We start from the raw sequence: 71,652 nt of genomic DNA on the forward strand, positions 1-71,652 counted from the left end.
ACACTGTGGGAGATGAAGCCAAGGAAGCTCCAGAATAGCCACTGTTTGTAGGAGCAAAACTTGATAACACAGTGAAGTCTCTATCATTCTATTTTCTTTCCTGCTAATTAGAATTTTTGAAATCACAATGCTCTGCTGCTTTTCACTTTTAGTTCTCATGTGTTGTTTTTTTCTGCCTGTTTAACTTGTTATTTCAGTGGGGATCTAGCTCAAGCAAACCTGCAAAGCAACTGGAAATTGAAGATTGAATAGCACAGAGCTAGAAAAAAAATGCAACATCCAGGTTGGTGGATCTTCTGCTACAGAACAGGTAGGGGATCAGGTAAGGAAAGTCTTAACACAAAAAATACAATTCTTCCCATTAGCTGAATTTTTCTTACATTTGAAAATGCATTTTCTTTCTTCATTTTCCCTTCTTCAGAATCACACGAAAAGTGAAGAGCAAACATGGAACAGTTTACAGGTACACTACAAAGCTCTTGCTTACATATGCATCAGAAATAGAAGAAAGAAAATGAAAAGGAAAAATTAATTATCTGAAGATAATCTTTGTTCTAAGCACCATTATTAGGCATCACAAGCTTAAAGGACTGTGTTTATTTTTACATAGCACAGGGAAAGACATTTAAGGAGATTTAAAAAGATTAAGACCTCTGCCATAAATATCTGTGCCAAAATTTTACTATGAGACAGTAAACAATTTGTAGTCCTGTGACATTAAATGTAATAGGACACAAAGCAGTAACTGAATTCAAAAAAATTCTTGTTTCAAGGATATTTGCAACACCACAGAAAAGGAGATTTTAAACAAGTGGAATAGGAATAGTAAAGACTCTGCATACTACTAAAATCAACGCTGAAGTGGTGTGCAAATACTTTCTTGTCATCAGCTTAAATATGGACTCACTAGACAACCCAACAGAGAATTTGTATTGGGAAATTGGTCCCATAGCTGTTGCATCTACTGGGGCTTTTAGGTATTCAGTCAGCTCCAGAGGAATTCTGAGAGCTCTGTAATGAGATATATTTTGAAATCATCATATTTAGCCATAGATGAGAGCTTCACTCTACAGGAAGCCTGGTAACAGATTTAGCCCTTCTCCACTTAGAATAAATGGCTTTAGTTTCTATCAACTGCTGTACTGCTGTACCCTGTCTGTGCTCCAGTGTCTGGTGTCTTTTCACACAGCAAAGAGAAATAAATACAGAAATTGAGACAGGTTGAACCCACAAGTCATTCCTGAAAAGCCTTGGATGGACTCACATTTCTAATCCTGTAATTTTGCAGTTGATTTGTTTTAATAGAGCAGAGAATTTGCTTCCAAAATCCAAAGTTTGACCCTTAGTCCCCATGTGTCACACTCTTAATTGGAAAAAATCATGTACCTTTCTGCTAAAGAATACTGCTTGTAAGGGAGAAAAAGATTTATCAGTGCTCATCTAGAAGAGTTACTAAAATATCAGACAAGGGTTAAGAACAATTTGAAAGACTACTCAGTTACAGTTATTCAGTTTAACTTTCTCTCCGGTTCCTCTTTAGATTTTATTTCTTCTCTTTCTCCTTCCTCTCCTTCCTACACCCTCCCTCTCTTCCTGCTCAGAAAATCTGAAAATCTTTTCTCTGTTATCATGTCCTTTAAGCTTCACAAGGAGGACATGCTCACTCCTGGAATATAATGTATAGATTTCCTGCATGTGCTTAGCATACTCAAAATGGGGAAATGAGGTGGCAAAAGTAAAAAAGTAAGGAACCAGCTCCAGTGAGACAGAGTTATACACCAACATGAAGCTTCAGCTCTCTTGAAATTGCCAGAGATTTAATCCTTCTCATTCCCCTGAACCTTCAACTCACCCAACGGGGTCACTTTGCCCTGATTGTGGCAATCTGAGGTGGTCTCCCACAAAATAAGTTGAGCTGTTTCTCTAGCTCATGTGTATTTACCATTGCTCCCATGAGTCTCTTTTTTTTTTTTTTTTTTTTTTTTTACTGTTAATTTACTGTGCTTCATCAGTGTTTTTACAAAGAACAAAACAGAGAATACCATTTCTGGGGTCCTCTTTGCAGGATGCAGCAGTCACTTCCTGGGCACTGAAGAGTAATGCATTTGGAACTGTTTGCTATTCTCCAGAAGCATTAGCATGTCTTGCCATCTCACACTGACAATCCAGACCTTAAATATGCATGAGAAGACAACAGCACCTGCCCCTTAGTGCTGCCTTCTGGGGAATCCTTAAGAGCAGCAACACCAAAAGACTGTACCAGAGAATTCAGTTCTTAAGCAGACAGTTCCACCTTCTCCCACAGTCTGTGCCCTGCTCATTACAGCTGATACATTCCCATGGCACAGAGACCAGCACAGAGCTGCCAACATAGCCCAGCACAAGCTACAGCTGCATCTCCATCTATCCACTTACAGCACTCCTTCTGACAACCTTTCTATCAAGGGTAAAAAAATGGGTGGCATTCCGCCAGTCTGCCTGCCCCACTGCCTTACAAAATGGAAATGGAGGGCAGAACATCAGAGATGAGCTCGTGGCTGCATGGCTAGTCTCCTAGTTGTTTTCCTGTTGGTGGACAGATTGCAAAGAAATTATTATTTGTCACCACCAAGTTTCAGTCACTGGGGTACTAGCAGACTTCTCCCTTGATGCATTCATAATTCATATTTTTTAATATCTAATCATCTACACATGGAGAAATGCTGGAAGCCGTAAGAACATGACCTGGCAGAATTCAGTCTGGTCTAGACTGAACAAAGCTATAGCTACACAGGGCAATCTTGATCATCCATACTCTGCCCCTAAGCAGGGACTCTGTTGTACCTTAATTTGACAGCAAGAAAATAAAGAGTGGCTTAAAATGAAAGCTGTTAGTCAAGGATTTTGTCATAACAGACAGATTTGGAAAGAACAAAGTTCTCATTATACTGACTGTTGAGATTCTTCTTTGTGAAACTGTGATAAATCTAATAGTGCATGGAGGATATTTTTTAATAGACTCAACAGGCAGATGGATGAGATTTTAGACAGACAGAGACAGAAGTGTATAAACTTCAGCCAAACACAAAGAAAGAGAAACTGCTTGGGAAAACGTAACTGAGAGTAACTCAGCATGGCTTGGTATTGGGAGCTGAACTTGCAGCTTTGACAAGGCTGACTTTAAGGCGACCTTCAGTGAAGCTCTTTAACAGTGTATGCTGGGCAATCGCTGGTAAATCTTTATTAATTTTAATTGGCGGCACCCATTTATAAGAACCATTAAAAAGGATAAATTGAGCCCATCCGGCGTAATGTCTTTTGTTAATTAGTTTGTCAGCACTGTTTTAATATCCCCTAATGACTTCATATTTCAGGCCTGACATTAAAGGAGACGCTGTGAGAAAGGAAATGGTCTTATCACCGTGTACATTTTTTTCTTTTTTTGAACAAAAAGTGTCCTTCCAGGCCTGACCAAGGTTAGGTGTCATTTAACTCAGACAGACAGGTACCACAAGACTTGGAAGAGCCCTATCACCCTATCCAAACCTCACCTTGCTACTGAACAACATGCTCTGCTAAGATACTCTCTTTTTACAGACCCACACAACAGCAAAAGGAATTAAAAGTCATTAGTCACCAAATTCCCATCCTCCACAGCTCATCATGGACCTGTCTTTAGTCTCAAAACATAATCATATGGGAAAAATACAGGAAAAACCTGGTACAAAATTGCAGCCATGCCTCCCTTAAGTAAAACAGGTTAAACCCCAGAGAACTGAAGGTCTTTTGATTCACAAGGACATGCACAACACCAATATTCTGATCTGTCTTGGGGACCACAAATTTACAAATGAAAAGTTGATATAATAAGAACATCAACAAAGAATGCTTTGTGTATGGATTTAATTTGTAAAAGAAGATGATGGAGAAATTATATCTCTGGGGATAATGCTTGGTCTGGAACAAGGGTGAGTGAGCAAATCTGTGATTTTGGCATGAACAGTTCTCTTCTTCTTTTCCTCATCCTGCATTTCTTATAATAGCACACTCAAATCTTTATCCTGGAAGATGAAGAACTTGAATTCAGTTACAAATGTTGGAAAAGCAATTCTAATGAGTACAATATTTTAGACCTTTACATCTCTAATAGGTTATAAAGATATAAAATTAGCTAGTAAAAGCAACTTAGAACATTTTACCCTTTTTCTCTAATATGTATGCACTTGATAATTTTTATTCAAAGAAGAAGCGTATTCAAGGAAGGGCCAGGAGAAGGATCAGCTGTAACCATCACAGAAGATAGTAAAACCCATTATTGTCTGAAAAGTCCCTCTATGAGCAAACCTTGTGTACTAGGACCCCTTGTTTCTCTTCTCACACATCTGCCACACACATCTTTGAGCTGATGAACACTGGAATTATTCATCTTGGGAAGCATTTCCTCACTATGAGGCGTGCAGCAAATTTTGTTCCTACTCAGCTTCCTACTGTGACTTGTTCAATCAAGGGGAAGATCCTGAATTAACATTGACTTTTTTCAGTCAGTGAAGGGTTGTCTCATGAGCTGGATTCTATTTGGTTTCTTCATTTAAGATTACAATAGGTGAGCAATATGAGGCAAATAACATCCCCCAGTAGTTAATATTACATTTGATGCTTTGGTGCCTAGTGTTGGATTAATTCACATAACAGTGAATAAGAGAGACACAACTAATAGAAAAATCAGCTTTTCCTCTGTCTTACACAGCTTTGCAAATCATGAGTATTTTCCTTAATTGTAAGGTGCTTACATTTATCCTGTAATAGTAAAAAGAAAATTAAATCTTTAGCTAATAAAATAGCTTATTTTTTCCTTTAAATTTTAAATTTACCCATAGATGACTCTTTATAGGCATCATACTGAGACTTGTAGAAAGACATGTTCCACTTTGCTATATCACCTTTCAGCAAAACACAAACAAGTAATTACTGTAGTGACTGAATCAGTTAATACTTTTATTACTGAGCAAAATCCTTGCCTCAAAGTCAATTGAAATCTCACTGTAAGGGTCTGGAGAACTAACAGGCTTTGCTTTTTCCATTAAAATTTAAGGTTAATGATTTTACCAGATTTTTTTATGGATACACAGCCACAGCATTTGAATATTAAAAGCTGCTCTTTGATCTCCTGAAAGCCATCCTACTGTCACTGAAAGCTTGTGCCATGTTTCATACAGATTTAAAATTTTCAGGGGACTGCTAAAACTATGCCCTGTGTGAAGCACTCAGTAAAAGCATGCCTAGGGTGAAATAGATATTCCCAGTAGTCTAAACACCTCTTTGAATGAACTGCCTTTGCAGGGAATAAAAGTCTTGAGTTTTTTTCTCCAACCAGCCTGTCTCTTGTGCACTGGTGTGTTCTACAGAGCTCAGCCTTTCATAATTAAAGGTCTGTATAACACTGGCAGCATCACTGGTACTTAGTCTCCATTTTGCAGTTCTGACAAATAAAAATTTACATAATAGTCTTTCATTTCCATAAAACATAGTTATTCAGGACAAACATGTTTCCAGTCTTCACCACAGATCAAAACCTTGTTTTCATTTGTTCCAGTGCTTCCCGCTCTCGTCGTACAAAAAATTATGCCTTAATTAGTTTTGCTATTGTTAGCTAGAAAGTGAAAAGACACAGTTTTCATCAGATGCATTAACTCAATGACAGCTGAAATTCACCTGGGAATTGAGAAAGAAGGAAACTAATGTTCCTGTTTCCAGTCACATCTAAAAGTCAGAGAGAAGAGGATGGCATCTACCACTTCCAAAATATGGCAAACTAAGGCCTAGCCCTTCCAGTCTATTCCTGCATATATTCCAACACTATTTTCACCTGTTGATGTCCTTCCTTCTTTCATATAAAATTTTCTGTCCTCCAGCATGTCGTGTTGCTTCTGCTCTTCAGGATTTAGATATCTAATAATGAAATGTCCAAATACTAATAAAATGCCTATATTTTAATAATTTTTTTAAGTTAGTGAATGTTCATAACATATTCCAGACACTTTAATAAAATTTTAATGATTTATTGCCAACTTTTAATAAATTATCGTGCTTATCCAAAACCCAAATTAAAAAGCTTGCCAAATTAAAAAACAGCAACAGAAAAAAAAAAAAGAAAAAAAAAAAGAGGAAGAATAAACTACCCACATCTTAGTATGTAAGAAATGTGGCATTCAGAAAAATAACCCGACCAGTCTAAATAAGTCTGTATAATTAATTTTACAATTGTATGTGAACAGAATTACAGGAAGGCCCTATCCATGACATACAGTCCCTGTATGCATCACTGAAGTACCCTGGCTGGTCCTCCAGGCTTGTTCTGATCCCATTACCTGCCAGAAATCATTGAGGAACTTAGACAGATTTCTCTGTGTGCCTGGATTACTCAGTGCATATGTTGAAAATATCAAATTGAAGCAAGACAAACATCAGAATCCATATTTACAAGACACTTTTTTATTTTTAATAAAGCTGCTGTTAATAAAATCAAGCTGTTAATTTCAACGACAGATAACTACACGCAATACATTCCCTTCACAAAGCTCACAACAACACATTAACTGGTAGTTCCCAGTCTGGAGCAACAGCTGGGAGGCCAACACTTGCAATTCCATCAGAAGCAGAAAATTGTACTGATACAACACAGGCTAGCAGGGGTTCAGAAAGTATTTCTAGTGGTCCCTTGTCTCAGCTGGTATTGAAGCAGCTGTAGATGCTTTCTGCAGAGAGCACTGCCTCAGGTGCCATGTGAGTTAGGCACCCCACTGTTGATCCTGATGGTTGCTGGAGGCCTAGCAGCCTTCAACAAATTTGGCTGCCTCACATGCTAATATATCCATGCTTGTGGATTCCACAGCACTACTGACTCTGGAGCTAATCGAGTTTGGAGACACTTTCAGCCATGAGCTTTCAGCATGCTCTTTTGCCCTGTTTGACTTGCTTTTTTCTGGTATCTGTCTCTACCCGCCATACATAAATGCCTATGGAATCCATTCACACCCACACAGAAGAGGCCTTTACAACACACAAACAGGAGATCTGACACTTCTGGGAAAAAGCAGAGCTGTTAGTGGTATCATGTGAACTTTACTCCTGTGTGCAGTGGCTCAAGAAGTAATGTCAACAGGCCTGTGAAAGTCAGAGTAAAAGCTACAAATTTATTTGTTTACAGTGAATATAATTTTTTTTAAAAAAAACAAAACACTAGGAACTATAAAGGTAAAACAAATGTGAAATTATTCAAGCACTTTTTTATTTAGCATATTGTTTAAATAATAGATTAAAACCAAGTTCAAAATCACCTGCTTTGATCAATCATCTAGAGACCACAGTCTATTTTTTTCATCAGAATCAGCTTTGTAGCTTATATCTCAGCACTGGAAAAAGCAATTGCCTGATTTTCTCCCATGGTGAAAAAAAAAAATATAAAAGGAAACAGAATAAATCACGTGAATTTATGCAAAACCAGAAATGTCAATGTTTGTGTCACATGCTCCTATGTCCTATGACCATTTAGGCAGAAACTTTTTAGTCCTGCATCATGGTGACCGTCCTGCATCATGGTGACCATCCAGCATCAAAGGAGAGTAGTGCTGTATTAGCCTGCACTTACTGGTACAGATTTCAAACCACCATACAAAAACTGCCCAACAGCCTTATCTTCATTTTGCAAAGGAGAAACTAATACACAAAGAAAAGTTGTTTGATATTGATGGCAGAATCAGGATATGTCTGCTAATGTTTTTTTCTGGAAAAATACTATTTTTTTTTCCTTTTTTCTTTAGTATGGAGGACTAGAAAGTTGAGCCTGCATATTTCTCAGCTCTTCTTTGACAAGAAACCTGTTAACCTTCCCAAATTTCCTTATTTTCTTCAGTGTTGCCTTCTCTGTAACTTCTCACAAACCAATTCCTGGTCACAAGTGGTCAGAAGTGATAGAAACCTTCAGCACCAGTCATTTCAATGAACAATTCTCTCTTTGGCTTCAGACCTGTCACTAATATCACCATTTTCTCTTAATCCACTGCTTCCCATAATGAAAACAGTCACAACTGTAATGAAAATTGTTTTGAAAACAAAGTGGGTTTATAATGTGATTCATAAAGGAATAAAAATCTGCAGAAGTCAATACCATGGCCCCTGTTCAAAGGAAATTTTCTTACAGAAAATAAGCAAAAATAACTCAAACATGAAGATAAATTACACTTTAGTGAACCGTCTCCAAATATTTGATAGCTCACCCCTGTCCTTTTTAACTCACTTTTATTCAACTAAAACAATCCACTGAATAATCCATGTGAATAGTCTTGATCTGGAACCTATCTACAATGACTTCCTTGCATGTGTTTTGTAACACATATAATCTTGCTTCCATTCTCCAGCCAAAAATAATGCAGTTTTGGAAGAAATTTCTTGCCAAGAAACTCCATATTTGCTTTGTGAGAACATTCCACATTAAACTCACTACTTCCAATGAGATCTTTCAATCTACTTGTTCACAACAACACAGTTTCATGGAATCATAGAATGGGTTGGGTTGGAAGAGACCTTAAAATCATCTAGTCCACCCTGCCTGCCATGGCAGGCAATCTTCCACTAGAAAGCGGATTCAAAACCAACAAAAGTACACTGAAAAGGTAAGTGCATTTCAGGTTTTATATTAGTAATCCAGAGCTACTCTTGGTATTTGCCTGCCTTTACGGAGGGGTGAGGCAATCACAAGAATAGATCAACATCCATATAGGAACTTACAATACCTTTTTCATTGTCTTCTCCATTAGTACTGAGCATGGTGTATATAGGCAGGCCCTACACACCTATAGAGAAAGCTCAGACGTAGCAGAAGGGAAGCTGGTTAGAGGTACTTTAAACCAGTGGGGACTACAGTGCTCAGTGCTTACTGAAGGGTTACCAAGCTGAGTTCTGCTTGGTGGGAAATGTGGGATTATCTCTGGGAACACTTGTACTGACTCACAAGACATGTGGAGCCTGGTCTAAGCCCAAGCCTAGCCTTGAGTACTGCAAGCACTAGTCTCTAATTGCTGGCTCCTCTACCCAGCCTGGGTGACAGGAAGAGAGCAAGAAAGCCTACCTGTAGAGCAGCACCTGGTGGCAGCTGGAACAGGATTTCTGGATTCCTCCTGCTCGAGCACTTCAGCCTGTTGGCAGAGCTCACAATACAGCTGCTAATTGCAGGCTTTCACAGATCAGGTCCATTATGTTCTCTCACTGTATCTGACAGGGACTAATGCCTGAAATCACACTGGTCTTAAAAGCAGAGACTGTCCAGAGTTGCAATATTCAAGCACATTCCTTTTCCAAAAACAGGATCTCTTAGCATGAGGCTTATCTAAGAGCCAACTGCATTGCATCAGCCTCCTGCAAGAAGTACTTTGAAAGGTTTTTGACCTTTCTTTTCCATTTGGGGACAAAAGTGTTTCAATCCTATCATCCAACACCTAAATAGGAACAGATTCTCACTCCCAAGTTTGAGAACCAGAAGTAACATCTCAAAATAGCAAGCAGTAATCTTTGTGACAGTGAAAAAATCACTTGGAAAGCATCAAAATGTGTGGAGACCTCATACAGTTTGGAGGAGCAGGTTGAAATCTAGCTGTGGCTCAGTTAGATGGGTCCTAGAAACAGCTCCTGACTCCCCCCACACAAGAGATTAGGATATCAAACAAGTGCTCTCAGAAAGGGCACTAATTCAGTTTCTGCTCTTATCCTGTGCATGTGAGAGGACTCTGCTTTAAAACTTTCAAAGTAACCAACCGTAGTTTGTGGAAGGAGACATTCCTGTGAGGCTGTATTATACTATCATTTTTAAGGCACTAATTTCAAAGGCAGGCATTGATAAATTTAAAACAAATCAAAAAACAGCACCAATATTCTCTCCCATTCCAGATCCCATTATGAGCATAAGCCAAGTAGAACATCATGATAAATATGCTGTGCTCTCACACCTGTGAGGAGTTCCCAGCCTGCAGTGGAAACTGGAAATCTGTCAACAAGAAGACAAGTGAGCCAGTGGCCTTCTGTGATGATGGGACTGTGGACAAGGGAAGAGTTTATGGTTGTTATCTGGACATTTTGTAAGGCCTTTAACACAGTCCCTCACAACACCCTTCTCTCCAAATTGGAGAGATATGGATTTGATGGATGGACTCTTTGCAGATGAGGAATTGGTTCAAGTGGACAAAGGCTGAACATCCAGATGGTGATGAGTGACAAGCAGTGTCCCTCAGATGACTGGGATGAGCCCAGTTTCGTATCTCCATCAATGACACAAACAATGGCATTGAGTGCACCTTCACCAAGTCTGAGCATGAGAACCAAGCTGAGTGGTGCAAGTGACACGCCAGGGAGAACAGAATGCCATCCAGAGGGACCTGGACAAACTCAAGAAGTAGTTTCAAAGGAGCCTCATGAAACCAAGTGCAAGGTGCTGCACCTGAGCTGAGGCAACCCCCAGTATCAATACAGACTGGGAGATGAAGGAATGGAGAGTAGCTGAGAAGGAAAAGGAATTGAGGGTGCTGGTGAATGAGAGGCTGCACATGAACTGACAGCATTCACTTGCAGTCCAGAAAGCCAAACATATCCCAGGCTGCATCAAAGGCAGTGTGGCCAGGAGGCTGAGGGGGTGATTTTGGCCCTCTGTTCTGCTCCATTGAGATCCCACCTGGAACACTGAATCCACTCAGGGGTCTGCAGCACAGGAAGGAACTTGACCTGTTGGAGTGGGTACAGGGAAGGGGCACAAAAATTATTGGAAGGATGAAATACCTGTCCTGTGAGAAAAGGCTGAGAGCTGGGGTTGTTCAGCCTGGAGGAGAGAATGCTCTGGGAAGACCTTATTGTGGTCTTCCAGTAGTTACAGGGGGCTTACGAGAAAGATGGGGATAGACTTTTTAGTAAGTCCTGTTGTAGGACAAGAGATAATGTTTTTAAACTAAAAGAGGATAGATTTAGTATAGATATAAGGAAGAAATTTTTTTATGATGAAGGTGGTGAAACATAAGCACAGGTTACCCACAGAGGTGGTAGATGCACTGTTCCTGGAAATGTTCAAGGTCAGGTTGTATGCAGCTCTGAGCACCTATTCTAGTTGATGTTCATGCTCATTGCAAGGGTGTGGACAACATGACCTTTTAAGGACCATTCCAACCCAAACTATTCTATGACTATGTTGCAAGTGTTGTTCATAGTTTGAGAGCCATCTAAGGGTACATGATTGCCCAGGACACACTGCTGGGCTTTGCAGCAGTGAGAACAAGTTTCTTCTTCAGACTTTTGTGGCTCTTTGTACCCTGGATGCATTTGGAACATACCTGGAACCCCAGGATTCTGAAGCTGCACTCCCCTGTCACAACGCCGCTCACAAGTACCAGGGTATGGAACTTGCAAGAGCTGAGAGTGGTCTTCCTTGGGCACCTGTCTGGAAAACAGTCTTCAAAAGATCAGGTAGCTGCATGACATTCCAGAAAATGTTGTTCCCCTTTTGAAATGCCTTGTCTACCACAAGAATCACATTAACAATATTGAGATGCATGTCTGTTCCTTAAAAACCAAGCTTTCCCAGAAGAAAGATAAGAAAATAAAAGTACTAAAAGCTAGAAATACCCAAAACCCACCACCACTTAGGAATTATTTGTCTATTATCTCTGTCTATGCTACATAGATAAAAATGAGGGATTTTATTGACACCATCTATGCTATATGGAAGGTTCTCAAGGAGCACTGTATTTTCTGTACATGAAAATCTGCTGAAAGTACAGGATTTTTCCATTTTCATGTAAATTGAACATTTCTTTGTGTTTCTTTGACTTCATATAACCAGAACCCTAGAAATGCTGTATTAAAAAAATTAATAAATGTGATACCTTGCATAACTCAAACTATTTTATAGTTATTTTTTTATTTTTTATTATGTCAATATTTATAAAAATAAAAATGCTATTATTTTTTAACTGTTGTAACAAAAAAATTAGTGTTATGGTATTGAAAGTCCAGGGACTGAGGGCTTCCCAAAATGCACACAGAACCAACACCCAGCAACATAACTGTGTCACAGGAAAAGCAAAGTTGAGTGACTACTGCAAGTGCAGAGCTTCTGGCAGGAGATTACACAGCAGAGGGAGCAATTGCCCTTCATCACAGAAGCAATTGAGTAACTTTTTTTCCTTACACCATTAGCATTGCTGTAGCTGCAAATTATTCTAAGATGGGTTTGTACACCAACATATCTCTTATTAGACGAAACACGAGAACTGAAGAAAAAAAACCCAAAAAATCCTCTTTGAGTACAGCTGAGTACAAGAACTCTGCATTGACTTCAACAGGCATTGAAGTATAGCATCCAATAGAAAAAGCAGCTGGTCTCTCTGTTCAGGAAAAGAGATAGATAATTGCTGGTGTGAAATAGTGAGAATTCGTGAGAAGGGAAATTATCATTCATTGTAATAACTATGCTGAGTCTACAGTTGATAGTGACAGTTTTATATCCTAAGATATAGAAGGTGTTTTGAGAACAAAAGATGTGAGATCAGGGCTAAAGCAATGGTGTTGTGTGTTTATTCTTCACTAGTTTTCTGAGGGAGTTTATTCTGGTATGTAGTCATTTCCTAGTTTGACCTACAAAGCTTCCAGGACACCATCTGGTGCAAAGGCTGAACAAGGTTACATTCTTGGCAGGGAGAATGTAGCAGCTAGAGACATGGGAAATTGACTCTGGGGTGTATTATTCATATTAAGAAACAGGAAGACACTCCAATTCAGAATGCATCTAGAAAAGGTGCTGGAGGTTTCACAGCACTGTGTTTACAGAACCTCACAGAGAAGATGTGCCCCGTGCCTTACACAGTCAGGGTCACTGCAACACAAGACATTGTAGCTCACGCTGTTTGCACATGAATAGGGCAAAGTCAACAATAAGATGAGAGCAGGTGGACACATTCAGTGATTTGTATTAATATCTAACAGCAAGACTTGCTCTCATTCCATTCTTTAAATCTTTACCTTTCTAAAATAGAAAAAATACAGCAAATTTCCATTTGCAGTCTTTTGCCTAACAGACTAGTCATACCTGTTTGATTAGACCAAGTGTCAATCTTAGCTATCTTTATCTTTAAGCTTAGCACCCTTTGATTCCTACTAATATAATACAATTTAGCATTTCAGCTTTCCCTTTGCTATTCAGTCAGATCAGTTACAGGATCTAAAAAAGACCTGAAAAACTGAGAAAAGGATCTTTGTTCAGCATGGGTTCCCAAGAGGAGCAACTCAGTCATCCACGAAAGAAAGAACTCATCAATTTACTACAATTGATAGATAAAAAAATATTTTGGCTATTTTCAATAAACTGAGACATCTTAATATACAATAAACTCCCAGAAGTCAAGAATGATAGGTTTTATTATAACCACACCACTGGAAGGTAACTTCCACCCTTTCCAGGGACCAGTGAACTGATAGATGCTGCCTGCAGCACTGACTTCTTCTAAAGATCCACTTCCCAGGACAGAGAGCATCAAGGTACTGGACAAAATCAGTGCAAGTGCCTCCAAGTTTGGCTGCTACCTCTATCTGCCCTGCAGCTGACCACATTCTTACCATGGGTATCCCCAAGGGTACAGCAAGGCTACTAACTACCTTCTACTAAAGTAGAAGTTACTTTATTTGTTCAGCACTGACACCAGCAGGAATCACACAAAAAGGACAAATGGGTGTCTGGCCAGCACTGTAACCCAAATGACCAGAAACTCTACAAGCAACCAGTGAGGATCTGGCCCTTTGTAACAGTTAGTTTCAGACCCAGAAAAAGCTGAACATCCGTAAGGATAGCTGTGAATTTGCCAGTCTCCACCTACAAACAGTGCAAGCTGCTGCCATTCATCATACAAGTGTTCTTGGAATTTGCTTGCTACAGCTTTAAAAAAGGTCAGATAGAAGGTGCTCAAAAAAGAATTATGCTGTGATCCCTGTGGCTGTTTTAATTGGGCAGCCAACTCTGCCTTGTGACAGACAGCTGGGAAATGTAGCTACCAAGAGACTGAATTGTATCCACATTTAAGCACTCGAGTTTCATGCGAGCATGTAAATTGTACAGCAGGAATTTAAGGGATGGAGCAGCTGCCTTATGAGGAGAGATTTCTCTCCTTAATTTGACGACATGTAGGCTGAAGTGGCTACAACTGAGAACTGCAAAATCATGAAGGTAGTTGAGAAAGTGAGAGCAGATTGTTAGTCACCAAACCTTGTAATACTACAAGTATGGGCACTCACTCAAATTGCATGCAAGACAGGTTTCAAACAAACAAAAGAAATAATTTTATTTTGCAAACACAGCTGTAGGGAAATTTTGGTGATGTGGGACTAGGAGACCATTAATATCAGCAGGCTAGACAAAAAAAGCAGGCAATAAAAAGAGAATTATTTTACTGACAGTCGTTCCAAAATGGATAAGGGAATGACCACAGGTGTACCTCCCAGAGATTTTACTGTTACTGTCCAGGGCAAAGATATCTGTCTAGGTGGGCCTTAGGTTTGACAAAATAAGGTATTTCTTACACTTTTAGGCATGAAGCCATGACTGGAGAAAGTCATTGCCACTGTAGGCCTAAAAGCCCAGACTCACTGCAGGAGAGGCAGCTGACATGGCATCCCCTGTAATCACTGTCAGACCACATGTACTTTAAAAACCTGTGCAAAAGTAATAATGCCATAGGCATACACATTGAATAATTGCTTCTGCCCTGCAGAGCATTGAACCTAAATTCAGAATTGTTTCTGTTATATCCTGGTATCTATAACTACTGAAGTTTTGCAAAAATTCCCTTATTGTTTTTCCTTACATGCAGCTCCTGTCCATAATACTCCCTGCTCCAGAGGAACTCAATGATGGCACCTTTGTCCCTATTGCAAAATGAATTTCTCCCCAAAACTTGCAACCAACCAAGTAAGCTCAATTTACAGCTTCATAAAGATGGTATCTAATAATGGCATGCCTGTCCCACTCTCACAATATGAGAACAGAGATTTTAAAGAAAAAAAATCTGTCATTTGCTAGCACTCAAACACATGCTGGTTTCCTCTGAGCACAACAGATTTCACCTGCTTCCTTCCTTTTCCTTTCAGATCCCGCAGCTGTGACAGATACTGTTACTAACACACACAGCACATGTGCCACATGTCCCTTTATCTTCCTCTCTCCATTTCTACACCCCTGAAATAGTGAGAGGAAACTGAGCTGGCCAGAGTTATCTGGATGTATGCAAGGCCCAATCAGAGTCATAAGACCAGATGGATTGACAATAGCTACTGCTCCTCCTACTTATTAAATGCCACCTCTTTTCCCAGAATTTTCTGTAACATATGTAGTGGTCACTAGTCTAAACTTGACCAAACAACTTATCCAGCTTCATACTATGGTGAATGGGCGGGCGGATTTCTGAATATGCTTGTGACTTCCCAGGAAGGCATAAGAGAGATGGATCTAATTTTAGCAAAGCCCACTCCTTTCTCAAGTCTGAGGAAAAATCTGTTTCCATTTTCTCTGAAGCCTGCAAGGAAAGTAGGAAGGCACAACATTTTCATCATTGAAATCCAATAAAAATATGACCATACACTAGCTCATTTCTCAGCATTCCAAATATAACCGGAAAGCATAGTGTTGTATAACACAAGAAGACAAGCACTGCCCTACAGTGATAGAGATTTTATCTATCTCCCATTTCAATGGACACTAGTCAGCTGGAATTCATTCATAAGTATTTATTTGATAGCAAGAGGATTTACACTGGTCCAGTTGCCTAGAAGAGAAATAATTGGAAATTACAAGAGGAAATAACCTATTAAAGCCATGCATTTCCTCCACCAGGCATCATACAGGTCTAGTCCACTCTGTACCCTTAGACAGAATTGATTTGATACAGTTGTCTGAGACAGCAGAGAACTGGACTAGAATCCTTCCCAGTGGAAGTGAACAGTGGAAAGAGACACCTCTTCTAACACTGGGAGTAACAAATAAGGCAGCTGGGCTCTCAGCAGTACAAAGCAGCAGATCAGTTTCTCACAACAGAGCTATTAATGCGATCACCTCTCACCAATAACCTAAAAAATTTTAATAATCAGAAAACTGCATGATACTAAAGTCATTCTGGTTGTGGCAAAGGGAGAGCCATGTAAAAATATTCCTAAAACCAAACAAGCAATGAAAGGGGAAAGAGACACGACAAGACACTAGAATGGGTTGAAAGTAACTGGGCCCTGGCACCAGACATCAAATTTATTCCTTGGCTTCAGATATCATTCAGGAAAGTTACAGAGGCTGACAGAAGAAGTTTCACTTATTGGAAATGTTCTCTAAATTTCAAGTTATCTAGATTCTAAGTTAATTCCAGTCCGTTTTTAGGAATTGCTTTACTTTTTATTGTTCTGGCAGGAAAAACTTGATCCTACATATTTTCATTCCTAACCACTAGATGTCACTCAATCCATTTCTGTCTCATGCCCACCACCACAGTAACTTACTCCCGAGGGGAAAAACAACCGGGAGAAAAAAAAAAAAAAAAAAAAAAAAAAAAAAAAAAAAAAAAGCTAACGAATCACTACGGAGAAATAGAGAACACGCAAAACAGGGCACAAAGTTTTCCCAAACACAGCCTCTTTGTAAGCCTGAAGTAGCTTTCAAATACATAGGTCAAGATGTTTTGAAGCCGAGACAGATTCAGCGCCACTTTCAGCTGGAGAGGGTAAAAATATCAACTCCGTAGTTACAGACACAGAATTATTAACTGTTCAATTAATTTCAAATTCAAACAGCAACAAAGTTAACAACTTGGGTGGAAAGAATCGCCTCTTAAGCCGCTGCAAAGTCCACTATATTCTCTAAGTCTGAGCCTTGATCCCTGCAGTATATTCCTTATCATAGAATCTTAAAATGTTTTGAGCTGGAAGGGACATTAGAGACCATCCAGTTCAAGCCTCCTGCCATGGGCAGGGACACCTTCTACTAGAACAGGCTGCTAACACAACCTGGCCTTCCTTGAACACTTCTGTGAATGGGGCAGACACAACTTCTCTCTGCTCCAGTTCCTCACTTCTCTCATAGTAAAGAATTTCTTCCTAGCATCTAAACCTACCTTCTTCTTCCAGTTTGAAGCCATTCCTCCTTGTCCATTAACTGCATGCCCATGTCAAGAGCCCCTCTTCAAGCTCTCTTATAGTCTTTCTTTAGGTACCAGAAGGATTCTAGGAGTTCTTCCCAGAGCCTTCCCTTTTCCAGGCTGAACAACCCCAGCTCTCTCTGCCTGCTTTCATAGGAGAGGAGTTACAGCCCTCTGATCTTCTGCATGGCCCTTCTTGTGTTGGAGCCCCAGAGCTGGATGCAGCACTCCGGGGGGGGCTTACCATCTCACCAGAGCAGACCAGAGGGACAAAGTCACTAGATATAGATGTATATACCACATCTCTGTGATGCCAATAAGATCATAGCCCTGCAGGCACCTACACATCTCTAATTCTTCATGGTTATTCCCCACACTGTGTGCAATTGCATAGACGCATTTAAATTGCACCTTAATCCCACCCCAACCCTATCCCAATGAAGCCGACTACCTGCCATCTCTCTCCACACATGTTATAAGATATTCCCTTGGAAAAGGTACCTTTTTAATTTACAGCCAGTTGAAAAAACTCATTCAGCTCTTTGTACTATACCTTAATTTTCATGAAACCCCAACCCTACCTGCAAAACCCGCAATGACAAATTATCTCCCCTGTATAAACAGACATCACTGTGTGGCATCAAGCACATTTCATACAATGCCTAAAAAAATGTAATGCAAAACTGAATGGGAAAGTATACTTACTAGATTATCAGGTTTTGGCAAACCAGGGAACATATGACAGGATTGTGAAACAGTAACAAGGAAAAGGAAGGAAGGGAAATCAAGAACCAGAAGATTAACACTGACAAAAACAATGCACCATTTGTTAATAGTGATAGACCCTTCTTTTTCATTAAACTTTTCATTCATACTCTTCTAATACATTCCTCAATGTATTAGAATATTAACAAATTCCTATATTCTTTTCAGTCTATGACATAACAGAGCAGATCACTATAGTCCTACTGATCTATGCATTTCTACTCTAACATCAATAAAGCATTTCCAATAGTGAAAATAAACTATATCTTTAGCACAGCTAATCCTTTTGTAATCAGTCTTCTCCAGCCCCCAAACATACCTTGCTATAGGAATTAACCTACTTTCAAAAAAATATTGGTCTTTCCATATGCACAGAATTTTCATTCAGAATTTATGCAGCCTAGAAACCAAAATAAAGAAGGTTGGCTTGCTGCTTAGGAGAAAACTCGCATTATAGCCCTGGTCTACCACTGTCTTCCTGCGGGATCCTGGACAAATCATTCAGGACATGTTTACAGTTCACAGCAGAGGACAATGCAGAGTGCTCTGAGCTGCAGATCCCCAAGCCAGGAAACACATGTGGCACAGCACTGCTGAACCTGTATGAGCCAGTCAGTACTGGTACATTAAGGTGTCATTGCATGGAGGTGGTTGCCTGGCTCATGAGGTCAGTGATCACACAGCCTGCTCAGGTGTCTTTTCACCAACTAAAAGCACTTGCTGGTTCTTCACCTCTTTTCTCCACTTGAAGAGTGAGAAGAGTAACCCTTTCATGTTTTGTGAAGATGCTCTAGGCATACAAGCAAGAAAACTAGGGAAGTGCAGACAGAACTGAGTACCAGAGAGAAGGGAATGCATGCAGAACTATAAAACCCATGCAGCACTTCAAAGTTGCTTTCCTGCAATAATTTTATCTTGGACATCAGGGAAAAAAAAAAAAATTAAAATCTTTTACTACTAAATGATAAAGTTAAAACTGGAGACATTAAGGACCAAGCTGTGAAGAGAAAACCGATCAGCATCAATTTGACTTGGAAAACTATAAAAAAATATCATAAGAAAATAACTTTGCTCTTGGAAAGTGCCACTTTATTGACATTTCTTGAAGAAAAATACACTTCTGCTGAGAAAGGTTACGCAGCTTCAAGAAGGATTTTCTGAGAAAAGGGAGAGGCACCAATTCCAAAATGTACTGCCAATCAGCAGAGTTAATGATAAGACAGAAGTTCAAACTGCATGCACGAGACTGGGCACGGGGAATTAAACCTAAGGCTCCACATAAGCTCCTGAGCTGGTGAGTACAGGAGTGGTGCCTTTTGCATGTACAACTGAATGCTCACTGTAACCCCCGTAAGACAGGCTCACATGTTAAACAAAACTCAGCACACTTGTTTGGGTGTGAGGAACATTACATTTAGATTTCTATTTCACACAAAGCATGGCTGGGATTTGAAAGCAGTTCTTTCAAATATTAAAAATAAATACCCTATCTGTTGGTGTATTCATTATTCTGTTTCCAGTTACATCTTTCAAAAGTGTCTGTTCTGTAGCAGTGTAGAAGAAGAAAAATATTTTATGGGATAGGAGCCGGTTTTCTCTCCATCTCTAGAAAATAATATCAGATAGACAGAAAGGAAATTAAGAATTTTATGATAAAATCTTACCTTTATCCAAAAGCTCACTGAGCAGTTAATAAACTTTAAAACAGGCACAATTTTTTACAATTTGGGTTCCACACACCCTTTGGAAAAAAAGCCCTCTTCCTTCCCTGCTAAGTACATTGTTTTCATATTTATATTTATATTCCTTTCAGTGAAGTTTGATGTGAAATCATATCAGACTGTGTTCCTTCCTGTAGATCCACTTTCAGTACTCAAAGCTGGGGTGGCTACAAGAGACCTGGAAAGGACTTCTTACAAGTGCATGTAGTGATGGGATAAGGGGAATGGTTTCAAACCATAGGTTTAGATCAACAATTAGGAAAAAATTCTTTACTGTGAGAGTGGTGAGGCACTGGAACAGGTTTCCCAGTGAGGTCGTGGATGCCCCATCCCTGGAAGTGTTCAAGACCAGGCTGGATGGATCTCTGAACCACCTGATCTAGTGGAAGGCATCCCTGTCCATGGCAGGGGAGTTGAAGCAAATGATCTTTAAGGTCCCTTCCAACAAAAACAATTCTGTGATCCTATGATAAATACAGAAGTCTCATAAATACTGGCTGATATTTTAAAGCTTGATTTGATCTAAGTCTCTTCTCCCTTAAGTGTGACCTAGGCATTAAAAGAAATCAGAATGACTGCAACTGAAGAGAAAAATGTATGGAGTCATTATATCAGTCTCTGTTGAATTCATTCTTAACTGCCAACTAACCAGGGCTATTCTGGCACTGCTGTGCCAATTGATCTCCCAGACACACTAAACATTACACGTGCTGTAATCAAGCAACAAAAGCTTTGCTGTTATCTGCATAGGTAGTCCTGATTAGAGCAAAGGCAAGAATAAATTTTGGGGCAAAGGTAGAATTCCTGCTCGGGGCAAAGATCTACTGCAACACATGCAAACAGCTCAGCAACACTGTGATCTCAGCAGCGTAAAGACATTTGTATGAATAGGCTAAAGGGAGTACTGTGAGCTGGAGAGAACTAAACACGGGGGGAAACACAAATAAACACCATGTAGACCATGAGGTTCACCCCTCTATCTTTAACTGAAAAGTTAAAAAAAGGGGAAGGGGAAGGGGAAACAACAAACACTTTTAAAACAAACACTTTTTTGTTTTTTAAAAAAAAAAAAACACTTTTAAAAGGCAGTTCACCTAATTTGTTGCAGGCTATCCAGTATGATACACAGGCACTGAATGACTCATGGGCAAAGTTCTGAAAAATCGATTTAGAAAAATTACAGGTGCCTTTGGAAGAAGCATTCCAAACACACAGAGAATTAAATAGAATTGACATGTTAAAAACACTTAAAGAAACCAAACAAGGTTAGGTAATTGCCTCAAAGCTAAGTAGTCTGGGAAATAAATTCAGAAATATGCTGATGTGTCACATAAGGCTTTTCACAGAGCTCTTTCAGGAATAAAAAAAAGGGAACCCAGCTCGAAACAGTTACAGAAAAAGGAAGTTAGTGACACAGAGAACCTTAGATCACAAAAAGGCCAAGTTGGATAAAGACAGCACAACCCCTACTCATGCTCTGAGCAACATTCAGTGTTACATATATTATGTACTTTGGAAAAAAAACCTTTAAGGTCATTGAGATGTTCCAGTTCACACTAAGAAACTGTAACTGAACAGTGGCCTAAAATTGCCATTAAGAAGAGGAAATCTCTGCTAAATGTTTTAATTGGTCCTACACAAGATCACAAAGACACTGTATTTGAAGATTAAAAAAGCAAAAACCCAAAACGACAGCAAAATGACTGTCAGAAGTAAAAAAAAAAAATCTTAATAAAAATTTAGAAGACATTATAAAACAAAGGGAACACTATCACTCACTATCCATGTATTCTATGTTTGCAGAAACTAATTTTGGATCCTCTCTAATAGAGACAAAACTCCCACTTCACACAGAAGAACAGATGAAAGAATTTATTTCTCAAGTGGTCTGTATATCACTTGCACATTTTTATCAAATATTTTATATCTTAAAAATAACTTATTTATTCCAGTAAGTTCTGCCTTGATTTCAATCCATTATCAATGTCATTTAATTTTTCACTAACAGCAAAACTTAACTCTGTCTTAACTAAGTTCCACCCATTTAAACCATTCTCGGGTGTGATATACACAGAGCATTTGCACAGTCTTCCTCTACAGAGCACAGGTAAATGAAAAATTTCTGTTGTTATTAAATAGAAATTGCATGCCCTCTGGTCCCTCACCATCTTAGCCACAACAGTGTGCTGCCAGAAATGAAAGGCAGTGTTTAATGCGCACAACACACCCTGCACTGCGAGCAACAGCAGCCATGGTGCAGAAGGGGAAGTGAAGCTCTGTCCTCTGCTGTCACCTCACATGCCACTCCAGTCGCCACTGCAGGGACTGGCACATTTGGCATGGCTATGCGCTATCCTTTTTCAGCTACATAAAGGTTAGTGCCATGCACTGCCTTAAAATACTGATCCCCTTCTATGGACCAATTATTTGAGCGATGGTCAGAAGGGAGGGATGGTGCCTAATAATTATCCAATACAAACTGAAACAAAAATCCATTGATAAGCTTATTTTGAGGTCTGCTGATACTTATCAGCTACATTTCCTCCAACTAAGACTTGAGAATATATTTTAAGACATGAAGCATACAAGAATTGTATTTCACTTCTACTACAACTATTTTTATTTTTAAGAAGGAATACTTGCTAATGGGCAAAAAATGTCAGCTAATCTTTACAAAATTTCTGGCTGCAAGTCAGGGTTATTAGCATTTCCCTATAACAGGTAGAAAAGCTGAGGTACAGAAGGCTATATGAACTACCAGCCCTTAATCAGTGCTGGAGCTCAGAATCAAAGCAAGCATCCTTGCCTTTATGGACAGCTGTGCCTGGTTTCAGCCAGGGAAGACAATACAGCTCTGAAAGAAGCATTTAAAGTCTTTGTACCCTGTCTTTTCCACAGTGCTGTTACTGGAAATGTACCTGCTCCCCAAGCAACATACAGATGACATCCCCCAATAGGCCTGTGCCATCACATGGCTGGCACCAGTCCTGTGTCTCTAGAGGGACTGAGGACCACTGGGGGAGAAGGGATTGAGAACATGGGAAGTTATGAACTGTTCTTGCAAAATGTGCCTATTCAGGGGCTGTAGAGTGATTCCCATCACAGGCTTTGCTGCCTCTTTAGATATAAGGAGTCAATGTCAACCAACAGTCAATTGCTCATAAGTAAAAGGCAAGGCAATAAAAACAATTAAAACCTTACAGAGGTGATAAATCTGCAGTGCTTAAGGTCCCTATTCAAAAGAAATACTTATTCAGTAACTTATATGTTTAAGTATACAGAAGTTAATGTAGGCTATGTGAAGTGATACTGGTGATTTGATTGGAAGGCAGAAGCTGGGATACACATTTAGCCTAATTTTCCTTAAAAAAAAAAAAAATACCAACCTTTCAGCGTTTTGGGCAATGTTATGTTCAACAGAAAATTGTATTCAAGTATTTTGGTTTCAGAAATGATCTCATGTGAGCAACAGCCTACAGAGCACTATAGAAGAAGTGGAATTTCTCTCTGAAATCCTCTACCCAGCTCTGTAAACGTTATACCCTATTCTCAGGGCACATCAAATTCCATGGCAACCACCATGTATTTTCCCTCATTTCCCCACACTGATGCTGAACCATAGCCTTTTGTTTGGAGTGCTAAATGAAACAGCTTTTTGAGATGCCCTTCAGACAGTTCCTCAACAGCTGACCCAGTAATTTGTCCACATCTCTTGTACTTGGTTAAATTACAGAATACTTTTATGTTGGAGCTTTCAACATGGATTAATACTACAGGGTGGTGAAAAAACACAGCCAGCAGTCCTGTCTACGGCAAGACACAGCCTAGCTCTAACAGGTGAGGACACAACCACTATAGCAGGTACACACTGGAGAACAGGGTTACAAGTCTCCTGCAGCATGTGGATAACCTCCCCTGAGAGTTCACACTTATCAGCACTATAGGAGAGCTGAAACAAAACCAGGCAATGAAGCAGAGGAAAACACTCTGTCTTTCACTTGTGGTGCATCTCCAGACCTTAGGTACGGTGTATTTTGCCTCTTCCTAGGCAGAAGAGCCCGGTGGGCCCCTCCCTTGAAGAGGACTGGCTATACGTAGCACACCCCTAGATTAGCGGCGCGGTTCCACAAGAGCCCATCCTTCACTGTTGCTTTGTGCTGCAGGAGCATCCGAATACGCTCTCCAGCCCCTACTGCTTCCTACCTGGAAAGCTCATCCCAGCTCTTCCGTTCCTCAGAGCTATGTCAACACGAACACCTGTCCCTGGCTCCAGCAGTGCTTTATCGCCTGTGGGCCACCCCCCGAGGCCGGCCAGCCGCCCACCCCGGCCCCGCCCGTCCCTGCAGCCCGAGCGCAGCCTCCGGCAGGCACCGCGCAGCCCCCAGCCCCTCACGGCGACCCTTCTGCCGTCGCTTCGTGGCCCCGCCCCAGCCCCCCGGGGCCCGCTCCCGCCCTCCCGCCCCGCCCCCTTATCGCCCGGCCACAGCCACCTCCGTTATCTCCCTTATCTGCCTTATCGCCCGCGGGCAGCAACACCGCCGCCCGCCCGGCAGCGCCCCGCCAGCGGCAGCGCGCCTCGGGCACGGCGGTGGGCGCACGCTGAGCCCCAGCCCAGGGCGGAGCAGGGCGGAGGGCAGCGACGCCCGGCCCCGCCCGGCCCGGCCCGGCCCCGCCCCGAGCGGGGCTTTGTTCCCCCGCATGCAGCTAGCCCCCGCCCGGGAGGCGGCTGTGCCCGCCCGGCCCGCGGAGCGCCCGGGAGGCGGCGCGGCGGGGGCGCCCCGGCGGCAGGCCCGCCCCGCGCGGTGCCCGCCGTCACTGCCGCGGGCGCTCGGGCCGCCGGCGCCTCCTCCGCCGCGGCGGCGGCCTGATGCGGCAGCCGGCACCGCCCCGCCCGGCTTTTTCTCCCCTTCTCGCGGCGAACCCTCCGCTCTGATATCTCCGGGGGCGAGGCGGGGGCGGTGACGCCCCGTGCCCGGAGCGCCGGCCATGCGGGGCGCGGCCCCCGGCGGCCCGGCGGCGGGCGGCAGGCGCTGAGTGCGGGCGCGGCGATGCCGATGCCGGGGGGCGACGGGGCCGCGGCGGCCAGGCAGCCCCCGTCCGGCGAGGCGGCGGCACCGCGGGACGAGGAGCAGCAGGAGGAGGAGGGCGAGGAGGACCTTCGCGACGGCGGCGTCCCCTTCTTCGTCAACCGCGGCGGGCTGCCCGTGGATGAGCCCACCTGGGAGCGGATGTGGCGGCATGTGGGCAGGATCCACCCCGAGGGGGACCGGGTGGCGCAGAGGATCCGGGGCGCTGCCGACCTGCCCAAGGTGAGACCCCCCCACTCTGGGGCTGGTGCGGCGCGGGGTCCCAGGGAAGCGCCCGGGGCTGACCTCCCCCACAGGGCGGACGAAGGGAAGGGAAAAGCGGCGGGCATCCCGCTGGGAGGAGGCGCCCGCCTGTCCCCTTAGGAGGCCGGTCTTCCCGGCTCGGGAGCGATCCCTCGGAAAAACGGGCCCCGGGACTGCTCTTGCCGGAAGCAAAGCCACGCTCCAAGTCGGAGTGCGAGAGAGTGTCTGCGGGGCTCTGCCCTGTCTGGTGCGCCAGCACTCTCTTCTTCTGCGGCCTTGCTGGAAAACGGACTTCAGGTAGTTAATGTGTGAGCAGCCTAGAGGGGGAGCGGGGGGAATGGGCAATACCTAAAGAGAAAGACTGGATAAATGATGAGAAGATGCGGAGAGTTAAATTTAGAAGAGCCCAAATACTTGCGGGGGATTGAGACAGGCGGAGGTGAACCTTTGAACCTGAAGAAATTCGATTTGGGTACAGTCTCCCACACCAAAAAGGCATTCTGGAACAGAACTGTGTGTGTCAAAAAAAGACTTTTGATGCCAAGCGTTTTAAGAGGAGTTAGCAAACGCTTGCAGAGCTTATTGCTGGTGTAGGGTCAGATGTGATTTCCAAGCATGTTCCTGGCCCTGCTGCAGAACTGTACGAAAAGAGGAACCACTGACCATTTCACTGAGCCTTGTACCATACTGAAATATTTGAATGTGAATTCTTGTGATTGTTGGTATCTGTATTGCATCTCAGCTGGAGAAAAATCTCTCCCTTTTAATGGCATACTGTGAACAAAAGACACTGCAAACATTTGTGTGTCACTCCACTGGAAGGATGGAATGAATACAGGAGTATTGCCATCACTCTAATAGGGGAAATTCCGATACAAAAAGATGAACCTTTATCATCTCAAGCATTTTTAGCAAGGACTTACCTCCTTGGGAAATTATTTTGAAGTATGGAAAAACATGCTATTGTACAGTGCACAGACAATCCATACTGCTTTCCATGAGGAATTCTGGAGAAGCATGTGATGCAACATCCTTTGTGCAGTAGAGTCATAGGCATCTGTGGCAGCAGCTGGAACAAATCCTGAGTCCTGATTACAGTCCCTATTCTAACTCCATTAGACTTTTCCTTCCTTTTCAGATTTCCTTCCTTTCCTCTAACTTTGTCTTGAGCCTAGGTGAAGGCTAAAAACGTGTTTCAGATCAGTCAAAACACATACTACCTAATTTCCTAACCATAAGGACTGATTTGGCCAAAAAAGTTGAGGGAAATGGAAGAAAGCAGCTGACAAACAAGACTCCAGTAAATGACAGGGAAATACAGTGTTCAGTCCCTTGTTTTGGTCTTATGTGAAGAACTTCTGCTCTTCTCACTTTATAGTCCTCATCCAAAAGGGTTACAGTTAGGGGACACAAGCTATCTGAGCTCTTGCAATAAGAGACAAAATTAGGTTGTTTTGTTTTGGAGGTTGTTGGATTTTGAGTTATTGAGGAGTTTTTTGCATCTGCTAGCACCCCTGGGAAACAGATCTATAAACTGTATTCAGCACTCTGCCATCTAAAACCCCATTCCCAAGCGTACTCAGCGTATAACTGGAAGGATAGTGGAATTCGGGAAACCACAAGGATGGATGAGCTCTGTTTTCTTAGCTCCTTCTCCCCTGTAGGGATGTATTTTTTTCTTTGAGGGCTGCTTATCACCACTTGTCTCTGTGCCATCAAGTTTCTTTGAAAGGCTGGTGCAACAGATGAGGATCAGGGCAGTAAGTGTACTCTACAGAACTAGCTCCTTTGAAAAGCCGGGTTCTCTCCATGTGCTGGAAGGTGAATAATCCTTCTTAGGTGTTGGGAATGGGACCGTTACTTGCCTACACCAAAATTTTGGCCATGGATCATAGCCAGAATTTGGTGTTGGGGGAAATAACTCTCAAAAAAGCTGTCAATAAAGTAAAATACTATAAAATGATGACTGGAGGAGGCTGTGATTATACACATGTTTAGACAGATCAGCTTCAGGAGCTATGTCTCTCACTGGCATCAGACAGCTCCTCTAGTCTCCCTTTACTTCCAGTAGACTTGGGGTGAGTGGGCATCAAGTGAGCAGGCTTGAGAGTGCCACTCTCCTGTAGGTTGTGTTCTTTCCAGCAACAGGGTGGGATATTGCCTTGCTTCAAGCTGCTGGAACCATCAAATGGGTCCATGCTGGAAACACAAAGTGATGTGTGCTTGGCTCATAAAGAAATTATGGATTTTAAATGAGATGGTTATGAGGGCAAAGACAGGAAGAATTTCATCTAATGGATTCAGACCGAGAGAGCCAGAAAAAAGAATCTGTTTTTTTTTTTCAGTCAGGCACTCAACCAAGGGTGATACTGCTCCTGTGTTATTTGCAGAAGGAAGAGTAGGGAGGTGCTTGGATACACATAAGTACCATAAAATAAACTGCTGCTAAACTAGGCTGATCAGAAGAGCACCTCTGTGATACGGATAAGGGTGGAGCTTTGCCTGTGCCTTGCTCCCATCTCCTTTTTCTCACATACAGCATGGCCCACTTAGTATATGAAAATCTTGATTGTTCTTGGGATCCCCTTTCTAAAAGCACAGTCACAACCCCATGTAGACAGACAGCCTGCCAGGGTGCATGAATCAAGGAGTGGGGTGGTGCAGCTACTCCACACAAGTGATGAGGGATCAGTGCTGTGTTCATTTGGTCTGCTAAGCCTGGCAGAGGTTAAATACTTTGGGAAATCTGGGCTCTCTTCTGTGCTCTCTCTCCAGCTTTCAGAATAGCTAAAGGGAAGTCAAAATAGATCTGATTTCCTATCTTTCCTGTTATAAATAAATTCCTCTCTGCTTTCTGAAGGACTGTGAAAACTACCTAATATTTATAGCTCTTTTGAGACGTGCAGTGGATGATGCTGGGGAAGAAGAAAGTGTAAGGATCTCTCATCCTGTCAGTGTGGAATTGAGGGATGGAGACCTTATTCCTCTCCTTCTGCTCGTATTTCCCTTTTAAAATGCTATAGACCTGATGCAAAAAGAAACTGTAGCCCAGTCTGGGCTGCAGGCCCAGATCTGAGCGAGAGCACAGTGTACTTTCATCAGTTTAATTGCTTGAGGTGCAGGAGGCTTTTCCACATTAACTAGTCCCCTGCTGAACTGATTGCCATTGTGCTGTCTCAGTGTTTTGAGGAAAAGGAGATCTGGGGGTCTGTACTAGTAAAGGGAGGAGGAACTACCCACAATCATTAGTCTGTGCTGTCAACATGCACTTAATCTGTCTGTCTCCACTCAAAAGCATGAAAGTCTCCATGCTGAAGAAATGAAACAAATAGTCAGTCTGCCCTGATTGTTACCCCTTTCGTTGTTTCTGTGTGGAAATTATTTCCTGTGACTCAGTGTGTCAGCTCACAGCATCCAAACTGACTCAGCTCGTGCACTTCCAGAGATGGCACCATTCCTGTGCCATTCTCTGGAGCCTTCCCTGCTCCTGCTGCAGCTGGACAAACCCAGTTTCACATCTGCTCCCACCATGGCTGTGCTGCCCCCTGTGAGTGAGGCAGTTGGTGCCTCTGCTTGATGCAAGGGGCAGCACCAGCCCATGTCAAGGATAATGAGTCTCTGGTCCTTGTATGGTGGGGGAGCACCACTCCACAAGCGGAGTGCAACCATGTGGCAGGCCAGGACAGGGAACAGATCTGGCTGAAAACTACCCATGCTTGCTGGCTCAGCTTTCAGCTGCTCCAGGTGCCTGACCTGGCTCACCAGTCACTTGTACCAACACAGGACAGAAGAAGGAGGTATATGGAAATGAGTGGCCACAGAAATACATGTGAAGGGTGCACTAAGCAGTACCACTGGCTATGAAACCATGTCCAGCAGAGGCAGCTGAGCAGAGCGGAAGAACTGGCTCTGAATCCCTTTTTCATAGCTGTGGATAGGCCAGTGCTGGGGGAAGTCTGAGGAGGAACTGTTAAAATGTTAAAAGCCAAACAACTGAGAAAAGATGCAGTCTGATGTTAGCAAGGTGCATGCAAGGCATGAGCTATCCTTCAGAAAGAAAATATTGGGCTGCTTCTCCAAGCCTGTCAGTTGTCCCAAACTTGTCCCAAACTTCTCCTTTTTATTTATCCTGTGGACAGGTCCCTTCATTTTACTTAGACACATTTTCTTAGCTGCTGACAAGACTAGAGTTATCCCCTGTGGAGCAAATAGTGAAAATGGTGAGGAAAATCTGACTGGACTCCTAAGGCTGAGGCCTCAGAATTGAACAGCAGTCTGAAAGGTGAACATCCAGAAGTCATTCTCTGACCATGTAATTCAGAACACCAGCCACTGCAGGGCAGGGAGTCATGTTGTCAAGCCTGTGTCCTAGTCAGTGCCAACTCATCTGAAATGCCAGGAAGCAATGAAGGACCTTTGCAAGACCATTCTACCCTCTGGTGATATTGGAAAACTCATTGTGCATTTTTGCCTCTTTCTTTTACTTTTGTTTCGTGCCTTTCAGTTCCAATACTCAAATGAGGCCATGCTCCCTCAGATGATAGCTTTCCTGTTTTGTGTCTTGCCTTGTGAGTTAATTCTATCTATTTCATCTAATGTAATGTTGCATAAATGCAGGACCTTTTCACGTAGTTTCTCTTGCAGCTCTGTGGTGATGCCTCATTCTGAATCCCTTCCCAATTTCCATTGTGGAAATAGAGGAATGTTTCTGGTGTGGTCACTTTGGGCAGCAAAAAGGGTCTGGTTTCAGAGGAACATGCTCCCTATAGTTATGTGCCACTGAGTTCAGCAAGAAGCTGGAGGGGTTTGGAAGTAGTGATTTATGTTCTGTTCCTCATTTCAGATTCCCATACCAAGTGTGCCTGTGTTCCAGCCATCCACCCCCATCCCTGAGCGCTTGGAAGCTGTACAGCGCTACATCAGGGAGCTTCAGTATCCTTTGCTGTTACCTTACTCACTGGTGTGATAACCCAGGAAGAAAGAGCAAAAGGACTTTCTTTCCCTCTGACAAACAGAAAAGTTCTGAAAAGAAATACAGCTGGAGGAGAACTGAAACTTTTTCCCTGAAAACAGAAAGCTGGACTTGGGATAATGTTTTGTTTTGCTGCTCTGTTGTTTTTGTTTTTTTCCCAAGTTACCTTCTGGTTCTGTTCACTGCATGTAACAAATGGGCATGTTGTCAAAGGCCTTTCCCCACTACCCACTCTTCTAGGTCAGTAGCTTTACCGTGGTATTACATTAAAAACGCACACATCTGAGATGCTGACAGCCAGGTGTCAGATGTACTACAGACTGCATCACCTCATTGTTAAGGCGTGGGTGAGTTGTAGTGATGGGCAAACCTTCTCAGGTCATCCTGCTCAATCACTCTTCTCTGTCTAAACAACACTCAGCCACCCTGCTTTTGTCCATCTGTGGTATGCTGCCCCTTTATATGCAGAGCTGCCTGTGTGGCTGTGTTCTGGGAATGAGATTTCTCCATTCCTGTTGTCCTGGAGTGCATGTATATGCCATGCAAACAGAGTCTAATCTCACTGAGGAGATACAGATCTAACTCTGGCTTCAGCCCTAATTCAAGGTAAGAAGGCCGACCTTTTGGCATCTTTCACCCATTCAGGGTGGTTGTGCTCTGGATTGGATCCCAGTCAATCAGAATAAGGTACCATGAATGTTTCATTGCTTCATGTATTATGTGCAGATTGGAGCAGGAAGAGATTTATCAAACTATTCTGCCCTGGTAACTGGAAAGCAGAGCAGAGCATGTGTTGTCAGCATGAACCTTTGGGAACTGGAGTGGAAACCCATGTGTGGGTATGAGGAAGAGAAGGATTGACAAGGAAATACAGTGGAAGTAAGGAGGAATTATAAATGGGAGAAATGCAGGAAATGGAGGTAGGGATTTCCTTGTGTTACTGCTACATTTGTGGGATCATGACTTTGCTGTGAGAATAGTAAATAACATGAAAGTCCTTCAGACAAGTTTTCTTCAAACTACTTTCCAAGCTGCCAAGCCCTTAACTTCTTGCTTCCAGGTACAATCACACTGGGACACAATTCTTTGAGATTAAGAAGAGCAGACCTCTGACTGGGTAAGTGCTGGCAGCCTCTACAGCATTTAATCCTCTGTTGTTGGAGCCCTGCTATACACAATGCTTTTTCTCCATCCCCTGCCCAAGGTCTAGTGGCACTCAGGGCTTTCAGTACTGCAGCTGCATCCTGCTTTGGGTAACTTTGTTGTCTGTTGCCTGGGGCATAGCTGGGCAGAGCTGTGTCTGGTCTTTCTCAAGAAAGAGAGTAGTGGGTTTTTTGTCATGAATCAGTAAATCCAGTAAACCAAAGATAATGTGTTGCAAAAATGTGCATATTCTGCCTGCTTCTAATTGGAATGTAACTATATGAACTTCTGAGGGATTCTGAAATTAGGTCCTGCTCTACAAAAGCTTTGTGAAAGCCAAGTATCTTTATGGGTCTAACTTCATAGCTCCTGAGAGTGTGCCTCTGCAGAATCTAGGCTCACTAAGCTTTTGATGACATACTTTGAACGAGAAAGGGTATTCTCTTCACTGCAGTTTTTGGTAGCTGCTGTGCCCCAGAAGTTCCTGGCAATAAGCACCTGATGTTCATTGACTCTCTTGAAGAGCATATGGAGAATCTCCCAAGACTGGCTTCTTACTATCGGTCTATCTAGTCCATAGATTTATGTGAGTCTAACTGCCTTGTTTTGTAATCAGTCCAATGTCTCCTCCATGGTACTCATTGAACAGAGACTAGGGTTAAGGCCAGGGAAGAAAGCTTTATTTTCCTTGTGTGGCAAACACTGCTGGCTCTTGGCCCTGTGAGGTTTTACATGTGGACACATTGGTGCTGTGGTCTCCCTGAGAACTCAGGTTGGCCAGTAAGCAGTTTGGCTGCCACCCACTGAAGTGAATTCCTTGGAAGCAACAACAGCATGTGGCAGAGACCTGGTTTGGATTTAATGTCTTCTCAAAGAAGATACTTGGTTCTGTTCCCTATCCTCTGTGGGCCACCCTCTCTCCTAGAAACCTACCTTACAAAATATAGTGGAAAAGGGCTGAACTGGCCACACTGATAACACAAGCCCTCTAACTGTCCTCATCTTTCCCTTGTCCCACTCTGCAGGCTGATGGACCTGGCCAAAGAAATGACCAAAGAGGCCCTGCCAATAAAATGCCTGGAAGCTGTGATCCTGGGAATGTATCCTTTCCTCTTGGAGTTGTGCATGTCTGCCTATCCTTGTGTTTTTGCCTTTGCTCTCTTGCTTGTGATGCTTTGAGGGTGGCGATAATATTGTCACCAAGTCCCACGTTGCTCTTTTTTTCCTCCCTAGTTCTCCCAAAAAACCCCACCAAAGAAATCCAAATCCAAGCAATTCTCTAAAGTATCAGAACTTTGGAGTTGCTCTTCTTTCACCAAGAAGGGTGGTGCTGCTCTGGTCAGCCATATAAGATAGTAAAAGATAAAAGAACATCTAAAGCAGAGCAAAAACACTAGCTAGAGTTAGGTCAGGAAATCCTTTGTGGATAGCATTGTTCCCTTACTGCCTGCATGTATTCTGATTAAAATAACTTACAGATCCTCCCCAACTTCTAATGATGGTGTATGTCACTTACTAGCTTGGGCAATACCTTTTTTAGTTCTAGATGTCTAGTGTTATCTTTAAGTACATGTCTTTCCTAGCCATCTTCCAGGTTTGGGCTATAGGTTCTTCATGCACCTGGAGGGGCAGAGATGGTGAGCAAATGGTTCAAAAGTGGAGGAGACTGGTGACTCTTTATCCTGAAGGTGTATGAAACAGTAGCTAGCAAAACAGACTTAAACTAAGGAATAATGTTGCAGAGTTAACAGTTTGGGAGCTGTGGAATACAGTACACTTAGGGTGCTAGCATTGCAACTTCTGTATCACAGAACTGCATCAAAATTAACTTCTCTTTGTTGACAAAAAGAGGCCAAGTCTGTGTTCCCCATAACCCAGATGAAAGTAGGGCAGCCTGCAATGAGCTGGGCTCTTGGCCTGGAGAACAAATCCTGTCTATGTGATGCCTGAATCAATGGGGAGTCTGCTAAGCAGGCTGGGAGGGTCTGGAGCAGGTAGGATGTGTCTTGTCAGGAAACTGCTATAGCCGGCTATTTCCTGAATAGTGGCTGCTGTCAGTTACCTCACCAACAACATGACCACACTGGACCGTTTCCCCATCAGCTTCAAAACCCATTTCTCAGGGAACTACTTCCGACACATCGTGCTGGGGGTGAACTTTGGCGGCCGCTATGGGGCACTGGGCATCAGCCGACGTGAGGAACTTATGTACAAAGCACCTGTCTTCCGCACACTGAGCGAACTCATCTTTGACTTCGAGGAGGCGTATCGCCGCTGCTGGCACACTCTGAAAAAGGTGAAGCTGGGACACTGTGTGTCCCATGACCCTCACAGTGTGGAGCAGATTGAATGGAAGCGCTCCATCCTGGATCTGGACAAGCTAACCCGGGAAGACTTTCGCAAAGAGCTTGAGAGACATGCCCGTGATATGAGGCTGAAGGTAAGCAGCAAGGATGGAGTAACTCACTGCCACATCCACTGTCTTGCTTGGCTGCTGGTGTACTGGGGGAATGAAGTGACAGGAAACTCTCCTAGATGTGTGGAGTAGAAAGTGAATTGGAGGCTGGGGCATCATTCTTACTGAATACCACTCACTGTATGCAGGCTGGTCCCTTAATGGATGCTCATGCAGTGCTGCAGTTGTGATTAGATTGGACTGTATACAGTCCTTGGAGCCATAGCTGTCACTGTAACTTGGGTTTTTTCCCAACTTTTGCATTTTGATGGACTTGTTTTGCCTTTTTTTTCCCATATAATAAATCATTGTTAATTTTTGTGGGTTTTGTTATTACTCATATTGATTTTCTGCTCATGTGTAGCTCTTAATTTTATTTTTGTGGCAGATTGGGAAAGGAACTGGACCACCATCTCCCACCAAGGACAGAAAGAAAGATGTCTCCTCCCCACAAAGAGGTCAGGCCAGCCCCCATCGGCGAAACAGCCGTGGCGACCGACGGTGAGTGGGACTGCTGGGCAGGAGACCTATCTAGAATATCTGTTTTACTCAGACTCCACCTTGCTGTTTGGTTTTGGATCCTTCTGATGGTGTACTGGGTTTCTTTAGAACAGTGGATATTTCTCTGACCTGCAGTAGCATCCTTCCCTAGTCAGTATCATTGTGAGTTTATAATTGCTTAGGGAGTTGAGGGGACAGATGGGTTTTTTTGCTTGTTTTGGCAGGGAGGAAGAAGGCAGCTCAGACAGTGATGTTGGTAGCTGACTTTTAACTTTATTCATGGGTCTGAGCTCTGGTGTCTCACAGACCTGTGTCTCAAAGAGATTCCAAAAATTATTCTGCTGTCAGCAAGATTGTTTTCCTGATAATAACCTGGGGTTCCAGAGTGGACCTCCTACTTCCTAACTTGCATTCTGTTCTGTTGAGATCATTGGGAGAATTACTGGAGGCTGCAGAATAGTCCTGTCCTCAGTAGTGAAAGATTGGTCTGAAGCTCTGTGTACCTTTTCCTGTGCTGCCATCTCTATGTGCAGCATCACCTGACTGAAAACAGTTTCTGAAGAGTTGTTACCTTCTCTGCTCACAGGCCATCTGGTGAGAAGAAGCCTGCCGATTCCAAAGCCATGCCAGACCTCAATGGGTACCAGATCCGGGTGTGAAGAGAGCTGTGCCTTGTGTGCCTGGCTCCACGGACTTCTTGCTGGCCACAGTTGGGACCTGGATCCACCTGCAGTGATTCTGATAAATGGGACAGGGGAGTGGGAGCAAAAGAGAGTGCTGATTTTCCCAGGTACTTATTAGTGGGCCAGTCCCAGAGCTGGATCCCATGGGTCCCAGAGGATTCGCCTGCCTGTTTCTGGGAGAGGTGACCATCTTAATTCACTTAAGTATTTTTAAAAAAAAAAAAAGAAAAAAAAAGAAAAAAAAGTCTGTACATTAGTGGGAGTTTGCTTCAGGAAGAATATGAAATGAGTGGGGTCAGTGGACTTACTATCTTTGCCTTGACAGCAAGTAGATGAAGCATCTTGTCAACAGTACTTCTTCCCTGTCTGCACAGAAGTCTTCAATCCCTGCAAGGCCTGCAGGGCTGTGGGAGAAGTGATGCTGGAATGGGATGGCCCCTGAATCTTGTACAAAAACTCCTGGTTTTGTCATTATGAACACTTTATTTATCATTGCTCTTGTGAGAGATAGGTCTGAATTTGCTCAGCCTGATTTATTGACCATACAAAGTCTTCTCATACAGAAAAACCACATCTTTTATGTTTAGTCCTGCCTATTTCAAAGCATTTCATTGTCTCTGAGGGGGTAGACAATGGAATGCTGGTGAACTTTCTGGTCCTTTGGTGGTTGAGTGGATCAGGATATAGCTATACCACTGCTACATGAAAACTGGCACAGAGACTTCAATTGTTCCAGCAATGGGGATGGGGTGGGTGGGGGCTGCAGGAAAACCTGAACTTCGCGTCATCTCTTCATCAGCTTTCTCTCTATTAATTTCTAGTGGCTGCTACTCAGAAAGCTTGTGGCAGGCACTTCAGTCACTGAGGTATGAGTTTTAAGAGTAAATAGTTAAAGAAGGATGTAATAATGTGAACAGGTTTTACAAGCATTTTTTTCCTTTCCACAAGGCTCTTGGTCCTTCCTCCCTGTAATGTTAGTGCCAGAGTTACATACACCTGTTTGTGAGAAGCTCTGCTTGAGGAAATTGCAGCTGCTTTCCTGAGAGCTCACCCTAGAGCCTCCTGAAAGCAGTTCCCACCCCAGTTCCAGAGCTCTGCTTGTGTTCTGGCTCTTTGGATAGCTGCAGTATCTAACAGCACTGCTTAGACTAACCTTCCCCAAAGGGCTGGGCTGTTCAGCCACTTGTGGCCTTGACTTCCTATGCTTCTTTTGGGGGAGTGCTGTACTACTGATTAAGCAGTGTAATGCTTGTCAGAAATCTGGAGTGTTGTCAGACCTCTTTGTTTGAGGCCTAGGGCATGAGAACAGTGGGATCTCCAGAAGTTGGAACAGCATAGTCTTAAAGTGATTTGGATGCATGGATCTAGGGAATGCAAAAACTGAGCTTGGGAGTAGGAGTATCCTGGAGATAAACAGTCTTGTTTTATCACAGTACTGACAAGGAGCTAAATTTTGTGAAATACTACATATATAATTTTGTTAGAACTGGACTTATCCTTTCTTTGTTAGAAACATGATGGAGTTTAGCTCTACTAGTTTTTTTGTCGCAGTATTCCTGTGCCACATCCTCATAATAAGTGGAGCTATTTTGGTGGCAGAGAATGGGTTCTTAACCCTAAACAAATCAGCTCTTCTGCCTAGTTAAAGCAGTTAATCCTCGAAGCACCACCCACAAGTGATTTAACTCAGGCCTTACAGGTTGCTAATTGTACATCCTTAACTGTGATGTAACTTGCAAGGCATATCTGTAGCACTGCAGTCCGTCCTTCCTGTCTCCCTTTGTAGTCTGTACTTTTCTGCTGTGCTGTACAACCAGAAGGAAAATCTGTAAGAAGGTGGCAGAACTTGCTGCTGAGCTAAGAGAAGGTTAATCCAGAAGAGAATGCCAGTTTCCACAGTGCAGTGCAACACCTGTCCACTCCCTTATATTCCAGGGATATTACATATAATATGTAATATTATGTTACATGCAACAATTGAAGTTGACAGCAGCAGTGAGCCAAGCACCCCTTTGAACATGTCCTCTGGTCATTTTTGTGTGGATGTAAATTAACATATTTAGTGTCTGGATGCTAATGATGATGTTAGCTGTAAAGGCACCAGTTACCTGTAAATAATATGGGCCACTTGGAAGCCACAAACTGCCTTTGCATAATGTTTGCTATGCAGCGGACTGAAAGTTCAGATGCCACTGTGAATCACATGATAAATACAGCAGCAGTCAGCAAGGGGAAACTGACTGTCAGGTTTTATTAAAGTGGATGAAATCTAGAGTTTAAAAAAAATTATAAAAGATACCTAGAATGCATCTTCACCATGACTTTGTTTAGTTGATTGGTTAGTTAATTCAAAGCAACTGAGAGCTCTAGAGAGTAATTATTAGTTTAATACAGAGAACATTGAATAACTGGGCAGACTTGAGCTTTTTTAGATGGAAAGGGGAAATGTGGGAGTGGGAGTAAGACTTTAAAACAGATAAGACAAGTGACAGGTCAGCTACAAGTTAATGATGCTTTCTTTAGAGCGGGGCAACAGGGGTGTTCAGCAGTGTTAGCTCACCAAGGCAGAGTGGCTTAAAACAAAATGCTTTGTTTGACTCTGTAATTAAGTGCTTTCCTGCAGGATGTAACTGAGACCAATAGCTTAGAAAACCAAAGGAAATGGCTGTTTAAGATATGAATGACAGGTAGAGTTCAAGGTCTCTTAATCCTCAGCTGCAGCTAGACAAGAACATCCTCTTTTAAGATTTAGTTGCACAATTATATATGTTAGGAAGTATTTAATTCTTTGCTTGTATCTAATGTTGATTAACTTCTCAAGATGGACTCAGGAACAAATAAGTGCCCTCTGCTAGGGTTAATATTTCAAGCCTTCTACTGGGTTTCTCTGTGTCATAGAATTCCTGCTCCTTACTATTTCTGTATCTCCAGTTTAGCAGATGGTACAAGAAACTGGAAAAGAACTATAGAGTTCTCCCCTTCTTGCTCTTACTCCCCCCATCTTTGTAAAAGGATGAATCACATCAATACAAAGCTTTGTTTCCTTCCTAACAAACAAGACCACATCCTTCCATGACAGAGAGGATTAATGAAATCTAGCTTTATGCTGTAAGAAACCTGAGGGCACAGTGCAAGACAAACTTTAGCACTTCATCCTCTTTCCTCCCCCATCTACTTGGTCTGGTTTCTGGTCTGTCTTCCTTTAGCCAACCATAAAGAAAAAAGGCTGCTGATGACAGTCTTTCACTTCTGCAGGCTTTAGAGCTATATTGAAGGAATGACAATGTAACTCATATTCCTTTAGTGCCTGCAGAACAAGGAAGATGGATCTCAAGGCGTCCTATTAATTTTTTAATGCTAAATATTAATAGGGTCACGCATGTAGCTCTGTGATGTAAATTTCACTGCTCAGTAGGTCTCACCTGATGTCTGTTCTGCAGTGCAAGTCCTGTGAACTCTGTGGAAGGGAACCGTGTTTGTATACTAGGAATGGATAGGCACTGCCTGCATTGCATTGTAAAGCTGAGGTGAGCTTTGAAAGACTTAACAAATGCTGACCTAATACTGGCAAAACTATTCTAAATGTAATGCAAACCTTGAAATAAGAACCCTTCTTTATACTTTTATGTAGACAAGTCCCTTGATACCTGGCCAAATGCAATTTTTTTAATGGGCAGATTCATTAGTGAGCAAAATTTTCTGCTACAGCATCACTCTGATACAAACTTTGTATATTAAAGAGCAAGGTTGGGTGTCCATCAGTCTGTGACACACTAGCCTATTTTTTTAAACTGGTAGAAACTAAAGGAGTCTTTAGGAACTTGAGGTGTGTTAGCAAGTGTTTTAGGTGGGACTGGAGTGCTTTTTTTCAGTTTCTATTTTACCTGTGGGCCAGGGTATGGGTCACTACATAGTACCATTGGATCTATCAGAATAAATGGCTCCAGAACTGTAGTTGAAACATACTTTCTGTTCACATAGTAGCTGTATTTTTGAAACATGTTTTCTATTCACATAGTAGCTGTATTGCTGTTTTCAAATCTGCATGACAGGATGAATTGTCTCAAGTATTTCAGGTGAAAGCCTTAATCGGGTCCCTGCCCCATAAGGCAGGTTCATGTGTGGTGTTGTATAGACTGGAACATGACTGTCCTTAAAATTTCAGAGTTTAAGAAACCATAATGAACAGAAGAAAGCTCTTGTTTGCCAAAGGGCAAGAGTCTGGATTAGATTGGCTTGACTTTGCTCCAGTGGCTCTGGCTAATCACTTTGGGTGGTTGCTTTAGCTACCTGCTTCTTCTGAGTGAAGTATTTCAAGTGGTCCTGATGATCAAACAGTAGGTATAGGCAGGGGGTGTCCCAGGTGTATTGTGTGTGCAAGTCTGGCTGAAATAACACCACACATTCCAGTGGCCTTGCACTGTTGTCCTGACAACATTTAGACCTGCATTATGGATTTATTTTACTTAAAGCAAGTGCTATTCTGGCTTGATGTTTGCTCTCGCAGAGCAAGGTGGAGATGGCCCCTCTACAGCCAAACTGAACTCCTTAGGGAATTTAATATTTTTGTGTGTCTTCTGAGTAGGTGTTTACTTGTACCACAACCACTCTCCTTCAGTGGTGCCCTGGCCCTTTCTGCTCAAGGGCAACTCAGTTTAGGCCCAGAAGGCTACTGAATCCCCCATAATCTCTGCAGAGCAGAGTTTCCCTCCGGGTCAGGGTTGAGATGGTGCTAGTGGGACCAGAGCGGTCCCCTTCCATGCGCATCAGTATTCTACTCCAGCACTGATAGGGTGCTCCTAAACCATTTACATTTTTATCACTGGGACAGCTCAGAACTAAGAAATGGAAAGCTCCTTTCTTTACAAACAGTATAATATGTGTCTTTTTGTAATTAATCAGTGTGGTTCTGTGTTCTTACGTAGCCAACACAGAATTTTTATTTAGATTTAGTTTTTACGGCACTTCCCATGCCCCTCATGTTGATACTTTTTCCTGCTTCCTTTGACACTTAGACAATAAAATTCCCTCTGTACTGCTCTCAGCTTGTGCAGAGAAAACAAGTTGTCTGTACTGTCCTTCTTTCTGCTTTAAACCTTTCCATTACATGTCAGCTGAGAAGTCAAAGGGACAGCCTTGAGTGATGGTATCAGGCAAATTATGGAAAGATGTCCTGTACTTGCTACACTAACGGACATGAAATAATCCTAATCTTCCTCTAATCATGTGAACAGGTGAGTATGTCTGTGCAGACAAAGGCAGATGTCAGAGTATGTATGTGGCTATTTATCAAAGGCCAGAATTCACATTTTCCTCTGGAACCTGCCATCAGTCAGGCTGTATGGGAAAAAAAAATCAGTACAGGCAACATCAAAAATTTCAGTCTTACAATACTGTAACAAGCAATACTGTAAGGGTTAATACAAACCTCTTCTTGCACTGCTCAACTCTTCAATGTACAATTCAGTCTCCCTTCCTGGCCTGAAAAGCAATTCTGCTCTAAGTCTGTGTTTAGTGACCTTCCAGACTAATGACCTCACCAGGACTTCTCAAGACAAATGCTGGGTTAATAAAGGACAGTCAGCTGCAAGATTCAGTGCAAGGATCCCCAGGAAGTGGATCCAAGTTTATTCAGGCTATCATCTTTCAGGCATAACATACCCATTCTCTCCAGGGAAATGAGTAATAGCTGGGACCAGGGCCAGGATGTAGGCAAGCCTACAGTGTGTATAGGAAAGGAAGAAACATTCTTTGACCTGTTACTCCAAAGAAAAAGGCACATGCAATAGTCCATCTTAGCCAAGTTAATTATACAAACAGCTTCTGCCCTGAGGGACAGTAATTGCACAGCTCTAAACATCTACTTCAGATGCTTGCTTGAAAACACCCTCTGCTCTATGTTTTCTAGATTTTGCTTTAAAACAGGTAACTCCTATATCCCCTATGGATGTATAGATCAGGTTGATTACTAGACAGTGGAGTGAGAACAGCAGAACAGTAATGCAGCCACAGACTTTCTGCTCCCTCTTACATCAAGCTTTTCCCCTGCTGCTGGTTGTTCCTGCAGTTTTAGGTTTTCAAGTCAGTTAAGAGATTATGCTCCTTGGACCTTAAGTGGAAAATTTTGATTATGGGAAGGCTAAACAACATGTTGAAGCAGAAAACAAAAAAATAAAAACCCACACCCTGTCAGTTTCTACACCGAGAGGCCCAAGACTTAAGGCTCTCACATGTCCAAAAGCACACAGAAATTCATTCATGAGAGAGTGAGACTGAGCCTTAAGAGCACCATTCATGCAGAGACTGCAGGATTATGGCAGGCAAAGGCATATGACATGCTATGGATAGCAGGCCATTACAGAAAAAAATAGCTCAGCCAGGTTTGCTTTTATGGATTATATTTTTATTATGGCAAAGAGTGAATGCCATCCTATCTCTAACGTCATTTTAAGGGATGAAAGGAGGAGAGGAATAACTACTGCATTCATCTACTTCCAGTTCAAGAGCAGCTCCAGACACTGGCCAATAATTGAATATATAGAATAAATAAGGCTTTGCATCCAGAAAGAAAAAGAAAAAAAAACCTGAATAAAATCACTAAGGGTTGAAGCCGAGTCTTTTTTTTCTTTTTTGGTGTGTATAAATTAAAGACTGGATGGCACAAATACATCTTTTGTTGTAGCACAAGCCAGTGTCTAGCCTAGTCCTTCTCCCATTTGCGAAACCTGGACCTTGAAAGCTGCTGTGTTTGTCTTATCAAAGTTACAAAAAATTTTCCAGCAATTATACAAGAACACAAGAATGTATAGTCTAAATCTGAAGGAAAATCAATACAATTTTAAATAAATAAAAAGAAAAGTAGCCTTAAGACTAGAATGACATTTTCAGTGGAAGCTGGAGGACAACTTGCCTTGACAGGAGAAGCCAAATGTTTACAGCTGACAAAAGGAGTTACAGGTATGCCAGTTGTTAAATCTGTCATCTTGGTTATCATTGTAATAGGTGAGTTCTCTTCAGAAACTCAGTATCATACTCAGAAACACAATGCAGTATATTCAATTCAGCTTGTGCATTTCAGCATGACAGCATTATGGGAAGCACTAGGGGCCAGGCAGCTACAGTCTGGCAAGAAGCAGGTAACAGCCAGCAATTCCATTAGTCTGCACAACAGGAAGCCTGAAAGGAGATGGTTTGCCACTAACGCTCGTCTGCTCCCCCTTTAGGTAAGCAACAAAAGGGTTCATCTGCATTTGGATGACCCATATATATGTGTGCACATTTCTGAACAGTACATCCAGTAAATGTTCAATACTGAGATGGTGGCAATGGGTTCAGATATTGGACTGGAGCAGCAGCCTGCTTTGCAGACTGTTCAACACCATCAACACATCATTAAGAGCAGGACTCGGACCTTGATCTGCTGAGATGCTGAACTTCTTACGACCTCTTGGAGACTCCTCAGAGAAGAAAAACTAAGGTCAAGTATATTTCAGCTTTCTGCCTTCAAAAAGCAGGTGGCGTACAGAGTACTAACAAGAAATCTGAAACTCGGGTTTTTTTGTTTTATATAACAAGTGTTATTCCCATCTAAGTGTTCATTTCAGAGCTCCCACTCCTCCCACTTAATTCTTCAAGGATGAGGAAACCCACTATCTTACATCCTGACACCATTTAAATATTGCATTTATAATAAAATTTAGCCCTAGAGAATTGCACCCATAACTTTTAACTGAAGAAATACAGCTGCAGAAAAAATAAACATCAGTAACTCAGAAAGATAACTGGATAGAGCAGTCATGGGAAAACAGCTGCTGGAGAGATAGCTCATAAGAAAAAGGCATGGAGAAAGAAGACTTCAAACAGCAGCCAAGTTTCATTTATTAAGAACAGGAAAGAAGCTAGAGCAATTATATTGTTTACCACTCCTCCCATCCCATGTAATTGGGAAAACTGATTATGAAGGGCAACCTCCTGAAGCAATGAACATAAAACTGAGAAAATGAAGGAAGTCAAATTTCTATCTAAATACCATAACTAAATACTGCTCAGCAGCTGTGGTGCAAACTAAGCTGTTTTTTAGCAAAGATAATTTGTTGAATACTTGACTGCCTCTCTACAGCTGCATGCTCCTGCAGCTTAGGTGACTGCTAACAGGGAACGTACACACACTGCCAGTGGTCTCTGGCATCACCTCCCCTAAGCACCAGTCTCCCTGAACTCTACATCACTACTAAGGTGATGTAGCTGGTAATTACCTCTGTGACACCTTCCCTTTCTGAGCATTAGAGATACTGCTGTTCTATCTTCATAACTATTACAGACCCCCCTGTAATTCATCAGAAAGCTGTGTTAATGACAACTCATCGTGCATTTATGTCCAGAAACAGTTCTAAGAGCTACATCTGGAATCTGAGTTCTGCATCCCATTACAAAGCTCATTATCACAAGCTCTGATTGTGTCTGTGGGTGCTATTCTTAAAGCACCACAGAACACATTGTTTTCTCCCAACAACTATATGCTAGTTGCGATTTTATGGTTAGGAACTTTCTACCCACCCCACCTGCAAACCTCTCCTATAATCCCACACAGTCAAGAGGCATTCATAGGTCACCAGATCCATTAGATATTAACTCCAAATTGCTCTAGAACACAGGAGTTTTTATTTTCCTGTAAAAGACCACCTCCATAAGAGTCCATACCAGAGCTTCTGGGAGAGTGGTCAAAATAAACACAGAGATCGAGTCTTTAACTCTGTGTTTCTATGCAGTCCCTAGCAATGGTCCTGCATTTCTGCCATAGTTTCACCTATCAGTGCTCAACAAAGCATGTGTAGGCCAGGGCTTTGAGAGCTGCAAGTCACCCTGGGAGCACTATAACCTCCAGAAAGAATAAGAGGACTTATAGGCATTGTTCTGAGGTTTCTCTGCAAGTGGCTCCATATCCAGTGTTCAAAAATTTAACAGTTCCAAGTCCATACTATGTTATTTCATGCATGGAAAGGGGAAGCATTAGTTTGACCTGTGCAACATTAGATTTTCCAGCAAAGTATAGGTGGAACCTTAAAACCTCCCCAAGATACTTCTACACAATTTCCCCACAAGTCAAAGTTTTGGTTTACATAAAAAGAAAAAGCACTTGTGATACTGGAACACAGGTCCTCCACCTGAGTTACATCACAGGACTGGCAGGGTGCTTCAGGCAGTGCAGGGTCAACCAGTTCATCTGCTGGGCTATGGTGCACACCTTATGGGTCTCAAGAGAGCTCAGTCTGGCTCTCTTATGGGTAGCTTTCATTCACACATATGCACACTCACACATATATACACACCTCCTCACCAACTGACCTCAGACGCAGCCAGTAATTACAATAGAAGCAGATAGCTAAAGTTCTAAGTGCCAACACCATGTGTCACAGAATTTTTTGTGGTGCTTTTGGCTGGTTGTTGTTAAACCTTTACTGTCTTCTAAGGTTCCTATTACAAAGTTAACAGCAGGAAGGAGTCATCTGCAACCAGGCTGCCTTCTGGCAACCTCTTTTTCAGCCAGATAGAAAGCAAAGCTCTCAGTTCACCCTTTCTTCCCTCCCTTCATAAATACAAACGCTTACAAAATCAGAGTAAGAGTACTTGCAGAAATCAGTCAAACTGTGAGATTAACATAGCCATATAAATGCACACCTCTACACCCATCCCTCCCCATGTTCCAGTGCCATGCCAGAACTATTACCTAAGGGCAAAATTATTCACACCCTCTCAAGACTGCTGTTCACTTATAGAAACTCACAGATGGTAGCAACAGCCATCCACACATCACCAGACAAATACCACACCATCTGGCAGGGTAAGAAGGGAATATACAGTCCTCATATGCTCATAAAGGTACAGAACACAACCCCCCCCACCCCATACACACACACCTTGTTTTTGTAGTTTACGGAAGTGAGCTGTAAAAAATCAGCAGTATTTCCTTCTTAGAGAGGAGGGCAAGGGTTCCTGAATGCAAATCTTTCTTGGGGGGGGAAGGGGGGGGGGGGGGGCAGCAGGATTAAGGGGGCAGGACAAACCCAACGCCAAAGAAGCCACCACTGGGATTTAGGGATGTTTTGGAAGATTAAATTAGGTGGACTTCTTCCCTCACTTCAACTCTCATTACTTTCTCGTGTAGCCAATTTGCCCTCTTTCACCTTGCAGCCAGCAAAACCCTGTTGAACAAGCCTTCAGAAGTTCAGCTGCCAGAAATACAAGGTGTCACAGTTACTTTGTGGTATTTTCTTGGATTAGCAGTATTTTATTTTTCAATTAAGAAAGTAACATTTAAAATATCAAAGTCCCTCAATATAGACCATGAAGAATATACAATGTTTCAAGTCTCCTCACCCTCCAGAATAAACCTGAGGTGTGACCGGATTTCCTGCCTTGTTTGTGAACAGAAGATTGATAATGTTTCTGCCAATATTGGTTTCATCTCCTAGGGATAAATGGAGCACCAAATGTCAGGCTGAACTGGGGAATTTACTCTAGGAAGAGGTACAGCTCGACTGCTTTGGTACTGGCCAAGCCACTGCTTACAAAAGCACACCAATAGGACACCAAAGGTACGCTGGGATCCAAGTGACTGCAGTCTGGGTCCAACTTACACAGCCTTCCCCTTCCTCCCAACACATATCAACAGACAGGAGTTGATCCTAAAGGTTCTGTCTACACCTAAACATGGCTGGGTCCAGAAGAAGGATGCAGCTTGGACTTCAGTCTGGCACAGGAGATGGATGCTACAGGTTGGCTATTGACCCTGGCAGGTGGAATGCAATAGGGAGAGCAGGGAGAAAAGAACAGGGCAAGTGACAAGAACAGCTCTTCCATCTGATGGCCTGCTGACTCTCACATGCCTTCCATTTTCATCTCTTTTTTGGGACAACCAGAGTTATAGCCTTCTGGAGATGTCATGCCTTATAGCATAAAATTTTCCATAGGATACTCAGTGGGATGATTCTAAATATTTTTGCTAAAAACGACAAATTAGGTGCCATTCTGAGACTATAAAGGAAGGAAAGGAAAGGAATGCTATAAAGGAAGGAAACCTCCCCCAAGGCCTCTAGGCTTTTGCTGAAGTTCTTGAGCTGCTGTGGGTAGTTCTGTAGAACCACTGGTTCCATTCCTGGCAATCCCATTCCCTGGTCCATTAGTCACAGCAAGCAGTTTCTTGTAGAAACTGTTACACCACACAAACACATCTGTCAGCAAGTCAGCCCTTACAGATCATTAAGTAAAAGACATTTCTAAGCAGTTAGCAGATCCAATCTAAAATGCGACAAAACAACTAGCCCTGAAAGTACTAAACTATTACTGAGAAATTAAGAGACCTATTGTTTTGGTGTGAAAGAGTATTGGCATATATATCCCATGCTGCTTGGTAGCAATTATACTAACCAAAAGCAGATAGCATTGCCCCTCTCTTTTCCAGAACTTGAAAATTTCACACAGGGACAAATGCACATGGGAGTTGTGTTGGTTCCTGCAGCACAAAAAACACCTGCTAAACCAGGGAGTGGAACAAGGATCCCTTTAAGAGATGCTAATGCCTGAATACACCTGGCAGCCCACTGGGGACACAGCTCAGGTTTGCAGAGACACAGAAAATACCAATCCAAAAAGAGCTCTATCTCTCCCATCCCTACTTTTAGTGAGGGTGTGAGGGGAGAAAAGGACTTTTAGGGCATGACAAGGAAAAGGGTTTTCTTGCAAGCAGGTTGTGCAATCCAGAGTCTCAACTGCTATACTCAGAACAGCTTTTCTTTAGGGAAAGGAAACCAGCACTAACTCTCTCTGAGGCTGGAGATCTCCAAGCCAAAGCTAGCCAGCAGGCAGAGATGATCAGATGAACAAAAAGGATTTGGTAAGCCATTTGCCATCAAGAGGACATCTTCAGAGAGAAGAGAAAGACGGCCAAGCAGCTTCAGAGCTCCATCTTTATACAGCCTGCGACCTGACAAAGAAAATGGAAAGAAACATCAGCCAGAGACTGGCACCGCAAATTAACCCTACACACTCACAGAGGGATGCATGTCAATCCTTTCCTGTTCTTCCCCTGTTGAATGAAGACGGCCTGCACAAACACTACATGCACCTTTGAGCCTATGTGAAAGCAGTGAGCATACTACAATACTGCTGTTTGTGGTTTCATATACTTGCAGAAATAGGAGGCAAAAATGCACTAAATTCACCAGATAGTTGCTTACATGAGAAGTTCCTTTCATGGACTGTGGCCTAGCAATAGCTTAAGATTCTCCCCTGAGGAGGAATTAATCTCTTCACTCCTGTTCTCCAAAATTGATTCCGACATGTCCCAAATCAGCTCCAAGAGAGTTCCTGGATGCATTTACATACAGTCTTTCATCAACAGAACTCATGTTTCAGGCAGCAGAGAGAAGATGTCACTGTAAAGGAACCAGTCACCTCCTTCCAAGAACAGCTTGTGATCTCAGACAGACCAGAAGTTCAAGCCTTGAACTCAGGACCAAGCACTGCCTGCTACCAGGAGCACAAGTAAGGTATTTATACAGAGGAATCTATTCTGTTCTAGCTTCCTCAAAAGTCTACATGAACCTAAGGAGCCTCATTTTTTTCACAGCAGAGAAAAACAGTGTCTTCTCATGATACATGAGCAAATGTTACTTCCACCTTGTGTATTATTTCAAAGACACATCCTGTAGATCCAGTAGCTTACTGAAATGCACTACCCATCTGGCCTGTTTCACAGTCCTCTTCCAAGGCCACAGGGATAAGCCCTGCACTGCCTCACTCACCCGCCTTGTTCTCCACAGGCTCTGCTGAGTAGAAAATGTAATCAACGGTGGCTCCAAGGCCCATGGGCATTGTTGTGACCTCCGGGCGTCCTCTCTGTGGCAAGAAGTGGCTGTAGACAGAGGTCAGGTTGAGGCCATGCTGGATAACACCTGAACACCTGCACAAAAACAATCACTGTTTACCAAGGAAGAAAAGAGAATTATGCCTTTTCAGTACTGCAGTCACAGCTGAATGTTCCCTTGCTGATGCAACTGTCTAAACTATCCTTACTTTGTAAGCACATAAAATCTTTCAAAGCTATTCGCTCCACTTACACTGAAGCAAGACAAACTGTGAATTTCCTTTGTCTTCAATACCCAGTCCTGTACATGCCTATGCCCTTCATTCTCACCAACACAATGCTGACAGAGAAGCACCCAGCTGCTGGGACAATCCTGGGTGGATCTAGCTCTTGAACATAGCCCTCCTTACTCTCTTTCACATTTACTTCTGCCTTTACTCCAGCCAGTTTTTCAGTGCTCCAGAAACCAAGGCTGAGCTTGAAGACTGGGGCCATTGAAGGTGAACCAAGTTACCTTGGGATGAATGGCTGGGGATCAGGGTCTTTCACCATGGCAGCAGGCTTGGGCCAATGTGCAGGGCGGTCTGCAAAGGAGCAAAGAAATTCCAGCCAGACCTACACAGATCCCAGAACAGGCTGCTCATCCCAAGTCTGAGAAGCTTCTCCTGAAACCAAATGAACCTTTTTGCCCAAGAAGTGCAGATAGATTCCAGTCAAAAACATCTTAAAGGAAAATATCCAAAGGAAACACAAGCTGTAAGACTAACAGGAACATCCTGAGAACAGATCAGTGCAAGAAACTGAGAGGTCATATTCTGTCCTACTGAGGACATGTCCTTAAAGCATTTAATATTATCGAAGTCCAGGGTATTTCAATGTTTCTCTCAATGAAAGTTTACTTGTCTTAGCCTACAGCTTACTCAAAGGGTGTCTAGAAAGGCAGAACAGAAATGGAGAAAGCAGAATCAGCCATGACACAAGGCCCAGAGGTGCAGCAATGTCTGCTGGGTACCGGCTTCCAGAGACATCTATATTGGGACTATTGTGTATCATTACAGTCTTCAGGTTGTTCTCCACCGCCAAAAGCTTGAAGCAGAAAAAAGAAATATACATATGTGTTTCAGCTTAAAAGAAGTTTATAAGACACAGCTTCAAGAGGCTGAATCTCAGTGCATCTCAAGAAACACAGTCAGTGTGTATGAGGGAGGAAAGCGTACTTCTCTGAGCTCTCATGGAATCTAACCACAGTCACAGAAGGCACCCTTCTGCCTTTCCCTTTCCTCACCAGGCATTACCTCCATCTCATGTTTTCCTTGAAATCAAAGAATCATAAAGTTATAGAACTGCCTGGGTTGGAAGGGACCTTAAAGATCATCTAGTTCCATCCCTCCATCCCGTGGGCAAGGATGTCACCCACTATATCAGGCTTCCCAGGGCCCAATACAACCTGGCTGTGAACATTTTCCAGGGATGTGGCATCCACAACTCCTCTGGGCAAGCTGGCTCAGTGCCTTACTATTCTCTATGTAAAGAATTTCAGGAAACGTAAAACCATTTCCCCTTGTCCCATCACTATATGCCTGTGTAAACAGTCACTCTCCCTCTTTTTTTATAAGCCCTCTTTAAGTACTGGAAGGCCACAATGAGGCCTCAGTTAAGCCTTCTCTTCTCCAGTCCAAGCTCTCTCAGACTGTCCTCAGAGGAGAGGCTCTCATGTAGGAGAGTGACAAGTTGAAAAGTCTCCTGTTAATAAATACCTGGTTTAGCATCTGTCACACCTTCCAAGAGGACCAGCTGCGGCGGTCGTTCACAGGCAATGTCGCAAAAACGGAACTGGAGCAGGAAGTCACGGCTGTATTCACGTCTCCCTGCAGAGAAAAGTACAAATCAAAAGAAAGTAGAAAGAAAGCAACTGCTGCAAAGTCACATCTCCAGGGAACACCTACATATATTTTAGACCTTTGGGCCTCTAAGAGCTCTTTAGTTTGAGAGAGGCTTTTGTGCCCAAGTACTCTGATATCATGAGAATAGAAATCACCTAATAACCTACATGTAGAACAGAACAGATGTGTAAAAGTAGAAGAACAGAGCACAGCTATTGTTATCCCTCAAATGCAACAGTCATGGTCAGCACAAAGTAAGAATATCCTCTCTGAGAGACCAAGTTCAAGGGACTTTCAAACAAATCAGTTAGCATGCAATTCTACGAAATGTCTGCTGAGAAGAACATTTCTGGAGATCAGGCTGAATACAAGTTCTACATTCAAGATTTTAACAAAAGCTATTTTGTCTGGGCTCCATTTTTTTAATTCTCTCTATGGATGCAGAAAACAGACATGATTGTAACTGGGTCTTAGGAACGATTTATTTACAGTGGTTTGCAAATACTATCCAAAATCACACCCCAAACACCTGGAGATGAAAGCTGTGCCTGTTGACCACAGTTTACAACTGCACAAAAGCATAAGTCTGGGAATATGAAAGAGACACATAGAGTAATTGTTACTGATAACACTCAGCTCCTGACTAGAGAAAGAAAATGGCAGATATGCAATAGGTTCTGGAAAAAAACTGTATTTAATTCATATATATAGTAGAAGGAGAGAATCTTTGTCAAGTGCCTCATGCAGCTACTCAAGAGAGACAGCAAGCCCCACAGACTGCCCATCCTCAGCAAACTCGTATTGTCAGTGCATACTGGAGCTCACCAAGTTTCTTTGGCTGGCACAGGGTGACATACTGGCACTTGTCTGTTACACCCAGTGAACTTGGCCACAGTGGGGCCAGCAGTTTCCGTGAATACAATTGTTGGGAAAAGTCTTCCTGACCAGACACCTGCAAGTCGGCCAGAAAAGGAGAGCAACCATCAGTGACACAGAGTGGACATTCAAGCTATAGACAATGTACATAAATACACTTGCCAAGAGCAAGACAGGAGAATGCCCTCACAGAAAGGCATGAACTAAGCTATTCAGAATATGGTGCAGGTATAATAAACCTCCACGTGGAGGGGACAGATACAATTAGCTAAAAGTCATCTGCCAAGATACTTTACAGGTATCTTTTGAAGTGATGATTTAGCTTGAATGACAAACAACTATTTGATCACAGACACACAGTAAAACAACCACAAGAGATTCCAGCATAAGTACCCACTGCAAACTTTTGTTAGAACAAACGTCCACATAAAATTTCAGTAAGTCTTGGTAGAGTTGCATTTCTCTACACCTCCAGTCACACAGGCACAAAAACTCCATAGAAAAGGAAAAAGAGACTTGAAATTAAGTGGTCTATTATCACAAGTCTGCCTCAAGAGAAACCAAATGAGCAGTGGTGGAAACAACATGCACACACTTCTTTGCTTCTTTCCCCTGCAGTGCTGGAGACATTGGGGAAGACTGTTGAATAACTTAACTCAATATTAAGTAATTGAGTTATTATTTCCTCACAAGAGAAAGAATGCAGCCATGCATTTCTCTAGCAGCATACAGTAAAGAGCTATCCAATCCCAATTCTGGCTGGGAACTACCTTCCAGGCTGGCATCCCATGGTAGGAAAGTTCACCATTCCGGATGAATTTGTAGAGTGGAGAATCAGGTACAGAGTTCAGGTCTCCACACAAGATGACAGGATAGTAGCTGCCTTCAGTAGTTCTTGCAATTTTGTCAATCTCTGCTAGCAGCAAGGCCACCTGGGCCAGTTTGACATCACCTCGACGGGGATTGAACAACACATGAGTGTTGGCCACACACAAAGGACTGACTGCCTTCAGACCTAGACCCTCTGGGAGCACAGGCTGTAGCAGCAGCACCAAGCCCACATTATCCCGGTTGAGGACGTCCAGGCCAGGCCGGAAGTATTCTATGGGGCTAAGGCTGATCAGCTGGAACCTGCTGTGCTTATAGCACACCGCACATCCATCTGTCTTTGTCCCAGTTCTCCTTTTATAGAAGCATGCAAAGCCTGAAAAGAAAACATCACCTATTAAAAAGTTTATCCAGTCCAAGTCTGTATAGAAAAGGTTCCTACTACAACACTGGGTACAGCAATATACCCAATTCTGTTCCAATAATCACTCTTTATTATTAATTTGGGGCATTTTCTCTCTCCTTGTCCTTCTAGGGCCCCCTGTTTTGTTACTCTGATCTTTCAACTCAGAGACATCAATTGCAAAAGAAAGGATAAAGATCTAGGCAGATAGTTCTGAAGTAAGGCCAGCAGCCACCTGGCAAACAGGAAGAGGCCTCTTGAAACTGAATGCTTTGGAGATGTTAAGCAGGAAGCACTGCTTGGCCAGTCCCACGAGCTGGATGTATAGACCCACAAAAGCAGGACTTACCCATCTCCTTGAATGTTGGTTCCAGTTGCTCCCAGTAATGGTTCTCTTGCACCTCCTGGAGACACAGAATCTGGAAGGAAGGCAGAGACCTCACTTGCTCCACATGCATTTGCTAGTTACCTTGTTTTGGGGAAGGAAGAAAGTGGAAAAGTACACTCACATACCAACCCTCCAAGCAGAAATGCCATCACTGCAACCCTGTCCTGTACTTTCCAGATGAAATGCACTAACTTTCTGGGTCGCATTAGCATATCATTCAATTTTCCAGTGATGAGATAAAAGATCCTTCATCCCACAAAGAGGACTCAAAGAATAGAGAAATTCATGGAGTGCTCTTCCATGCAGGCTTCCCCTCCTGTGCTGCCTTAGAAAACTGGTCTTTCTTCCTCTACTTTTGCTGTTTATAGAAGTTAAGTCCTGCTATCGAAGTATGACTAGTTTCTACAATCAAACCAAGACAGACACCAAAAACACGGTCTGTGAAAGTCCTCAAACACTCTCAGAGCAATCAGTGTCCAGTTACCAAACAGGTAGTATCTTTCTAGAACTTGCCCCCATCTTTTTCTTTTCTTAATACTGTTAGATCAAACAAGGAATTCAAATTCTGGTGGCACTGAGGTAGGGAGGGCTCAGTCATACTTACATCAGGATCCCAATGCTGGATCTCCTGCAAAAGATTTGGAAGGCGGTAGTTCCAGTTCAGGATGTCTGGATGACAGTGTACGTAGAGATCAAGGCCCTGCTCCACCAGGTCCTGGGCAAGGATGTTGTATGACATGACTCGAAATTCAAAGAGAGGAGTGTTTTTTGAGACCTGCTCTAAGACAGAGGGCTGGACAGAAAGATCCTCCCAGTCTCTCCATAAGATCTCTGTATGCAAGAGACAAAAAACAAAGTTACAGCCACACTGGGTACCTTGCTGATACTTTGGTTGCCCTGGGACCCAGAAAAGAACCATTCTCATTCCCTAAGCTAGGGCACTCTAGCCTCTGAGCAAACCCTCACCCACTCTGGTTTTCAGATGCTCTTTCTGGATATCTTTGGATAATTGTCTGTAGGGATGGCATAACACATGACCAGAGTCAAGCATACTGAAACACCAGACCCACTTTTTGGTGCTTTTTAGAGTACAAAGACAGCATTTGAGAACAGTTTGAACATATATTATATTACATATATTGAACATATATTGATATTCAGACCACACAGTCTAACAGCACAGAAACCACTAGATGTGACCAGCCCCTCCTCAGCAAAGACTCACTTTACAGTTTCCACTAGCAGATCCTGTCAATTCTGCAGGGACAATCAATGTCTTACTGACAGCAAGCCCAGACGCAATAACCTGACCACATTCACTACAAATGCTAATCCCAAATTAAACATTAGATTCAGAGGCATCACTGACCATGGTAGGGCACCTCTGTTGGGACAGGATAAAATGGCACTGTATCCTGAACGGGCTGGGCTGGGAGCACTGGTGGCACTGTGTCTGCATTGCATGCTAAACTCCAGGCCAGCACAGCTGGGTCATCATTCAGCACTTCCACGTTGATACCAGCACAGCCAGCTGCCTGGTGATCTGTCTGTGGCACTACAGCTGCCCAAGGGGCACTGCCTGCTACAGTCACTGTTTCCTCTGCTGGTAATCTTGCCAGTTCAGCCACTGCATGATCTTGCAGTTCGGAAGAAGCCAAGGCGTTTAGCTCTGAGTGCTGCTGGTCAGCACACCGGGTGACTTCCGGAGACGTATTCAGGTCACTGAGGCTGGTCATCAATAGCTCTGAACCTTCTAACCAGTCACTAGTGAGTGTAACTGATGCTTTCCTCACTGCTGGAACACTCTCACTGGCTGGCAAACTCCCTGCTCCTTCCTCCAGCCACTGCTGGAGAAGGGCTTCTTCCTCTTCTGGGACTGATCTTCCTGTGGTTGCAGCAAAGACACCTTCTATCTGGGTGGACGGGCTCTTCGCCAGAAGCACATTCTTTCGATAGGTAAAGAAAGCATCTGTCATTTAAAAACAAAATCAAAATAAGACAGCCAGAAATGCTTTCTTACTCATTCTTTTCTTATTCCAATGCATTTGCTATAACGCTGCTGTGCAATACAACCATTCAGTATAGCAACCCAAACAAATTACTTCTCTGAGGAAAAACAGTTACAATCTAAATAACATCCCCTGCCTCCTCCAGAATGCTAAGCCACAGTCCAAGCCCAGTTATATTAGCCCAAGCCACTGAAACTGCACACAAGTGCAATGGCTTTATCAAATCTAGGGAATGCAATTCTTACTCATGCAGCACCACAGACAGCCAAGCTGAAATGCCTTGTGGAAACTATCAGCTCTCAGCAACATATGTAAAGGCACAGTCTCTAATAGTTAGCTGATCAGGTGCATGGGCTAAGCAGCCAAGGTCTTGTAGATCATCACCTGGAGCAAGCTTCTTTCCAGGGACTAAATAAGAAACAGCAGTCAGCTAAGAGAATAAAATATATCATAAGAATGTATTGTAGAAGAACCATTCTGTTACTAAGAGATGAAAAATGAAGACACAGAGGGACCAACACATGTCTTATTGGAGAGAGTATATGCACAAAAGTAGTCCTGGTAAGAACTACAGATCACCTGATGACTGACATGTGGCAAAAAAATAAAACCACTTTAAACTGCTTTTAATGTAACATTGAATATACTAGTATTAGTGAGGTAAAGTTGAAAAAGACAGAGATTCCTTTCATTTGCATCTATACAAGAGATGGCATTTATGTTTTGCTATGAATTCTGCACAGACATTTGTCCCTACTACTAACTAGCAATTTCTGTTGATTACAAATCACTTTTTTTCTCTGCATCCCTGTCAGTCAGCCAGAGCAGTAACATACAGGAGTCAGCAACATCAACATAGAGTTTCACTGTATCTTTTGTGTCAAAGTTTTCTGTATGTGTCAGAAATGGAGCTTTAAGAACCATACTCCTCTCTGCTGGCTTGTAATTAGGTTCATTAATGTCAGAAACACCAACGCAGCAAGGTAATGTTTCCACACGCCACTGGCTGGGCACGATGAGTGCCTACGAGAGCCTGTTAATACACAATAGGAGCTGAATTTAAGAGGAGTCAGCTTGCTGCTCACTGTAAAAAAATACGGCGTGCCAGTCCAGTAGTTGCTACAGGCCTAGGGACAGGTTCAGGCTGGAGGGTGGCTTTACGTGAGCTCAGTAACCAGGGACTGTGAAGTAGCAGCAGGATCTACGGAAACTAAGTGAAATAGCGATGCACACAAAACGTAAATTCATCCACGAAGTCACCTGCAGGTCCTTGGGGGGTCACAGATCTCTGAGCAGCCCATCTCTAAGGATCTCCCCAAGCCTGGAGAGCAGGTTGGAGGCAGGAGCTAGAGCCCCTGCGCAAAGCGCAGTCTGCCTCTGCAGCATAGCAGCCGGCAGCTGCTCCCTCCAAACACGCGGCTCCCCGCTGCCCGGGGCCAGCAGCCCCGGCCCCGCACAGCAGCCCCAGGCCCCACCTGCCCAGGGCCAGGGCCTCGGGGTGCGGCGGGGCAGCCGGGCCGACCCCGGCCGCCGGGCCGCAACCCCCCCAGGCCGGGACGGGGGACGGTGAAGGACATCCCCGCCCCTCCGGGCCACCCCCGCCAGCTCCCCCTGCCCCCGCCGCCGCCCGCCCGGGGCCGGGTTACCTCGGAGGGCCTGGAGGAGCCGCGCCGCCGGCAGCAGCACATAGCAGAGCACGGTGCCGATCATGCCGCCCGGCCCGGCCTCCACCGCCCCCAGCCCGGCCCCGCCGCCGCGCCGGCCCCGCCTCAGCTCCGGCCTCACGGCGCGGACTCGCAGGAGCCCGGCGTGCCCAGGCACTCACCGCGTCCGGCTCCCGGGGCTCGCAGCCGGCTCGGGCCTGGCCCTCCCCGAGCGCCTCTCCAGGGCCGCCCGCTCCCGGGAGGCCGCGGCCCGCGGTGGGACGGCCCCGGCCGGGGTGGGGCTCTGCCCGCCTCGGTGCGGGACAGGAGCGCGGCCGGAGCCCAGGGCCTGCGGAGGGGCTCGGCAGCCGTGCTGTGTCCGAGAGGGTCAGAAGCTGTGACCCGGTCCTTAGTGGCGTTGCTTTATGGCCCTGCCAGCCTGAAATTTGTGGTTTCAAACAAGAATTTTCACCCCGTGTTCTCCAGAAATACAAACAGGACAATTTCCATGTGGGTTTTTTTTGCCCCCTGGGAAGCTACCATTTGCTCCAGATGTTACACAGGCTTTTCGAACACCTCTGATAAAAACCAAGGTTTTGCAAAGCACAACCTCTATGTGTCAGTGCCAATGGGGTGGGCAGACAGCGGAACAGGAGCGAGCCCTCACTCGGTGCTGCTGAGAGGTCATCAGAGGTGTGCAAAATCAGTCCTCACCTGGCTGTGAGTCCTCTGGTGTTTGCAAGTTGAGATCTGTCACATGCTGAAACCAGATAGTTGCAAATGAAAAGCGAAGTCCTGGTTGAAGTCCAGAATTTCAATGTTTGCTTCACAGTCAAATGTTTTCAACATCTAAAGGCAAATAGTTTGAGCTGGACACACTACAGCTTTTTTACACCAAATACACGTTTCTAAAGTGTAATCTCAGTAGCCTTCTTGCAAACTCTAAGATGGGTACCTGCAATGAAGTCAAGATTCATGTTATCCCTGTCTTTTGCACTGATGAGTGCTGCCACTGTCCCCTTGATGGTGACCAGCTGCTGTTTCATGGGTCATAAATTAAACACTCAGTGCTGTGCAGAAAATCATGCTGTGAAAAGCCAGTATCCACAAAAGAGACAGAGGAACCTTGCAACTTTATTTGATTTAAGGGATAGAGTCCACTAGGCCATACCCCCATGGGGTCCCTCAAATTCTTGGAGGACACAGCCTCCTTTTATCCTAAACTCTTAGCCCAACGCTGCCTTCTTCCTTTCCTCATTAGCTGAGGTACTAGGAAGGTACAGACTTCCCAAACCACCTACTGCACATTGCCCTAAAGTTTAGAAGCTCAAATTATCTGGATTCTGCAAAAAATCCAGCTTGATATTCATGAACACAACATGACCCATTTCTAAGATGTTAACACCCATTTCTCCTCAAATCCCCACAGCCGTTCTTCCAGAACCTGATTGGTTTTTTCACATCGAGTTGTTTGTGAAGACATTAAGAACCATTTCTCCCACCAGTAATTAGCACAAGGAGGGTCCACAGCTAGGATTGAAGATTATGTTATAATGTATATAAATAATAATCCTATCACTCTTTTTCAAATCACTGTTTATAAAACACCACAGACCACAGAAGAAGAGACTTGTCTCAAATCCCACACATGTCTCTGGCAAGGCACTGGACCGTGGTCTCCCATCTCCTGTTGCAGTAACCAATCCATCGTTGGTTTCTAGTCAGAAAATGGAGGGTGTTCTCCATACGAAGGGTCTGCAACATTAGGAGTTCATGGCTGGGTCATTTAAAATGAGCCTGTCCCTTAAAAGGAAAGATCTAAGAAAAGATCTGCACACCCAACCCACATCAGAATAATCGGACTGAAATCAGAGAAGAACGCTGGTGCTACAAACAAGCAAGCAACTGAGGCCAAATAGCCAGTTGATTGGCCTATTCTAGAAAAATATTTACAAACTTTGGCAATAAAATCAAAGCTGACAATGGTCATCTGCTTCAGGGTCAAGCCTTCCACTGGGTTTTGTGGTGTTTATCCAAATAAAACCCTTCCATGGTCTCTGCTGATCAGACTATTTGACAGGTCTATTTAGAACCTAAGGGAATAAAGCCACTAAAATTATCCTGTTCTTGGGGAAATGGAAATATTTATAGGCATATGAATTAGTTCTGCTTAACCTTTATCAGAAAGCCTTTTCTGTTAGAGTTTTGGTTTTAGCACCTTAGGAAAAGTCACAAAGTCCTAGGTAAAAGAGATGTAAAATAACAAGCACTGAACAACTTTTGGCACCAACAGTAGCTGGAATGAGTGATTATTTGATTCAAGGCCCCATTAAGTGCTGACATGTTTACAAGCCACACTTTATTACTGAACATACTGGGAATTTGGCAGTAGGGAAGTCTGAATCTGATCCAGTTGAAAAAGGTGAATACATTCCTGTCTTCATCTCATTTAACACTACAACTGCCACAGTCTGACTTCATCACAGAATTGTACAAACTGAATTATGAACTTTAAGGAGATAAGAACACTTACCAGCAGCCTGACATGACTCTTCGATGCATTTGGGGGGAAGGTCCACAGCCAAAACCATAGCTATTCTCTGTTATTGTGAGCTGACTGGATCCCAGAATGATGGGGTTTCTGGCACTGCATGTCACCTGTAGGAGTCAGAAGGTGCAGGTGAGGTCACATAAGGGTGATGTGGCAGCACAGCGCAAGCACAGGCTCTGCAGGGCTTTCTCACACCAGGACAGCCCCTGCAAGCAAGACATAGGATTCTCCTGTTTATAAGCAACATAAATCAAGAACCCAGGCCTTACAAGTGGCACCATTCCTCCTGGCAATGTTTTGACTCCAAACAGCTGTGCTTTTAGTATGTAGGTATGAGAAACATACAGGATCTAGGTGGTGGCTGTGAACTCTTCGTCTACAGAAGAGAAAAAGCAAATGAACCTGTGACTTGCTGGTGGTGACACAGAGAACAGGTCTGAGAAGGATGCAGGTGCAGGGTTACTTATTAGCAAACTCACTCCAGAAATTGTCAGAAATGGCCAAAGAAAAACCAGCTGCAGCTAAGAGGGACAGTGGTTGCACCAGGCTGATCACCAGCTGAGAACTTGGGAAACCTTCTGTCCTTAGGGAGCAGTGAGAAGAAGCGTGGCCAGCAGGGATCAGGGTACCGGTGGCCAGAGATGGGAGCTGCCATCTGGTAGCAGATTGGAAAAAACAAAATTAATCATTAGAGACTTGGCAGTACCAGCTTCCAGGACACTCCACCCAGCTGCCCCTAATGCCTGTAAGAGATGTCAGAGCTCAGCATCTTTTGAGACCAGATCCTGTTTGAGCTCTTCATTGCCCAGAAGGACAGGCAGGGCATGGGGGCAGCAGGGTTTTCTGAACCTGTTGCTCCTAGGCTCTGCTTGTACACAGCACAGTCAGGTGCCAGGGCTGCTCGCAGCTCTTTGGTCTGACTTCCTAGCTTTGCTTAACAGTTCCTCTCAAAATTCTAAACCTCCTTTGGCCTGTCACTTATCCATTACAAGTTAATTTCTTATTTTCCTCTGTTGTTATATATGCAATTATTTGTTAAATGATGCAATTACTGTAAGGCATGGACATATGTAGGACAACTCCTGTAGGCTTGTTTTTCTGTATTTCAGTAGCACACAATGCAATTTCTGACATGCCAAAATCACTTCTGAATCTACCTCAGAAGGCTCAATCCACACACTGTGGGGACTGACTACTGTACTGGGCACATGACTTGTCTCATGACTTCTCTACATGGGATTTAAACCTATTTTTACCCTTCCTTTTGTCTTTCTCACACTAGAGTAATGCAAGTAAACCCATCATCTGACAAAAAAAATCTGGCAGAAGGAAAGGGCCTTAATAAAGGAGATACAGCTGCAGAGCTGGTTGAAGTGTGGTGATGTGGGTACCAGCTGGCCAGTCTTTTCCCCACATAGATCTGAATGAACAGCTAAACTGCTCCACATTCCACATCCACATTTTATACCCAGTAAGGGTATAAAATTACAGGTTAATAGCCTGGAGCTCTAAAGAGAAATAGAGAGTAAGGGAAGAAGGCAGTAAAAGCAGTGACAGGGAGTGAAAAGGAAGATTCAGAGCAGAAAAAAAATATGTATTATCCTATTAGACAGAAATTATTTTGGCAAAATAACACTTCATAATTTTTTCATGCATTTAGTCCCCTTAAAAGGGAATTTTCCAAATTCTCTTTCTCTATGACTAAAAAATAAATTATGAATTATGGACAAGAGAAGCTGTATCACTTTCAGTGAGTCTGCTTATACTTAGTCTCAATATATGGTGGTGTTCAAATGCTTTTAATTCTGCCATGCAGGAAGAATATACTGCTAAGCATTCCCAAAGTCTGATCACAGAGTCAGCCCCTGTGCCTGGGGAATTACCAGTCAGTTCAAGAGAGGTAGGAGCAGCTGGTATGATTTTGGCTTGCATATTTGTGGGGAAATGGAATGAAGATAAAAAAGTTGCTTTGCCCCGTTGGCTCAGAAATTGAGAAAGGGGAGAAAAGTAGCTTGTGACGGAACAAGAACTTAATGTGGGATAACTGTGAGCTCCCTACACATGGCCTGAAGAACTTGAGGAGAGCTTAGCCCTGGAGATAGCCCTTCCCCACACTGGGGCCAGCACTACATGCATATAGTGCAGAGGGTGCGCTGGGCAAGAAGCAGGGCTGCAGGAGTACGTCCACAGCAGGTGGAAGAGGGGCTTCAGTAAGAGGAATAGATCTGTCACATCCAGGGAGTCACATTTCTGCTAGGCTTGCACTGACAAACTGAATCTGCTTCATGGCAGACCAAAATGAAATGTCCAAAATGAGTGAGCCTCAGGAGCCTGTCTTGCTGGCTGATGCCACAGCAGAGAAGGCAATGCAAGCTCCTGACACTAACCTAGGGGTTGTAACTGATATTTTCAGACTATCTGCACTCACTAGCCTTTCCATGCAGTCAGAGTGGTACCTAACAACTGGTATGTATCCAAAGGACATGATCCTGCCAGAATTCTGACAGCCACATGTAATCTGGCTATCGATAAAGGTGGGGGGAGGAATGTAAATTTCCCTTTTAGATATCTCCCTTTGACGTCAAACACCTTTATTCAACTGCTTTCTACACACCAGGGCTATTTCCTTATTCCTGATTGTCTCCTCAAGTTGTTAACAGAGCCGTGGGAGCAGCTAGCTGAAACCAGGGATGGACCACATCCCTGTTTGTGCATTCCCCATGAAACACTGTAGCACTTGTGGTCTGTACACCATGGGTTTGACACAACTGTTCTGGTCTTTTCTGGTGGCTCTCCTCTTATTTTCTGCCTCATGAAGTCAGTCATCTGATTAAACAAGTCTTGCACTCATTTTTGTATCAGTAGCATTTATCCATGATTTAGGAAGAGAACTTTCTAAATTGTTATAAATGGAAGGAAAGTCAAAAAACGTTAAAGCACAAGAACAAAGACTATTTTGTTAGAGGCTACAGACTGAACTGGAAAATGGCTTTGTTGAGAGGGGAATTTGTCTTAAGGTTAGACTGCTGAATGCATATAACAACACAGAGAAATATGAGCTCTAAGTATAGGGTTTGATGAAGGAATTCCAAATGACAGGTTTTGTGGAAATACAGCCTCCAGCTGCACTGATATGTCTCACTGCAGCTGTGCCAACAACACCCAATGGCCAAGATGAAAATACTGCGATTCTTTCTGCTGGTTGTAAGCCAGAATGTTCTGAGTTGCCCTACCTCTGCTGGCAATATCAGCTGCATGCTTAAATTAAGACTTAAAAAAAAAAAAAAAAAAGTTTTTGCCTGATGTCAGAAGTTCTCAAGAAGTTCAATCACATTGCAGACTAGTGAGAAGCTGCAACAATTCACTGGATGTGAAATGGATAAGCAAGGAGGACACATTTGCTCCCGCAAGATATAGGAATGGGGAGAACCAGGGGATAATAATGCATAAGGAGTAAAACTGTGCTGTTGTTGCACAGTGTTACTTAGTTTTATTAAGTAGTTTAATTTATTTAATAAAGGTGAGGGGACACAATGCACCACTTATCAATATAATTTTTCTCTGTAGATCCTGAAAAGGCCTTTGCAGACATTATGGGCACAGAATCTGTATGCTTGGAAGGCTGATAGAAGTGCTGCCTGCCTCGCATTTGATTCAAAATTTGACTAAGCCTTACAGAAATCTGAACCACAATAGTCTAGAACCTAAAGGTGTCAAAGACATTTTTTAGTGCTATGGTGGTGAGTAGACAGTAACAGTGGGGCAAGTGTTCTCAAGAACAATAGGAATTTTAGGCCTCTCTCAGGCCTGGAAGTCATCAATATGTTCACAGTGTGGGAGAAAAAACACAGGAACTCTTAGCATCCCTAATGTTTGTCATCCTCTGCAAATGAAAGTTTTGTGTGGCAGCTGATGTCCTTAAATGGAGTTACCCCCAAAAGCAACTGATGCTCTTCCATGGGACACAAGCCCTCAGTGCTTCTGACCCCTACAGGGCCACAGATGGGGCTGGAGGGACTCATATCCCACTCTGGGTTCTGCATAGGAAGGTTCTGCATTCACCATGGACAGGCTCAAGATACCTGAATTGAAGCTGGGACTCCAGGCTGGCACAAAGTAACAGAAAGTCCTACCCACTCAAAATCCATCCAGGAAAAATCTCTTTTGTATGCCAATTCCCACTGCCAAGGCTGTCAAATCCCCTGATCACTGCTCCAAACCCACAATGCTCCCTGAAATCCGAAGGAAATGTCTAGTGTCTCAACAGTTAACTAAGAAAACTACCCTCCTTGTTAATTTTACAGTAATTTTTTGTATGTCTTTGTTTACCTTTCTGTCTTCCCAGTCCAACACAACCATTACACAATTAGAGTTGGAAGACAACTGCATTTTGGTAGAAGGAGCTATATGTGTAGGAGAGATGTGAAAGAATTCATTCCTTCAAGAACTGGTACCTGATCTGATGTAGTTCATACTCGAAATTATTGCTCATCAAGTTCAATCTTCAAAAAAAACCAAATTTTAACCAAACAACTGTTGTTCCCAGGCAAAACCATTCACATTCTGAAAGCCATGATATTTTCTGCTGTAATACTTTTAACATGTACAAGCTTCTGAAAAGCAGGAGTGTGCATATAGAGACAGTCTGGTGAGTCTGGAACTGTTATCTTCATTAGAAGACGTGACAATAATTACCATAACTAAGTTGTTCCAGCTTATGCTTAGCTAACAGAAAATACGTTTTGGTCGAGAAATTTTATTCTCCAATGTGACATGGTGAAACTTTTCTAAAAAAATTAAGGGAATAATGTTCAGAAATGAACTGGTGGAGATGTTCCTTCAATTTCAAACTAGGTTATACAAAATGTATTTTGATAGGCCATGGGGTCTGTGTTACACTGAAAGAAAAGATTCTTGGCGAAATGCCTCTTGGTTCACTGAAGACAAAGATCTATGTAAAACTGATGACTCTAAGGCTTTATTTCTGTTAGGAAGGATACAGGGTTAAATACTTCTATAACCTACACATTAATTACTGTCTGGCTAACACTTCTCATATTGCTTGTCTTGCATTATTCCCTTGGTATCTTGGACACTAAGAAGACAGTAAAACCAATACATTCTTTGGACTCATCCTTCTTATATTCCATTCTTTTCTTCCAAAACATCTCTAATAAGCACCTAGACACATCAGGAGCTGAAGCCATTGCCAGTTTGCTTTTGGATAATTTGTCCTGCCTTGATGTTTGTCAGCTCTTAGGGGGCTGTATGCACACAAACACTGATAGCAGTAGAAGTGAAGTAATATGTGTTTCATTCCCATCTCTCACCCTGAAAATATTACTAGGACTATGGGCAAAATCAGTCTCTCAGCTATGTCTCCGATGGGAACTCAGATTAACAGTGGAAATCTAGACTTAAAGTGATTAAACATTTGACCTGCTCAATTTCCAGCATCTCTGAAAACCAGTCCCTCAAGAGGAACTTAGTTAATTTCTGGAGCATCTCCCACATCTTTGGGTAATTCCACTCCATGGAGCAAAGTAGAACAGTAACTAACTTCCCTATCGGGTCTGGTTGACATGGAGGTAATTTTCCCCATAGCCGCCCTCATAGTTCTGTGATTTTTATTGGGTAGCTAGAAAGATGTTGATAAACACAGGAAAGTTTTGGCTCCCAAGGCATCAAGCACTGTCTCTCCAACATCTCCCTTCACCACTAGGTTGGTAGTGGGCAAGATCCTGGGAGGGAACATAGCCAGGACAGCTGATCCAGCCTCACCAAAGGGCTATTCCACACCATATGACATCTCAGCAATAAAAGCTAAGAGAAAGTCAGGGGGTAGAGGGAAGAGAGGATGAGAAGTGGCAGCACATTTGTAATTACAATGTTTGTCTTCTGGCCCGCCCACTACGTGTATACACCACTACACAACACCATGTGTACTAAAGCCTGACTTTCTGAGAAGTGGCTGGACATCATCTAGTGACGGGAAATAGAGAATAAATATTTTCTTTTCTTTTGCTTTAGTGTGTGACCTTTTCTTTTGCCTTATTAAATTGCCTTTATCTTCATTCAAAAGGGCATTTTCTATTTTCTTTTCTCCCCGGTTCTGCAGAGGAGGGGAGTGACAGGCTTGGTGAGCACCTGGTGTCCAGCCAAGGTCAACCCACCACAACATTTTACAGCTGGAAATGGACTGTGATGGACTGGAGCTTTTACCTAAAAGCACATCTTTCTGCAGACCCCAGCACAGCACCAAAGGAGAGATCAGTGCATAGTTAACATACTTTTCTTGCCTATGAAACAACTTTGGAGATTGCACCATACTTTGCTGAGGCATTAATAATGAGTTACCTGAAATCCAAGTTTATTTGCATCCCTCACTTGGCGTGATTTCACTTGGCAATGCCCACACGATTTCCTGGCATAATTCTGCTAAGTGCTTAGTTCAGAAATAAGAGGCTGAGAGGACACAGTCCTGGATGAACTGCATCAACATTTTTTCAGGATAGCTGTGTGTGTCTGGCTGAGAAACAAACCTTCAGAACCATGTAAGAGAACACAACTTCATGAAAGTTTGGAATTCTCCAGTAAATATTTTTACTGGAGAGTCTTGACTTCTCTGGATAGTTCCTGTCTCAAAGCCTCTTAATCATTTGGTATCTTCAGAAGCTGCCGTGAAGCAAGGCCTTGATCTGTTACCAGAAAGAGCTCTTTGTCAAGGGACAATGGGAGTGCAACAGGGACAGGAACAGAATTGCAGGATGTGTTGCAGGCCAGACATGCACTATACGAGAGAAGTTTGCACAGCACAAAGTCCTATTGCTTTTGATGTTTGGGAAAATAATCACTGTGATGTTATATGGCCATTTGGGGACACGCAGCAACAATCTCTGTGCTGCTGCTGTCCCATGCACTGAAGATTTCAATGTATCTGATATCCCTCTTTTTCATCCTCATGTGGGTACCTTTGTATGGCATCTGGCTGGAAGTTCACATTACCTCTGCACATTTGTGTCTCTGTAGAGCAATTAAAAAGTGAAGGAGCTGTACCTCAGCCACAAGGTGTTCTCTGAGAAAGGAGGACAGCTCCTTTCAGGAGCTCCTTTCAGGACAGGCAGAGAGGGGCTAGCTTCACCAGGCTGACCCCAAAACTTGCACACCCCTGAGCCCAATCCCAGCAAAAGATGGTGACCCTTCCAGCTTCAGCTTCCTGTTGCTGAATCCATACCCCTGCCATGATGTGGGTGATATGGAATTAAATACTGCTAGAAACTCCACCACTTTTCTCTACAACCATGACAAAACCACAACCTCTCCAGTGAGAAAGAAAAAAGGCAGAAATTACAAGTTAAGAGTGGAACAATTTACTGGAAACAGCAATGAGATACTGAGATAAGAAAATGAACAGTAACAACAACAATGTTCATAACAAAATTATACAAAAAGAGGATAATTTACATGCAAAAAATGCTCACCAACTGACTTGACATGGCATAATCCCGAAAGAAGGAACAAGGGATTCTCTGTGCCCCTGCTTTTCCTGGACTGCAAGTCACGCCCACGTTCCTCCTGGAGGTGAGAGTCCTGCATTTCCAACCCTGTCGGTGACATGAGGTGGTGACAATAACAACCCAGACATGCCCATGGGGGTCCAGGCTCTGCTCCCTCATGGCTACTGCAAAAAAATTGACTCTATCCTGGTCAAAAACCAGGACACAGGAGTACAGGCGCTGGGGAGCTAGATGGTGCCAGCACAGTGAACATGCATTTCCTTCTCTAGCAAGAATGCCCCATGACCTGATGGGTAGTACAAAAATCAGGGCACCCAGATCCAGAGCTTTCTGGCTGGGTCACAGGCTCACCTTCATCACCACAGGTGACTATCAACTATGGGTCATGTATGGGAACAGAACACACATGCAGCATGAGAAACCACAGTAACAGAGCAGTCTGTCAGAGAGGAAGAAGCTGAAAGAGAAATCCCTCAGGGCATACAAAGCAGAAAATTGCACTCTGCTAAAATCCCATAGGATTGGACCTGTTTCTTTTTATTGCAAAGTTGAGGAGCTACTTCTGGTTTTCATAAGTAGCCCAAACCTAATGGTTTTAGCCATTGCACAGTAAGCAGCAAGAGACACAGACCAGGAAGGAATAAAATTAAGCTGCCTAAATCTGTCTGTTCAGACAAAGCGAGAACCCGCGTGTGCTAGTAGTCCTTCAGAGGAAAAGCAAACAAAACAATTAGTATTTCAGTAATCTCGGGTGCTGTTACTACGCTGTCAAAGACTTGCATGAATATCTGAATGCCCTTCTTCCCTCAGTATGTTCCACACACCTGCTACCATAATGGCCACAAGTATGTGCTGTGAGTATCCAGTGTTCCTTGAGCATCTCAATAATGCAATGCCTTCCATTTCATTAACGTCTTCCTTCTCCTGGTTCAGTATTTCCTCTGATATGTTCCCTTTTCTAATTGAAGTCCATATCTTTAAAATATGGAACAATTGAAACTGAAGCAAGGGAAAAGCAATGGGCTTCTGCCTTGAAAAAGCCTGCAGGCAACACAGAGATCAGTACTAAAACTTTTGAACTTCCTAGTCCAGAAAAATGCCTCTCCAAATTTCAAGGTTTTACATCTCTTCTCTCCTTCCAGCTCACTTGAAGCAGGAGCAGCAGAGATTACTGCAGAACCTGTTTCTTTCTGTTTTGTTTCTAAAAGGAATATTTTTAAGTCAGCTAAATTCACCATCTGCCTCCATCCAGCCTTCCATACATGGAAAATTTGGATGAGAAATTCTCTCTGAGAATGTGAAGCAAGTGTTGGCAGCAAGTCCTATCCCTCCCACTGTCACAGCAGACACAAATGAATTCACACATACCCTGCTCTAAGTAGAACTTACACCTTGAGGTGTGTTATGCATGTGAATTGGTATTGGCACATGTACAGCTGGGCACAGCTATCATATGAAGCTGAATTCCTCTCCTCTGCTAATCAAACATAAGTAGAGCAAATCTTGATATTTTAGATGTGGCAAGGAGAACCCAGCCATTTTTCATAGTGAGAAAAACAGGCAGTGTCTATTAATATAAGAAATCCTCCCTCTCTCTACCTTTCTCCTTCACAATGTAAATGATTTGCTAAGAATTTCTTCAAGCACAGGATAAACTGTCATTGCCACAACAGGGCAATGACACAGCAGTACCTAAAACAGAGGAGTATTAACCAGCCCTGGCAAAAGAAAGCCAAAACTGTCTTCTAGTAAAACAGGGGTCAATAATCCCTGAAAGGGCAAAACTGAATAACCAGCTAAGATACCTCCAGAGGTGAGAATTGAGAGCTAAGACACCTTCTCAATCCAAGATCAGACTCTAGGAATTCAGCTCAGAAAAGTCAGCTCGCTTATGAGCTGCATTCTCAGCTAGATCTAACATCACTGTCCTGAGAGCCTGCAAATGACACTATGGTGGTTGAGGGGCATCTTTAAAGATGTTAATGTCTCAGACGTGTCCCTGGACACCCCTGTCTTTGTAAATCACTGCAACCACACCAGTCTTTGGGCCTGCTGTTTCAGATTATGTAAATAAAAGTGTCTGTGTGCCTTGCTCTTAACCAGGCTTAAGGTAAAGTCACTATCTCACCCAGAGGCATTCCTCTCTCTCTGTAGCCACTCAGATCGTCATAGGAGCTGATAGCACAAAAGGCCTGAACAAGAACATGTCTTCTGGTGGCCAATGTTAACAAAGAAACTTTTCTTTCTAATCTTGGGAGTGGGGACTGCACGTGAGGTCCAAGGTGGGGGAGAGATGATGTTCATGCACTAAGAGAGGCACACAGCAGTGCCAACACTGTAATGCCAGATAGCCATACCTTGTTGCAGGCAGACCAGCATGAGCTCTGATCTTCTGTGCTGCCAAGAGGAGCCAAGTGAATGGGAAATGTCCCAAGGGGCACAACTCCATCCAGAGGGGCCCTACTGGCAAGTACACATTGAAATGCAGCCCACTGCTTCAGCCTCTCCCCATCACATGACTGAATATGATCCACATCACATCCTTCTGCATGACAAATGTAAAGAACGTGATATATGGAGTTTCACACTAGGAGACAGAGAGAAACTGAGAAGGTAACTCCACTTGACTTGAAAGCTTGCAGACTTTTGTGGGACAGAGACCAGATAGGATGAATAACCCATTGAAAGGGACCGCAGTTTTTCCATATTTCTGCTGAAGAATGGGAAGAAAGGGTCATTCTTGAGGTTACAGCATGCCCTCTGCTAGACATGACATCCTCATTCTCACCATGTCTAGATCTATGTTTCTTCTTTTACAGATGGCCAGTAATCCCCTGACCAAAGAAAATGCCACTGCACTAGTCACAACTATCAGAAAGAACAGATCTCCCTCCAAATTCAAGACTCCAGGACCATACACTATGCATTTTTAAGAAGTGGGTGGATCATAAAACTGCCCCTTTCCAAGACTGTTTTGCCACTTGCTGTTTGTTTTATTTATGCACAGTCATTTATAAAAAAGGCTAGTATTTCACAACCCTTCCAGGAGCCATGCAGAATCTGGCTTTGGTCTAGCTCTGGAGAGGTGCTTATAATTTCATATTTCACTCCCTTCGATTTTCTAACAGCAGAACTAGAACAAGGAGTGAATTACCACTGGAGGACAATTTCTATTTATCCCCTGAGCTGTCTTTCTCCAGGGTAGCCTAAGATGCTAGACACTGTTAAGTGCTTTGATACTCCATCAGTGTGTCTGAGGAATAGAAGATGGATACTTCTAAGGCATTGAAAGCAAAGCAATTCCATTTTAAAAAATGCAAATCAAACATTAAAAGGCTGGTAGGAAGCAAAAAGAAACCAAAGAGACCAAATCTTAGTATACTCTGTAGCAAGGAGAGAGCATGATACCTATTGTTGTAACCTTGTGTGCTGCCTCTATTGCTTCTAAAATAGGAGGTGAGAAATGCTGCTAAGCTCCTGAGTGAGGGCAGGGGTTGTATTGCAGACCAGCACGAGGGAGACACCTGGCTATGTATTAGTCCAGTCCTGGTTTTCCCATCCATCCACTGGTTCTTCATTGGAGTGGTTACAGAAGGTGTCAGGGGTCTCAGGGCCCTCCACCCATGTTTGGGAGCACAGTGATTAAAGGAAAGAGCGTTTCCACAAAAAGTAAATTTGGGACTCGGAATGTAAATATTATGTTCACACTTGAAACAAACTAAAAATAAAGTTGATGGGCAGTTTTGGACACTCATGTAATGAGTTGTATCTAAGTTACATCTGCATGTGTTTCTTTGTTACTATGTTAATGAAAGAAACTAAAAATAAGCAGAATAAATAATATTCATCCATGTCTTTCCTGAGAGTATCAAGTACTTTCAGCAGAGATCATGTGAAAAACAGGCATTCCTCTAGGGTAAAGATTTTTTTCCTGCATAAATTAAGATCAAAGAGAATTATCTTCCAAGTCTGCAAGGAGTCAGGCCTCTTTCTGCAAAGGAAAACTAAAACAGACTGTATGAGTGTAAAGGACTGCATTACAGTATACATGGTCCTGCTAGTTTTATTACTAATAATTTAAACAATTAATAAAATTGTGAAAAATAATAAATTTTAGCTAAATTCAGAACAATTAAAAGAGATAATCGAAATGCATTTATTTAAAGGGAAACACTTCAGAAACTTTGAGCCAAGAAGTTAATCTTCAACCTAAATCTCACTATGAATCTGCTTTTTAGGGTAAACAGTTGTCTTCACGTCACCCTTGCAAAAGTCTAAATAACCTGACATTTCACAAGATAAATGGTCAATGACATAAATTTACAATGACATTTCAGTATCCCAATCAAATGCTTGTAGGTAAGCATCAATTCTGTCTGATAGATTTCATTCCACCTGTGTTGTAGGGAGTCTTGCATTTTAATACTCAGTAATTGTAAATATACCGTGCCAAAAGATCTTATATTGTCTTAAATATTTCAGAAATTAGTAAAGGTGTTAATCCTTTACAGGAAACTTAAGGGTAGACATAAATAAAAGTCTTTTCTGCCCCTTTTCTCAGTGATGCGTGTTTATCTTGACTTCTAAAGAATGAATAATTAGTGCGTCTACAAGAGGAATGTGGAATAAGGACATCTAGAAACCTTTGCATGAGTTTGACAGTAATAGCAATGGTGAAGCAATGGAAAGGCACATTTTTAACAACAGTTTATTCCTTCTGACAAGATTCTAAGAATGACTGTTCCCTACATTCTTTTTATAATCTTTTCTTTATAGAGCTCCAAATTGCAGATACTGACAGTCAAACACTTTCAGAAATCATGAATCAAAGTAGCCAGCACATGCTCATCTTCAGCATCACAGTACACGAGAAACTACTGCTGCCTTTCAGCTGCCTGTGTGTTGTTTTTCTGGACTGAACTGACAAATGTGCAGAGATGCCCAAGCTGGCTCCCTCCAGGTGCTGCCCGACCCCAGCACTGTTTGTTAGGCCAGACATGGTGCTTTGGCTATGCTGCTCCTGAGGCTACACTGGAAGTCCACCAGCTTTGTCATGGGCTTAAACCAGGCTGGCAACCCTGGGGAGAGCCAGCAGCCTTAAAGGCAGCTCGAGCTTTCCTGTGCTGCATTCCCAGGAGTAGGTCACTGCTGCTGTGCATAGCGCAAGGATGTTGGAATGGCTTCTTCAGAGAGCCACTCCACATCCATCAAACCCTTGGTGCTGAATGAAAGCTAATTAACCCAGCTGGACCTAGACTGGTTCAAGACTGGGTTTTAGTAACAGTCAAGAGCTTATTGCACAGTAGATAATAAGCTTGTAGACAGATCTGCAGAACAGTAGATCTTAAGTTTCCAAAAAGAAGCTGTAAGAATGCATTGGCAAACTATAAATAAACTTTAGGGAAAAATACAGTGCTTGAACCTCTCACAATAACAGAAACAAAAGCTTTCATAAATTTCCTGAGCTGCCTTGAAACTTTCAAAAATTAAGTATATAGCTAACATAATACATTAACAATCCCCTGTCATCATAGGTATGAGCAAAATCATAGTCATGTCTTTATGAGATCAATAAATACAAAGTAAAATTTATCATAACTTAAATTTAGAGGAATAATTTACAGTGGCATCAATAATATTTGCATTGACAGCTTACCTTCTAACATTTCAAACCCCTGAATCAGGACACTGTGCTACTGCCCATTCAGTACATGCATAAAACTTACAACACGAGCTCTGAAACACTGTCACTACCCTGTTTGAAATTCTTAGGAAAAAGAAAATGTTGGGCCTTCTTCTGCTGACTGGAACTCCTTAGGGTTACGCAATGAAGCAGAGCTTTCCCAAAAGTTCTGTTCATCTGGAGACACCTGCCCCCGTCCCAGAGAAGATAATTTTTCTTGTGGGCTATAAAGCTCCATTGCTGGAGATACTAA

The 71,652-nt window shown here is 43.0% G+C and overlaps 2 protein-coding genes and 1 long non-coding RNA gene across 5 annotated transcripts; 1 reads left to right on the forward strand and 2 right to left on the reverse strand.

Annotated features, from left to right (window-relative positions):
* Window positions 1-11,995: 11,995 nt before the first annotated feature.
* Window positions 11,996-24,050, reverse strand: LOC131572794 (uncharacterized). Its single transcript, XR_009276052.1, has 3 exons — window positions 23,873-24,050; window positions 15,427-15,578; window positions 11,996-12,397 (listed from the first exon to the last, which is right to left on the reverse strand). It is a non-coding gene; the product is annotated as an uncharacterized LOC131572794 (long non-coding RNA).
* Window positions 24,051-24,402: 352 nt separating this feature from the next.
* On the forward strand, window positions 24,403-39,816 carry VASH1 (vasohibin 1). Its single transcript, XM_058829339.1, has 7 exons — window positions 24,403-24,978; window positions 29,843-29,931; window positions 31,032-31,088; window positions 32,140-32,214; window positions 33,173-33,554; window positions 33,958-34,070; window positions 34,657-39,816. Exons 1-7 carry the CDS (start codon window positions 24,718-24,720, stop codon window positions 34,727-34,729), a joined length of 1,050 nt encoding a protein of 349 aa, XP_058685322.1. The 5' UTR covers window positions 24,403-24,717; the 3' UTR covers window positions 34,730-39,816.
* Window positions 39,817-45,815: 5,999 nt separating this feature from the next.
* On the reverse strand, window positions 45,816-55,979 carry ANGEL1 (angel homolog 1). Of its 3 annotated transcripts, none has more exons than XM_058829337.1 (10): window positions 55,831-55,979; window positions 53,366-53,965; window positions 52,601-52,827; window positions 51,958-52,027; window positions 51,148-51,581; window positions 50,327-50,453; window positions 49,376-49,486; window positions 48,133-48,202; window positions 47,557-47,714; window positions 45,816-46,736 (listed from the first exon to the last, which is right to left on the reverse strand). In XM_058829337.1, the coding sequence occupies exons 2-10, from the start codon at window positions 53,730-53,732 to the stop codon at window positions 46,567-46,569; spliced, it is 1,734 nt and encodes a 577-aa protein (XP_058685320.1). In that variant the 5' UTR covers window positions 53,733-53,965; window positions 55,831-55,979; the 3' UTR covers window positions 45,816-46,566. The 3 variants fall into 3 exon arrangements, with proteins under 3 accessions (XP_058685320.1, XP_058685319.1, XP_058685321.1); XM_058829336.1 differs by lacking the exon at window positions 55,831-55,979 and adding an exon at window positions 55,652-55,766; XM_058829338.1 differs by lacking the exon at window positions 55,831-55,979 and adding an exon at window positions 55,266-55,384.
* Window positions 55,980-71,652: the final 15,673 nt, after the last annotated feature.

The sequence above is a fragment of the Poecile atricapillus genome, chromosome 1, assembly GCF_030490865.1.
Source record: "Poecile atricapillus isolate bPoeAtr1 chromosome 1, bPoeAtr1.hap1, whole genome shotgun sequence".
NCBI lineage: Eukaryota > Metazoa > Chordata > Aves > Passeriformes > Paridae > Poecile > Poecile atricapillus.

Bases quoted from the DNA above. Each gene is read 5' to 3' on its own strand.
- VASH1 (XM_058829339.1), top strand. From the start codon at position 24,718: ATGCCGATGCCGGGGGGCGACGGGGCCGCGGCGGCCAGGCAGCCCCCG. The intron at 24,979-29,842 runs GTGAGACCCCCC...TCCTCATTTCAG, and splicing joins GCGCTGCCGACCTGCCCAAG to ATTCCCATACCAAGTGTGCC. The intron at 33,555-33,957 runs GTAAGCAGCAAG...TTTTTGTGGCAG, and splicing joins CCCGTGATATGAGGCTGAAG to ATTGGGAAAGGAACTGGACC.
- ANGEL1 (XM_058829336.1), bottom strand. From the start codon at position 55,715: ATGATCGGCACCGTGCTCTGCTATGTGCTGCTGCCGGCGGCGCGGCTC. The intron at 48,203-49,375 runs GTATTTATTAAC...GCTCCTTTGCAG, and splicing joins TGTGACAGATGCTAAACCAG to ACCGCCCTGCACATTGGCCC. The intron at 47,715-48,132 runs GTAACTTGGTTC...GTTTTTGTGCAG, and splicing joins CCCCAGCCATTCATCCCAAG to GTGTTCAGGTGTTATCCAGC.